The sequence below is a fragment of the Coffea arabica genome, chromosome 5e, assembly GCF_036785885.1.
Source record: "Coffea arabica cultivar ET-39 chromosome 5e, Coffea Arabica ET-39 HiFi, whole genome shotgun sequence".
Classification (NCBI taxonomy): domain Eukaryota; kingdom Viridiplantae; phylum Streptophyta; class Magnoliopsida; order Gentianales; family Rubiaceae; genus Coffea; species Coffea arabica.
In genome coordinates this window covers 45432199-45504287 of record NC_092318.1, presented here as the reverse complement: position 1 = coordinate 45504287, position 72089 = coordinate 45432199, and the positions used below count along the sequence as shown (strand labels likewise).

The 72089-nt window shown below is 33.9% G+C and overlaps 7 protein-coding genes and 1 non-coding gene across 8 annotated transcripts; 5 read left to right on the top strand and 3 right to left on the bottom strand.

The window, feature by feature from the left end:
* Positions 1 to 2071: 2071 nt before the first annotated feature.
* Positions 2072 to 5645, bottom strand: LOC113689980 (putative monoterpene synthase 8). The gene is made up of 7 exons (XM_072048766.1): positions 5390 to 5645; positions 4922 to 5180; positions 4017 to 4389; positions 3575 to 3793; positions 3347 to 3485; positions 2830 to 3081; positions 2072 to 2465 (listed from the first exon to the last, which is right to left on the bottom strand). Exons 1-7 carry the CDS (start codon positions 5609 to 5611, stop codon positions 2175 to 2177), a joined length of 1755 nt encoding a protein of 584 aa, XP_071904867.1. The 5' UTR covers positions 5612 to 5645; the 3' UTR covers positions 2072 to 2174.
* A 4504-nt stretch (positions 5646 to 10149) lies between these two features.
* LOC113690617 (tricyclene synthase EBOS, chloroplastic-like) lies at positions 10150 to 15079 on the bottom strand. Its single transcript, XM_072049767.1, has 9 exons — positions 14892 to 15079; positions 13409 to 13514; positions 12752 to 12993; positions 12431 to 12486; positions 11824 to 12205; positions 11511 to 11696; positions 11287 to 11425; positions 10685 to 10933; positions 10150 to 10497 (listed from the first exon to the last, which is right to left on the bottom strand). Exons 1-9 carry the CDS (start codon positions 15077 to 15079, stop codon positions 10150 to 10152), a joined length of 1896 nt encoding a protein of 631 aa, XP_071905868.1.
* Positions 15080 to 31955: 16876 nt separating this feature from the next.
* LOC140006597 (putative late blight resistance protein homolog R1B-16) lies at positions 31956 to 35421 on the top strand. Its single transcript, XM_072048765.1, has 2 exons — positions 31956 to 34894; positions 35010 to 35421. Exon 1 carries the CDS (start codon positions 32013 to 32015, stop codon positions 34872 to 34874), a length of 2862 nt encoding a protein of 953 aa, XP_071904866.1. The 5' UTR covers positions 31956 to 32012; the 3' UTR covers positions 34875 to 34894; positions 35010 to 35421.
* A 3843-nt stretch (positions 35422 to 39264) lies between these two features.
* Positions 39265 to 40703, top strand: LOC113689022 (aspartic proteinase CDR1). The gene has a single exon (XM_027206854.2). The coding sequence runs from the start codon at positions 39300 to 39302 to the stop codon at positions 40665 to 40667; it is 1368 nt and encodes a 455-aa protein (XP_027062655.2). The 5' UTR covers positions 39265 to 39299; the 3' UTR covers positions 40668 to 40703.
* Positions 40704 to 47653: 6950 nt separating this feature from the next.
* On the top strand, positions 47654 to 49030 carry LOC113690618 (aspartic proteinase CDR1-like). Its single transcript, XM_027208611.2, has one exon. It carries the CDS (start codon positions 47654 to 47656, stop codon positions 49028 to 49030), a length of 1377 nt encoding a protein of 458 aa, XP_027064412.2.
* Positions 49031 to 52136: 3106 nt separating this feature from the next.
* Positions 52137 to 53513, top strand: LOC140007066 (aspartic proteinase CDR1-like). Its single transcript, XM_072049766.1, has one exon. It carries the CDS (start codon positions 52137 to 52139, stop codon positions 53511 to 53513), a length of 1377 nt encoding a protein of 458 aa, XP_071905867.1.
* A 6233-nt stretch (positions 53514 to 59746) lies between these two features.
* Positions 59747 to 59853, bottom strand: LOC113720293 (small nucleolar RNA R71). Its single transcript, XR_003455261.2, has one exon. It is a non-coding gene; the product is annotated as a small nucleolar RNA R71 (small nucleolar RNA).
* Positions 59756 to 61762, top strand: LOC113720291 (uncharacterized). The gene is made up of 3 exons (XM_027245208.2): positions 59756 to 59945; positions 60174 to 61478; positions 61560 to 61762. Exons 1-3 carry the CDS (start codon positions 59756 to 59758, stop codon positions 61760 to 61762), a joined length of 1698 nt encoding a protein of 565 aa, XP_027101009.2.
* Positions 61763 to 72089: the final 10327 nt, after the last annotated feature.

Sequence of the window (72089 nt, the reverse complement as noted above, 5' to 3'; positions counted from 1 at the left end):
GGAGTAATAAAGAAAAAACTTTAAGGAGTAATAAAGAAAAAACTTTTGCAACTAATGCTATCAAAACAGGCCCCAAACATTTGGCCAACAATATGAAAAATAATTATCTTTTAAGGTTCAAATATATTGGAATAAGCTCTATTGATGGAAAAGAGGAAAATGTATAGCATGTTGTTAAAGCGCAAACCATTGTTTTTATTCCTGTCGGGTTTCAATACTATCCTATCCGCTTTCTTTACTTTTATGCAAGGATTAGTGGAGAACTCTATATATTATTCTAAAGGGACTTAAGAATTTCATGTTGCTTATTTGTTGATTGAAACATGGGAGTAACACCCCCTATATTGTTGGTAACATTATTGAACCTACTTAAAATGTTGTCAAATTAATAACATTTCATCAAATTGACAAAAAAGAGATAGTTCTTACAGCCAATTGTCAAACTAAAACTGTCCTTATTTCCTTGGTTTGAAAAGTAAATTATTATAGATTAATCTTTTCTATACTGTGAATGTGTATATTAGCGAGCCTGGGCATATGTTACGTTATCTCGATTTGAATTTAAATACTTAATTATATATATATATATATAACATGCATCTAAATTTGTTAGTGTATACACTATCAGTATATAGAAAATGTATCCTTTTTTATTACATCATAAACATATTTTTTAATCATATTTTTATTTTCTCAACTATTAATTTGCTGACATAAATTATAATCCAAAGAATTTCTCATCCAAATACGCCTTGAAAAGTCCAACGTACGAAGACCCATTTGTAGCATGAAAAGATCCCCTTAAAAGAGCACTGGGCCTTTGCATTAATTTTCTAGGTTTCGACAGATGAATTTATCTTCAGGCCCATTAACCCAATGCTAGCCTTTTGATCAAACTTTTTTTTTTTTTTTTTTTAAGTGAGAGGTTTTAAATCCAAAACCTTCTACTTATAATCCATCATCTCTTTACAATCAATCATTATACGTGCAACTATTATGATGCACTCAAAGATTGGATGAAGGATTGAAAGTCCAAGTTGAAGATTATTAGCAAGTCTATCTAGATTGAAAATTATTTGGAAAAATGTTTTAGTATTACCTAATATAACACTTTCATGATATGATTTAAGTGCAATAATAAAGTGATTAAAAAAAATGAATTTGCAGAATAGCAGGAAAAAGTATCACTTCGGTTATGTGTACATGTCGACTGTCGCAGTACTTACATTGTTGATGGAAATTCACATCTTATCAATGGTTTTTCTTTTTTTTTTTTTGTTATTGTAATCTTTGTTTTGTGGAGAATGACATGTATGGAATCTAGGATTGCAAATGAATCAAACCATTTGCGAGTCGAATTGGTCAAAACTCGACTTGAACTTGAGTCGAAATTGAGCCGATCAACTCGAGCTATTAAACTCGAGTCAAGCATAAAGAAACTCAACTTATTAGTTCATGAGTTGGTTCGAATATACATACATATACACACACACACATATTTATTTTAATAGTAAAATTACATATATATTCTAATATTTTTATTATATATTAAGAAAAAAATGACTATTTTATTCATTTTTAAAAAATAAAATAATTAATTTTTTTTTAGTTTCTTAACTTCGAGTAGGTTTGATAGGTTCAAATTTGAGATCAATTTTGAATTTGGTAAAATTAAGTCGAGACTCGAGTCAATTAGACTAAAATTCAACTCGACTCAACTCATTTGCAAGCCTAATGGCATCCATATTTTCTTAAAGTTTTCACAATGAAATTTGCTTCTCTCCATTATAATTTTTTATCCTTCTAAATAACAAGGAATGTTTAAACTTAATTTTTTTTTTACATATTTCTTTAAGTGATCAGTTGAAACATGAAAGGATATGGTCAGTGACTTTCTTTACCTGCTGTAATGTCACCAATAGAGTTCCAGAGATAAATTATGAGCTTGATACAGTATTACATCTCTAGACCGACTAAAACACAATAAAGGGCCCCATCAACCATATTTGAATTTTATTTTGAAAATCGAAGAGTTTAATCCGTGAAACATCTAAAAGTTACTCAAAAAGACGGGCTAAAACAATGGATTCTTTTTTATCATCATGAAAATCATAGAATATACATACAATAAGCCCATAGCTATTAATACTTATTTATGTATAATTTTACATTGATCAATTAATTATAGGGGTGAAAAACAGAGACTCCACATAATTATCTACGCTGGAAAAGTAGCTTTCTTCTTCATGCTGATACACAACTTGAGAAGATCTGGCCATGTTGAATGCAGCTTTGATAATTGCAAGAGGCATTGCATCTCGAGACACTAATTCCCAGTTGAGGTCCTTCCACAGATTATCTATGAGTTGCAAGATTCTTTTTCTGCCTTCTTCATCACATGTTATGTTGTTCTCCCTCATGAATAGTTGTATGCTTGATGCAAGGTCGCCCCTTTCTTGCTCCTCCTAAAATTGTGTTACCGAAAAAGAAACATTATCTACAAATTAGTTCAATTGCTTCCAACTTGGCTTGGAAAATATGTAAATTTTACCATCAAGTTGGACTTGGTCTTTAAGTGATGAAGTTGCATAAAGTTAAAACCTTGGAAATTATCCCTTCCAAGAAAATTACACAATGGTAGAATTTTTAGATCAAATCAAAGATTCCACTTGTTACAAGGCTTAAAATTAACCTTAAAATGTTATTCGACGGTTCATTATAGGTATCTAAGGCCTTTTTTTTTCCCATTTTTTTCTTTGTTTTCTTGGACCGCAATATTGATTTTGGACAAAAATTTGTAAAGCTTCTGAAAATATTGTAACAACATACCTTTGCGGTCCCTAAATCATCCCAAAGTCGAAGAATTCTGCCCGAGCAGGAAAAGAGCTTAGGATAGGGTTTCATCAACAATTTTACATTTTCCTCTGTGACCCCTTGTCCTATGAGGAAGAATAGATGCACCATGGCCATGTAGGCTCCTGCTGTTGTAACACCATTTTCTACATATTCTTCCATGTTTGGTTCTTGACCATTGTTATACCAGCTTGCTTCCAGCATAAACCCTTCAATCATGTCTATCCACTGTCATCACGAAAGTGACAAACAGAACATTAGGCTCAACAATAATAAGATGGCAGCCAATGTTTGCTTTCTAAATCAAGTTGGAAAATTAATGAGGCATATTTGTCCAAAAAAATTACTATAGGATAATGTCATATTTGTCCGAAAAATTGTTGATTTGGATGGACCAGCTATGAGGAGCCAATTCAAGAGCCAGCTATTGAGACCAATTATAGTTTACCTTTATGAAAGAAGGAAAAGAAAAGCTTGAAAAAGATTGTATTACCGTTGCTTTTAGATATGGGAGGACACTCCAACCATTTTCTTTGAGGATCTTGTAGCAAATTTCGTTAGTAGTATTGTACAGTGCCATGTAACATATTCTCATGTATTCAGGTAGCCCTTCCATTGCCTCAAGATCCCATCTGCAAATTGCATTTATCAACATGTTAAAACCAATCAAAATATGTAGTTTCAACTCTTCACACACAACAATTTGAAGAGCTAATTTTACCTTCGAATTGCATTTGTAAAGAGAACAAGCTCATCAATTGTGCCATGCGTGTCAAAAATATCATCAATCACCAACAAAATGGCAATGGTCTTGGCCAACTCAATTCTGCAGTTTGAATACTTGGGCTCTGGAAGTATTCCAACAGTCCACAGAAAGCATTCCAGTGGTCTATCTCGAGCAAAGGTCAGCTTGTCAACAAGGCCTAATTGTTTCCACCACCTGAAAAGATATTCAAAGACATTATTAGTATTACTATTTTATTCAAGAACATTTAAAAAAAAAAAAGCATATTTTCTCCGTAATTATGGGAATACTAATAAGGCATATATAGTTTAATGAGCTGCAAAACATGCTTTACCATAATTATGGGAGTGTTAATAAGAAGTCCGTGTAGTCAATCAATTGATGGAATGGATTATGCAAAAAAAAAAGGGGATTTTACCTAGATATCTCAGTTAACTCCATTTGGTGGAGAGATTGGACCTTGTTGTAGTCCAATTTGGCTAGTTCCAAAAGGTTTGGGTCGTGTCCAATTTCCTCACTGTATTCTTGAATATACCTTCTGGCTTCTAACCTTGCCATCCTTCTATGTCTTGGTAGTTCCAGGGCCCTAGAAACCTTTCTAGCAAGTTGGGTTGGTAAGCTAGGAAGTGACTGTTTTAGGTGGGCTTCAGTGAATTCCATGGCCTCCAGCAATATGTCTTCTCCATTTGCACCTATGTGTGAGGCTTCATACAAACTCAACAACCCCATGGTATCTTCTTTCAGGGAGTCTTTGAATTTTCCATTCTTGTCCATGAACTTCTGGAAAATATCTGTAATTTTAAAAGATGTCATGAAACCAATAGAAAAAGACTGCAAATATACATAATGCAAAACAAACAGAAGGAAGAGGTACTGTTAGCCATTTCAAGAAGTTTGTAGTGGTAGATTATTCATAAGCTTAATTTAGTTTGTAAACTTATGCTCATATTATGCTTATGATCAAATCATCATATATATGCTCAATCCTTAAATGGCTGAGTTTTCAGTAATACTAATACCAAAAGACTTGGTGATGGTTGTAATAAAAACTATCATGGGTTATGGTTGTAATTGCTATATTCATTTCCAACGTCCTACATACAATCTCCTGAGTTGCAAGATTCTCGTCAAACTAGACAAAGGGGAAGGAGATAAGAAAATCACAAATAATTCAAAACACAATAATGATTTTTCAGTGAAAGTTTTACCTTCTTTCTTGGTAAACGTTTCAAACAATTATCAGATATTGAGCTAGCTGTTATATATATACCAATCAAAAACAAAAAGAAATCTAAATTAAAGATAGCATGGTCAAGATCTTACCAGAACTTATTTTGTGACCATTATGTCTTAGCAATCTGAAACGCAATGCAGTAGTGAGGAGATCTCCATCAGATTGACCACTTGAAGATAACTGGGATAATACAGCATTCATATCATCTTCAAAATGGTATGCTAATCCCAGTCGCTGCAGCGTGTCAATCAAATTCATGGCCTTTAAGGGTTCTGAAGTTGATCTCAATTGCCTTCTTGTTCTTCCTAGTAGTTCTTTCCTGCTGTCATCAACTTCATGTGGAAGCACCTACAATACATATTTCCATCCCGCCAAATAAACGTGTAAGAAAAGAATTTAGGAAGCACAGATCACTTGTTTAAGTATCGTTAGCGTTACTTGAGGTTTGTTTTAGTTGCAACAAACCAAGATACGAGTTTTCGTAGAAAAAGAGACTCTCTACATCAAAATACCAAGTAAGAAACACCATTAATGATGACCAAGAAATTGTTACATACCGAAGGCTGGCGCAAATATTTGAGTAGGGATTCATTATCTCTGATCAATGGCGTTGCAATGGGCTGCGTCGCGGTTGGTGTTGGCATGCACATGCAAATGCGCGAGGTTTTGAAGATAAATTGCCTTTTTAGCCACAAACCAGTTGCCTTTGGAGCTCCACGAGGGACATCAAGAACTGCCCAAGATTTTGATAGGGAGGAAAAGTTGCTTGTACAAGCCATTTTTGCCCTCTTGAAGAGAAAATGACTCGTCTATTTGCTACCCAAGTTTAACGGGATATATAGATAGGAGGATGCGGTGCACTATATAATAAACAATTAGAGCGCATGCCTCACGGGGGAAACATAAATCATTGAATTCTACAAAAGAAAAAAAGAGTTAATAATGCTGTGGAAACTGGACTAGTCAAGGAGGTCTCAAATTGGAGACTCAATCAATTGTCAATAATGCGGAGGACAAGCGAATTGAATGAGGATTCAATTTGGAGAATCAATCAATGGCCTATGGTCCGGACAGAAGAATGTCACATATTGGTCTGAAACGAATTCAACAGTCTAACGTCAAAAAACTAAGCTATATTACACGAGGAATAGTCAAATTCAACATCTAATTTACTTTTCTAAATCATTCCAAGAGAATGTCAACTTCAGTTTCTTGAATAAAGTTTAGAGGCATAAAACATTTCTTCTCCTTTATTACGTTTATACAAACAAAAAAAAATTATATATATATATATATATATATATATATATATATATATATATATATATATATATATATATATAGTGGCTTGACATGTTCCCAGTATTTTCTCAAATTTTAACTGGCTTTGGAAAAAGAAAAAAGGGCACTTTCAAGTGGTGTTTGGGCATGCAAGGGGGATGCTTGAATTGTGAACAAGACCTCCAACCTCTAGAAGAAGTGTTCTCACCAAAACCTGCGTTCTATTTTCAAGAAACTCATTTTGTTTGGTAAGCAGGGATGCTGCAAATCAGGCTAACAAGCAAAAGATTCTGGATTTTTTGACTAGTGATATCTGTATCATCAAAGAAAGAACCTTAGCTACACCTGGCCTTGTTGACCCTCTAGAATGAAGTGATTGTATCGTGCACGTAGAATGCTCATAATTTTTTAACAAGTAGAGTTAATTGTCATTTGTACCCCGAAACTGTTTGCAATAAGTACTTTACTCCTTAAACTATCAATTGTGGCAATATGGTAAATCAAGCTTTTTAGTTTATCGTAAAAATAGTTCAAAAACCTTAATTAGACTCGAAATTAGTTACCCTTTCTAAATTAAAAGGGGAAACAGTTCCTTAATTAGATGAATTGCAACCAATGGCTCTTTTCAATAGCAGCTGAATTGCTGATTTTTTAGTATTATTTAATTTTGATCTCTTAGACGAAGAAAAGGTATTACATTCACAGATACAAAAAACTTAAAAAGAATTTCTTGTCAAGTCGATATTCTAAAAGGGTAAATTATGCAATTCAAAAGTTTAATTGCTCTTATTCTCTTTTTACTACTAAAATCACTGCCAAATTCGATCTATATCCCAAACTTTTTATGCGTTCAAGGTATTATAGTGTTCAAAATCGATAATTTAGGGGAAAAGATTCTAAAAGGAATAGTCTAGGGGTGCAATGTGCAATTAGCACTAAAAACTGCAAACATTAAGTGACTCATGGATCAGATCCAACTAAGTATTTGTCATATCAACGATTTTTCTTTTCCTCAGAACTCGAATTATTTCAAACTAAAAGCATTCAGCATATATGAAAGGCGCACAACCAGAAGTGAATACAATCATTTTTTTATAAATACATTGTATAGATACGTACTTAACGGCATAATCGTTTGAAGTCTCTTAACATCTTAAGTGCTTCAAATTTCGTATCTTAAGCTTGCCAATTCTCCAAAAAATTTTGTATGTTATGTTTCTAATCATTCATAGAAAGAGCTGACCAAAAAAAAAAAAAAAAGAAAAAAAATCATACTAAGTTGAGCCTTTTTTTTTTTTTTTTTTTTAAAGGAACTAAGTTGAGCTTTGGATACAAATTGCAAGTTGAGGAGTATGCCTAATAATTCAACATTGGTATACTCATCAGGGCATTCAGAAGGTGGATGAGAGGCACTTTGATGAACTCTTATTTTGATGAAAAGACTCGAATCCTGATATCAAGTAGTCGTCATTAATACATGTACGAAATGGTACTATTAACTTGGAAATAGTCAGCAACTGGATTCAATGTTTGCTTGCAATTTGCAAATTGCAGCATACTAGACCTTTGATGGAGATGCCCATTTTGAATATTTCATCAGTAAGTTCAAACTTCAAGAATGTGAATCAAATAGTAGTACGAAGTTTCTTGCGCCGTCTCCGCTTCATGCACTGGCGGCTACCGACGACATGTTGACGGTAATAACCGGATAATGGTGTCGCAGCCTAGTTGACTTTGTTATTGTTTGGGTCAATTGTCGTATGAACCCTTGAACTATTAGTCGTTTGCACTTCGTTCCCTAAAGTATCCATCTTGATCAGGAATAATTTCAGAAACTTCTCCTTAAGTTTTTGATAATATCATTTAGAACCTCTGAACTTTTATAAAACTGTCGCTGCTCTTGTCACCCCAATGTCAATATTACCAGTTATCGATCCACATTTCTATCCTTTGTGCTTTAGGCTTATGTTGGAAAAATATTTACTCGCCAAACAAATTGACATGTTTGCTTTTCCTTTTCTCCCCCTAATTTCAAAAAAATTTTGCTTTATCTAAAATATTTTTGGTTATTGCCTTGCAATTAGAGCCACAATTTCATTCTCTAATGTTGAAAGAATATGGGTGAATTGTATGTTTTACCTCTTAAACTTGAAGAGGCCATACTTGTGCTCTCTAATTCATAATTTTGTACTTTCAAATTTGCTCTACATTATTTCAACTCTTTTCACGTCCAACACCCTTTATGTGTAGCTCAAGAATCATAAGTCACAATTGCTATTACAACAAAAATTAATCTACTTCATAATTGTTGGTGTTATATTTTGTTGCATTAAACTAACAAATCATACGTATTTTTCCTTGATTTTCTACCATTCATTAACACTAATGTGGGTCTTTAAAAATAAATTAACAAGCGAGAAAACACAAAAGGCAATTGTGGAATGAGATTATGCTCTCTACTTATGTGGATTTTTTTAAAATTTTGTATTATCTTCTAGAAGCTGAATATGTTACAAAAACAATGAATTAGAGGAGGTTAGATTAGTGAAATCAATGCCAACAATCTATAAGTTCACGTACCAACGAGTTGTAAAGGTGAAAAATAGTGCATGGCCATGGTAATTATCCAAACAATGTATGGCTTCCTTAGAGATCTTATGAGTGACTAAAAAATACGAGTGAACTAACAAAACTACTCTAGAAGATGAAATCCACGCAGTTTGTATATATTCATCAAAGGTTGGAGTAACTTTTTCGTGATTCCAATTATCTTCCAGAAAGTATGATGTTTTGTCAAAAACAAGCAAAAAACAAAAAAAAGCCTCGATAGTAAGTTATTTAAGTAAATACATTGACAATAAAATGCCTTTTAGTTGATAAAATGCTTCACCTATAACCAATAAATTATGAATTCGAGTCCAACTTTCTTGTGGCAGCTTTGCTAGATGCACTGGCGGCTACTGATTAATTCGTTGATGCCCTGTTTGGAACCGACGTCACACAATTTGAGTTTCACAAGTTTGCCCCTAGCGTATACATGGAGTTTTAGATAGAAAGAAAATCCAAAAGTTAGAATTTGATGTAAATAAATCGGAGTTGAGTGTAAATAAGTTGGACACGACTGTAAATAAGATGAAGTTGGATGTAAATAATTTGTAGCATGATTTAGATTACTTTCAAATTGGACCACATGGAACTTGTGGTCTTGTTCCCCCCCCCCCCCCCCACAATGTTTATAGCGGCCTCTAGAAGTTGACCTTCTATTCATTGTTCTTTGGCTTAATAGCAATGTGAACCCTGAAATTATTACCCGTTTTGGCTTTGCCTCAAAAACTGTAAAATTTATGAGTTTAGTACCTTATACAGTCATAACATCACTTGGTGCCATATTGTTCAAAAAAGTCGATCTTTTTACCTATTCTAGAATTAAAAGACTTTAGCATCCTAACCAATATATGTTGAAATGCAATCGCTCAATTTTGAGTACTGAACTCTTGTAATCTAGAAATGTCAATCGAGGATGCTAAGTAAAATTGATAGAAGTTATCCTTTCTACATATAATCTTCGTGTTTTTCCAACAAATAATTTTAGACATGAAATTTAGGCCATTCTGAATAACTTGTAGTATTAATGAAAAATTTCATCCTATCACAAGTAATAAAATTAACATAAATTTATTTCCTAGAATTTCAATCTTTTTATGTTTTTTTTTTGAGCGATACTATTGTAAGGTTATATACAGAAATGGCTTGCTATTTTACTTGCAGCCTTCGTGATTAATCTTCCATAATTTATCATGTAGAAGCTTTGAGCTAAAGGACAAGTATGAGGCGTCTTGTACTTAGTTACCCCTTAGATCATCATGATCACACGGCCTTATTTGTATTGTCATTTTTTCTCAAATTTTTTTTTATATTTTTCATGAACACATAATTTTTAATTATCTTTTTATTTCACATATATTAAATTGTTACAGTACATTTTCTTACAAATATTTCAGAAAATAGCAATTCAAACGGGCAAAGTTTTTCATCTTTAGGACGAGGCAAGTAAACTTTTCCGTTCCGTGGTAGTATTTTGTGCTGTCTCCAACAACTGGATGGGTTCTAGGATCACTGAAAAGATGCGGTTTCTCGCTATAACGCCTGGAGAACTATGAGCATCTCCATACTGGTACTGGCAGAGAGCAATCCGAGCAAGGTCAACAGCAATTTCAGTGAAGTTTTCTTCAAAAGGTGATGGAGATATCAATTCTTTGTTCATCTTCATCCAGCATTCCTCAATCATTTGGCTTATGTGCTGTCCAGCAAGTTCCTCAGACTGGCCAGTTTCATGCATGTAACACGTGAGTGCATTTGTAACTTCACCTCTCTCTAGCTCAGCCTGCAGACATATCAAGATTGTGTTTTCTAGTGTTGTTGCACTTAATGTATAAGAACTCGAGACAACTGCAATATTTGTGTCCTAATTCCTATGTTCATCAATGTAGTTGCATTTTTAACACACTTGATCCAATAGAATAAATGGAAATGCTATAGAACTCATTCGATTAAATGCCTTAGTTGCGTACCGATAAGGTACTAAAATCATTGTAAAGGCGCAAAATTGTGCATGGCCATTGCAAGATGCCATGATGATTATCCAAGCAATGTATGGCTTCCTTTGAGATCTTCTCAGTGACTAAGAAGTACGAGTGAACTAACAGAACAGCTCCAGAAGATGAAATCCATGCGTTTTGGATGTATTCGTCGAAGGTTGGAGTGACTTTTTCATGATTCCATTTAGCTTCCTGTAAGAATGATTTGCATAAATCTGCCCACTGAAAAGCAGAACAGAGATTAATTACATTATATGACTAATCAAGCTTTAAATCATACACATTCATAGTGCAACAGGAGAGAATGAATCAAGTTAATAAAATGAACTAGGCTAAACAAACATATTGTTATCTTCGTTAACTTGTCTAACTCAACTTGCACTTGGCTCGGTAAGTATAAAATTTGACCATTATTTATTAGTTACTCGAGTGTTATTGAGCTTGAGAATGATGATCAAGTTGGAGTACAATCTTCATGTTTTCAATAAATTAAACAGACTTTTATTATCGTTCTTTGCTCAATTCAGATCAGTTACATACACAATAGAGTGAATTAAAGCTGAATCTTTACTTACTGCTTTGGTGAGGTGAGGGATGATCACCTCTCCTTGTTCCCGAAGAGTGTCGTAAGCCAACTCATTGACAGTGTTGTAAACAGCAAGGAAGAATAACTTCAAGTAGTCAGGAAGATCTTTTACAGCATCAAGATCCAATCTGAAACAGCAACATCGGGATTAGAAGAATAAGTATTACATCCAATTCACAGATAGGGAGAAAGGCAATCACAGAGAAAACAAACCTCACAGCAGCTTCTGTGAGTTGCTCGAGTTCATGTAGAGAACCATAAACATCATAAATATCATCAAGGACAGTGATGAGTGCAAGTGCTTTGGTTAGGCCTCTTCGACATTTACTATATTGAGGTTCAAACGCCATTCCAACTGTCCAAAAGAAATTATCTGCCAAGCCTACAGCTTTCCACCACCTAAGAAATGTGACATCAATCAATTATATAGCAAATCCCAAATACTATGAAAAGACATATTTAGACTTCAAAGTTGGATCATTCTGATAAATCAGTTCCATTTTGATTATGTCTTTCTTCATCTTACCTCAACACGTCTTGGAGATCTCCTTGCAGCACAGACTGAACCATGTTGAAATCAAGCTTGGCCAATTCAAGCAGAATTTGATTTTTGCCATTTCTTTTGGCACATGTTTCAATATTCCACCTAGCTTCTAGCCTTCGCATTCTGTGGTGATATGGAAGTTCCAAGGCATGCTTTATTTCTTCAGACATGTTTGAATCAACCAACTCCTTCAAACTCTTGAGGTGTAAACTGGTGAATGATTTGGCTTCTTGTAATGTTTCCTCTCCTTCGTGTGCAAGATGTGAAGCTTCATACAAGCTCAACATGCCTCGAACGTCCTTGGCAAGGCTTCTACCTAAGTTTCCAAAGTTTCCACTCCGGTCCCTGAACCTCTCAAAGATATCTGCAAATCCCAGTAATCATCCGCATTATTTGCAAAAGATGAGATACAAATCTACTCATATGTATGTCCACAATATTCTTTATGGCATCTTCTTTCTGGAATCTAGATAATCAAACTACTTAATTATTGTGTGGATCATGTTCTCACACTTTTCATGCAGATTGTGCTATAGCTCTACTGGAGAATGAACAACATTATGCTTCTATATTCAATAAAAATTTTAACCAAGTGCATAAAGATCATGATATAAAATCTGAACAGTTACTATCAAACAGAAACCACTGCAGCAAAAAAATTTTAAACATGGGAGCCAAGCAAAATTTAGTTCCATGAATTTTGAGAAAAAGTTTAGCTACTACAACAGTCTAAATTTTTTATGGTTACCTAAGACAAAACGGTGAACCATCTGGGTAACATGAGTTAACACTAACGATAGATGAAAGATTTACTCGGAAGTAAAAAAGCACAATTTTTTTAAAATTTAGAGGGAGGGAGGCGGTGGCCAGGGCAACAGTGGTACCTGGGGAAGCTTCATAGCCATGCTACCTAAGTAGCCTGAAATAGAGAGCTGAAAGATGAAGATCCTTAGTTATTTCAGTGGTTGCTTCCTTCAGAGATTTCAATCTGTCAAGGGCTTCTCTAATAGTTCCTCTATATTTGTAAGAAATGCCAAGCCGATCGATGTCATGAACTAGTTCTAGCAAAGACTGTGGTTCCAAGTTTTCATCATCAAGCATGTATCTGACTTCCTCCTCTAACTTCTTTAAAATTGTCATTTGAATCTCCCACTACCAAAGCAGCAAAAGATTCTAGAGGTTATACTTACATACCAGTGCAGTAAGATGGTTCCCAGCTAATCAAATCAAAACAATCTAGTTAGATGTTACTGTATTACCATGAGGAAACGGCCTTAGTCGATTTGTTTTTTTCTTAGAGTATTCTAAAAAAATCAATGGAAACTTAATTATGACACAATGTGCCAAAAAAAATCAAAATAACGGGCTCTATTTCTTCAATTAGCTATTAGTTCCCATATCTGTGACTACGTCTGTCATCTAATCACTACTCATGTTATTTTTCAGTTTTTGTTCTTTCCTACAAAGAGCAAAAATGTGTTTCTTTTTGGTTAAAGATAACATCTCAATAGTTCAATATATATATATATTTTAAATAAGAGGTCATGAATTTAGATCTTTTACTTACGATTCCTCCCACCTTACAACGCAATATATTCATTACTACAATCTCACCTGCTGCCAACAATTCTAATTCCACAAATACATAGTAGTTCGGAAATTCATTCCGAAATCTATTCATAAGATCTCTTGGAGAAAAGTAAGGATGTGAGATATATAATGGTGGTTGACCATAAAAAAATTCACCACAAGATGTCAGCCAAATTCGTTTTTGGATGATTAAGACGTTTGTGTAAATTAGAGTTCCTCATAAAGTAATTTTCGGATAGAAAAGTACATTCCACTTCAATCACTGTCATTTTACTTGGATGACACGAGTACGGGATTATTACAACCACTTTGCAAAACGATAGTATATGTCATAATCTTTTTCTTCACACTTTATCAAGCACCTTGCGAAATCACAACATGATTCATTGCTAATGAGCCAAAAGACTTTAATAAATTCTATAAAAAGTTTGTGAAAATTAACACTGGTGGTTAATTAAGAGGGGTTTTAAGTGTTAGCTTTTTGAAGAAAAAAACAAAGTTAAATTGAATAAGTGTCGAAATATATAGGGGTAATTAAATGTGAGTATGCATCTAAATGAGAAATTTGGAAGTAAATTAGTTGTATTAACCTAAGTCCATTGGACAGTAGCTAGAAATATGCTTCCATAAAGAATGACTGACGTTATACTATCTAGAGCATTAAACATACAATCAGAGGACATTCAACAAATTAGTCTCCTTTTTTCCAACTTCTTCTCTCTACTTTTCTCCGTGGAAGATCACCATATGGTCTTTCTCCCATCGATTTCATTTTATTTTATTTTTAATAAAGTCTCTCCTAAATTTTCTTAACGAGATTTCTCTGTTTCTCTTAGGGGTTTCTAGTGAGATTTTTCTGTTTCATTTAAGGGTTTTTAGTGAGAATTTTCTATTTTTTGTTATTTTGTTATTAGATCCGAATTTATTTTAAATCTGATTGTCAGATCTAGAATTTTTTTTTTTTGAATTTTAGGCTATATGGACATGTCTCATCATCATTATTACAACTTAAAACTGATAATTAGCAGATCGGGTGATTTCTAATAATCTGTTAATGAAATTTATTTTTTATAAAAAAAGAAGACATTTAACAAAATAAAGAGGCAACTTAATTTTCTGTCAAAGCGAGAAAGAAATGAAATTAAAGCAAAAGTGGTTTTTCTTACAGTGCACGTGCTTATTTACATTGGCAAAAAAGATGATTGTTACATTACATGTATAAAAAAAATAACAATAATATTTCAAATTTAAATTAAAATTTACGTATCATGCAGTTAGACCTACTGTGTAAAAGAAAAATTAAAATGGTATATACTAATAATGTAAGAAAAATTAACCACAAAAAAAAGGGAAATCAACAGAGCTAGAACTATCTACGAGTTGTTCCTGTGCATGCATCAACTACCGAAAATATACTACCTCATTATCAGTAACAAGAACTGGGTTGGCAATTTGCTAACCTCCGAGTGGTGATGGCTGGCTCTGAATCATGATAAGCTTCTATGGAGCTTTCAGTAATGCTGCAACGTGTTCGCCAAGGAATCCGAGCACCATGAAGGTGATGAAGAGCTCTCTTTGAATTATTCTTGGACAAAATCCCACTAGAATAAGTGTATCGTAAAGGAAGAAACTCAAGAATATTAGCCATCTAAACAGACTTGTGTGCAGGCAGAAAATCTAGGCCACAAAGACTAGAATCTGCTTCCTTTCTTACGCAGAAATTGCTTGAGTTGTGGGCTCTTATATAGACTTTCCAATTTGTCATCTTGTGGTTCTTCTGTTGTTGTTGTTGTTGTGGTTATGTTGTTGTCGTTGTCATTGTTGTTGTTGTTTATAATTTCAGTTTATTTCTTTTAAATTTCGGATAATATCCCTCTGTTACTCTAGAATGAAAGAACTCTGGTGAAAAAGATAGAAAGGCAAATGGGAAATCTCAAATCTTGTAGCAGAGAATATTGTGTTAGACTTCAGTTGACTGTTTAATTAAGGTTACTATCCTTTTTTTTTCATTTTTTTTTAGGTGTGTCCCACAGGGAGTGGATCCCGTAGACTATTCACCACCCAACAACTTGCTGGCAGCAAGGTTCGAACCAGGGACCTGAACCTCCATCTTCAGCAACCTCAATCATCAGACCAAGCCCATAGAGTAGGTTACTACCCTAATTATTAGTGTAAGTTGCAGAACACGAATGATATCGTATACGTAAAAATATTATTTAATTTGTTTTTACCTAAAATAGTACGACTTTTGCAAGATTACACATGTATTTTCACCCTAAATAATACGAAATACGAATGCTACTACCTATACTGTACATATTCCAGGCCCTCTATAATCTAATTTAGAGTTTTCCAGGAAGAGGAATCCCCTTTGCACAGATCAATTTGACGGGCAATACTGATGGTTTAATATATATTTTGATAGTATGCTACACTAATACTAGTGTTAGGTTTCAGTAATCTTTTAGGTGACATGAAATCAACATTGTTATCACGTTATTCAAGCTACATAAACAAACATTTTCATCATTTTGTTCAATTCATGTTGAACAAACGTGGGGAAATTAAGCCAATACGTTGTTATCACTTTCTTCAATTTAGATAAACAAACATGCACGGAGAAATTCTTTTTGAAATCTAAATTCTGATATTTTTATGGGTGGAGTAAGACAGGGGAAACAATTATCACCTTGTCTATATTTACTTGAACAGTGTGAGTATTCTTCAGCTTGTTTGCAAAAGTCTACTCCTACTTTTACACGACGGGGGTAAGGAAAAGCCTAATTCGACATGTATTAGAATTGAAAGGGAAGATATGTTAGTGAAATAATAATAAAAGATATAGGCTGATACACAATAGAGAAGAATAAATATAACCCAGAAAGAAAGAAATGATCGAAAAATAACAACAATAACAATCCGAGGCTTGTGAGCACAATTTCCTTAAAACAGATTCGCCCCCTCCAGGTAGAGTGCTCGAGGTTGAGTAGGCGTCTGTCTCCCAGGATACAACGGATTAAAGGTGAATATGTCAGCACCAAACGTTCTTCACCCCAGCGAACTCGAACTAGAGCAATATGGAACACTATAAAAGATGCAGATGCAAGAAGGAAAAGAGAGAGAGCGCGCTTTCTTTTGAAACAAAAGAGATATTTATAGATGCTGGCCAAGGGTGGCTGTTAGAAATTGGCAACAAGTGTTAAATTCCAGATAATTATCTTCACGTTTATCAAAGGACCACATTCATGTACATACATGTATCTCAATAAGATAACCCCAAAGGAATCCTATCCAAAATCATGTATCAATAATTAATACACATGAATCCTATCCAAAATCATGTATCAATAATTAATATACATGAATCCTATATACATGAATGAATGATAGATAATTATCCTGGATTCTTTCAAGAGTGCTATTATGAGAACAATTTTCTCATTCACTCTACAATGAATATAGCCATTTTTCCAACAATCCCCCACATGAATGGAAAAATTGTTTTGATTTGACTCTACAGTAGTGTTCCACGACTGAAACCTGCATAAGATAGGTTGGTGTTACCCTTTGAACCTTCTCTTGTGAAATATACTTACTTTACTAGCAATCCAGTAGACATGATGTCTTTGAACTGTCCCGCTTTTTAGTGTAAATGAACCATATATTTCACACAGGAATCATGCTCCATTTGTTCAGTTCTCATAGTTATGTTCGTTTTGGCCATGAACATCAACCTGGTTCAGCAAGAGTTTTTAAGAATTGACCCCTAAACAATTCTCTTTTGAAGTGGCCCCACTTCACTCTCACATAGGTGATTTACTTAAGTATTCAGTAATTATTTACTTCACTTAAGAATCATTAAGGCACACCATCGTGCTATCCTTAATTCTCTTTTGCGTCATTGTTTCATTTTGGAATGGGTCTAGGGTTATCCCCCCACAATGACTATGCTAAGTCCTTATAATTAGGTTGTCCCTTTGAACCTAGATCTTGGGATCTCCAGTCAGCTAGGTTGGGTTTCCTTTATAACACTTAGCCTTCCATGGGCTTTAGTCCCATTCCCTTTGCCACTGTTGCAACCAACTCTTTATTCAATCCTTTGGTTAGCGGATCCGCTATGTTATCCTTTGATTTCACATAATCAATAGAGATAACTCCTGTTGAGAGTAGTTGTCTAATGGTATTATGCCTACGACGTATATGTCTAGACTTACCATTATATATGTTATTCTGTGCTCTTCCAATTGCTGATTGACTATCACAGTGAATACATATTGGTGGCACAAGTTTTTCCCATTTTGGAATGTCTTCAAGGAAATGGTGGAGCCATTCAGCTTCTTCTCCACATTTGTCCAAGGCAATGAACTCAGATTCCATTGTAGATCTAGCTACAATAGTTTGTTTAGAAGACTTCCAAGATACTGCCCCACTGGCAAGTGTGAACACATATCCACTTGTGGATTTTGAATCCTTTATATCAGATATCCAATTTGCATCAGCGTACCCTTCTAAAACAGCAGGGTATCTAGTGTAATGCAGTCCATAGTTCCGAGTGTACTGTAGGTATTTAAGTACCCTTGAAATTGCTTTCCAATGATCAGCACTCGGATTGCTTGTAAATCTACTCAATTTGCTTACTGCATATGCAATGTCAGGTCTAGTACAACTCATTAAATACATTAGACTGCCAATGATTCTTGAGTATACTACTTGAGAAATACTCTCTCCTCTATTCTTAGATAGATGGAAACTGTTGTCTAATGGAGTTCTTGCAATTCCAGAATCATCCTTATTGAATTTTTCTAGAATCTTGTCCACATAATGAGTTTGACTCAAGACCAACCCGTCTGATATTCTTGTAATTTTAACTCCTAAAATTACATCAGCAAGCCCCATATCTTTCATGTCAAATTTTGAATTCAACATGTCCTTGGTAGACTTGACCATTTTGTCATTACTACCAACAATAAGTATGTCATCTACATAAAGACATAAGATGACATAGCCATTGTCTGTTTCTTTAGTGTAGACACATTTGTCACACTCATTTATTCTGTATCCATTAGTTATCATTGCATTGTCGAACTTTTCATGCCATTTCTTTGGCGCTTGTTTTAGTCCATACAATGATTTGACTAATTTACAAACTTTATTTCTTGCTCCCGGAGTTATGAAACCTTCAGGTTGCTCCATGTAGATTTCTTCATCTAAATCACCATTTAAGAAAGCCGTCTTTACATCCATTTGATATATCTCCAGATTTCTCAATGCAGCGATAGCAAGAATCATTCTAATAGAGTTTATTCTCGTAACAGGAGAATAAGTATCAAAATAATCCAAACCTTCTTGTTGCTTGTATCCTTTGATTACAAGTTTGGCTTTGTACTTATCGACAGAGCCATCAGGTTTCATTTTCCTTTTAAAGATCCATTTGGACCCTAAAGGTCTACAGCCAGGAGGAAGATCCACTAACTCCCATGTATGATTCTGTAAAATAGAATCAACCTCACTTTTTATTGCTTCTTTCCACAAAAATCCTTCAGAAGAACTTACAGCTTCTGTATAGGTTTGTGGTTCCTTTTCTAATAGAAAAGTTGTAAAATCATCTCCAAATAATTTTTCCACTCTAGCCCTTTTGCTACGTCTCGGTTCATCTTGTTGAGTCAAGTCATGATCATGATTTTCTTGATTCATAACTTCATGTGTTCGTTTTGATGAACTTGATGCACCAATCGATTTACAAGGAAACACATCTTCAAAGAATGAAGCATTTCTTGATTCCATTATCGTATTTTTGTGTATATCCGAAATTTCTGAATTATACACAAGAAACCGATAAGCAGTACTATTCTGTGCATAGCCTATAAAGATACAGTCTACAGTTCTAGGACCTATCTTTATTCTCTTTGGTGCTGGAATAGCCACTTTTGCAAGACACCCCCACACGTTCAAGTATTTGTAGGATGGTCTCCTACCTTTCCATAACTCATAAGGAGTTTTATCTTGTTTTTTTCGGGGTACCCTATTTAAAAGGTAATTGCTTGACAAAATAGCTTCACCCCACATATTTTGAGGCAATCCTGAACTTAGTAACATCGCATTCGTCATTTCCTTTAGTGTGCGATTTTTCCGTTCAGCAACACCATTCGATTGTGGTGAGTAAGGTGCAGTTACTTCATGAACAATTCCATATTTTGCATAGTCATCACCAATAGGTGTTTCATATTCACCACCTCTATCACTTCTTAACCTTTTAATTCTCCGGTTAAGTTGATTTTCAACTTCATTCTTGTAGAGAATGAATTTTTCCAAGACTTCATCTTTACTTCTGAGCAAATACACATAACAGTATTTTGTGCAATCATCAATGAAAGTGATAAAATATTTATTACCACCTCTTGTTTGAACAAATTTCAAATCACAGACATCTGTGTGAATCAATTCAAGGGGTTCGGTGTTTCTTTCAATTGTTTGAAAGGATGACCTTGTTAATTTTGCTTCTACGCAAATCTCGCATTTATGGTTTGAATTGATGTGAAAGGAAAGAATATGATCCAAGTTAATTAGTCTACGCAAAGTATCATAATTAACATGACCTAGTCTACCATGCCAAAAATTGGAAGACTCAAGCAAATAAGCAGAAGACTTATTCTTATTATTCACAATAGTCATTACATTCAATTTGAACAACCCATCGGTTGTATATCCTTTCCCTACATACATCCCAGATTTGGATAATATAACTTTATCCGATTCAAAAACCATGCGAAAACCATGCTTGTTCAGCAACGATCCAGAAACAAGGTTCTTGCGGATTTCTGGCACATACAAAACATCATTCAAAGTCAATGTTTTGCCAGAAGTCATCTTTAGTAACACCTTCCCTTGACCTTCAATAGCAGATGAGGCAGAGTTTCCCATGAACATTTTTTCTCCTTCAATTTTTTCGAAGGTAGTGAACAGGTCTTTGTTTGTGCAAACATGTCTTGTGGCTCCAGTGTCAATCCACCATTCTTTTGGATTTGACCCTATCATATTTACTTCAGAGACCATAGCAGTCAGGTTCATGTTTTCCATGTCTCCCTCGATTCTATCAAGCAAGTTTGCTTCATGTTTCTTCTTCTTTGGAAGCTTACATTCAGTGGACTTGTGACCTTTTTTGTCACAGTTGAAGCACTTTCCTTGGAATTTCTGCTTAGAGATTTTCCCTTTTGCCCCAAGATTTTGAGTTGGCGTTTTGCCTTTGGAGTTTTGCCCTTGCTTATACTCCACAATATTTGCTTTAGCATCAACAGAAGTTGTTGCCTTGCAATCAGAACCCCTGTTGTCTTCTTCAATTCGAAGTCTAACGATAAGGTCCTCCATACTCATCTCTTTGCGCTTGTGCTTGAGATAGTTCTTGAAATCCTTCCACCCAGGAGGTAGCTTCTCAATAACAGCAGCTACTTGAAAGGTTTCACTCAAAATCATGCCTTCAGCTAGAATCTCATGCAAGATAATCTGAATTTCTTGCACTTGACTGATAACAGTTTTGGAATCCACCATTTTATAGTCTAGAAATTTTCCAACGACAAATTTCTTTGCTTCGGCATCTTTGGTTTTATATTTCCGATCTAAGGATTCCCATAATGCCTTCGCTGTCTTGTATACTTGATACACGTTATATAGCGAGTCATGCAAACAGTTCATGACATAATTTCGACAAAGGAAGTCGGAGTGCTTCCAAGCATCAATAGCATTGACAGCTTGTGCATCAGTTAAGCCTTCAGGCAGCTTTGGAACATCCTCACTTAAGAATCTCGAGAGATTCAATGTTGTCAAGTAGAACAACATCTTTTGTTGCCATGTCTTGAAGTTCAGGCCATGGAACTTCTCAGGTTTCTCACTATGGTTGGTAGAAATCATAGGAGTAATCTTCCCTTCAGGTTGTTTCACAATTGTGCCAGAAGCAGAGGCATCAACAATAGATTTGTTGGTTTCTCTTCCTGTATTGTCAGCCATTGAGAACGGATCTGTTTTAAGATTGTTAGTGAAATAATAATAAAAGATATAGGCTGATACACAATAGAGAAGAATAAATACAACCCAGAAAGAAAGAAATGATCGAAAAATAACAACAATAACAATCCGAGGCTTGTGAGCACAATTTCCTTAAAACAGATTCGCCCCCTCCAGGTAGAGTGCTCGAGGTTGAGTAGGCGTCTGTCTCCCAGGATAGAACGGATTAAAGGTGAATATGTCAGCACCAAACGTTCTTCACCCCAGCGAACTCGAACTAGAGCAATATGGAACACTATAAAAGATGCAGATGCAAGAAGGAAAAAGAGAGAGAGCGCGCTTTCTTTTGAAACAAAAGAGATATTTATAGATGCTGGCCAAGGGTGACTGTTAGAAATTGGCAACAAGTGTTAAATTCCAGATAATTATCTTCACGTTTATCAAAGGACCACATTCATGTACATACATGTATCTCAATAAGATAACCCCAAAGGAATCCTATTCAAAATCATGTATCAATAATTAATACACATGAATCCTATCCAAAATCATGTATCAATAATTAATATACATGAATCCTATATACATGAATGAATGATAGATAATTATCCTGGATTCTTTCAAGAGTGCCATTATGAGAACAATTTTCTCATTCACTCTACAATGAATATAGCCATTTTTCCAACAAGAACGCACCTCCATATCAATGTACTATCATATTTTCTACATTTTAACATGGATTCGAACATCTGGCTTCGTTTCTAGGATAGTGATTCGAACATCTGGCTTTGTACTAAGATGATTTTAACAAGGGGTTATATTTTCTATCCAGTGATTGAAAACTGGTACTGCTGTCAACAAGTGTATGGCGGACATTGGCTCAGGTCCACCACAAAAGTGATCTAATTAAGATAATTTTCGAGTTGCCGTGTGCTAAACTTCCGTTGGTCTGTCCAACCTTAAAATTTGTCCGAGTTTTTCACCACAAAAGACCGAATCCATATGGCAAATGAAGCTTCATTGAGGACCACCCCTTACCTTTTCAGCCAACAAAAACAAAAACGAACATGTACCAAATGAAAACAGTTTTCGTGTCAGGATCTTCATGGTTTTTTATGGTGCTGTATCTCCTAGAGATCAAGAAAGAAAAAAAGGAAACAAGAGATAGTATGCAGCAATTGCACAAGAGATAGGGGCTCCAAAAAGGCCAATTAAGGCATCCTTGTTTAAAGGCGAACGGCAGTTGAGTTCGATTTTTACTAATTCCTTCGATATTGAAAATATCAGAAAGAAAACAAGCCTTGAAATCCAATTACGAATTACAACAACCAAAGTTACTAAAGAACAACTAATTCTCTGTTTAATCTTTTTTATTTATTAAATTCCATTTTGTAATCTGAGTATTACACGCGAACTATAAGTGTTATTAAACTCTGATTTGCACCATCACATGATATTAATAGGCGTTTTTTAACCCAGATTTTTTGGTCACCATGCTCCTGTCAATTTGGCGTGAAAACATAGTACGTTGAGAAATGACACCTGGTAGAATAGCAACTATCGAATTTATCCTGGTCGTTTTGAACTCAAAATGCTGGTGGCTATGGCTGCTTGAAAGTACTGATGTCTTGATTTATAACAACATGTGGCTATATGATCTCAGTTCTTGATTTTTGAAGATCCGCTAAAGATTTCCTATCTGGAAGCTTTCAAAATGAAAAATTTATTGTGTTGGATTCAGATATTAAGAGTGCGATTCAGAAAATAAACTAGTGGCTAATTTGAAGGAGGGATGATCAGTTGGGTGATATGAAAGGACGATATAAGCGAAAAGTTTCGAATTCGAAACCTTCCACTTACACTAAAAAAAAAAAACTAGTGACTAATTTGAATGCCTCAGTCGATACCTTATAGAGGGATTAATTCCTTCTAATGCCTAGTCAATACAAAGTCTAGTGTTGAAACACAAGAGCATAAATTTTTACTCAAACAAAGGTAAACACAAAATTTCATATGGACGATGTCCTTTAATAATTTAGTCCAGTCCGCAAACAATATCGATTGCCATCAGAGTTAGAACAATCATGCATTCAGTTGTATCTGGACAATGATACATGCTAATTTAAATATTCTTATCTCACTACTGATTCTCTCCTCTCATGCAAAAGAAAATGCTTTAATTTTCCAAAAAATAATATATTAGTAAGTGTTTCTGTTATTTTCTTTCTTAATACCTTTGGAATTAATGAGTTTGGCCCAGAATAGCGCTAGAAAAAGTCAATGGTGTGGCTGCATCTGATTGAAGATTAGTTTTTGTGGCAGTAATTTAAGTTTGATATGATAGGCATAAGCATATGGTGGAATTATTAAAAGCAATTACAGTAATATGCAACACTCTTTCCATTCGCAACTACCATAGATATGATTCAAATCCTGAATCTAATAGTGGAGAAAACCTTAAGAGCCTGCTACTGACTATTAGGCCAACCCCAGTGATTACATGTACCACCAATTAGAGGTGCATATGCATAATCAAAATTGCAGCTAATTTATATTGTTCTCTTTTGCTTCTGATTTTTAGAATCATAATCAAAGTTGAAAAACACTTGCAACTAAAGTAGATTTTGAAAAAGCAAATTAAAACGCCAAAATGTAACGTTTTTAGAGTTCAATCTCAAATAAGAGTCACAGAATGTTTTGCACCTATTTGAAGGTAATACTGCTTAGTTGCATATCAACTACTGTTTTGTTCAATCTATAGATTCAATTAAATGTGTTCGTCGAGTAGAATAATGCCATTGACATCCCATATTTTCTAGAATTCAACAATTTATTCGTTCTTTTCCATAATCTTCGATTACAATTTCTGATCTTTCTGACTCCAAGTAGAACTTTATTAAACCATATAATCAATCAGGTATAAAATCAAGCACTCAGCATATTAATACCTGTTATGTATAGCAGTTTACTGGAATCCATTTCTTGATCCAATTACAATTGTTTTATAGATCAGGCAAAAACTGACCTCTTCCCCCATTCAAAATTTGAAATAAGTCTTGGAAGAAAACCTATAAAGATTTCAGGTTTGTAGGCACAATCATTAAATCAATATTATACTACATTTTGAAATTTCAGGGATGTAGATGTGCAGGCTAAAGTAAAGCTCGTCTTTGTCTGAGCATTTGATGCAATTCTTGTGCAAAAAAAAAAAAAAAAAAAAAACCCAATTCAAGATAGGACTTAACAATATTGGAATGAATTTCGCCAAAAAAATAAAAAATGGGAGGGATTAGAGCAGATCAGTTCAAGAAAGGCTTCAGCATAACAAGAAAGGGATCACCCAGACAACTTCCAAATCAAAATAAAACTTAATAAGGAAGGACATGGGCCTTTTAATAGTAGCATCATGTAATGTGACTTGAAGTAATTTTTTAGCTTCCGGTTGATTCACTCTCCCTCCTTACAGATCTAAATACCATGTGGAAGGCAAGTTTTTAAAAGTAATACTCTGTTTTTTTTTTTTAAAAAATTTGTTTACCCTCCCACTCTTTCCCACATCCTTCTCACTCATAATTAAGAAGCATGTGATTCAAACATTGAACTTGACAACTAAGAAGATTCTAATAGCCATTCTCTAACCATTGGTCTAACCCAGTGGTTAGTAATACTCTGATTGCTCAACCAAGTTTTTGAATTTTCTATGAACTTATTTATCTTTTTTGGTTTGAAGTACAATTATGTACCATTTTTTTGGGGAGGGGGGGGGGTTATGGTAGGTAACATGATAACTTCTAATATTCAGCACATATTAAATTGATCGTTGTACAAAATTAAGGAAGAAACCCAAGTTAAGAAAATTTCTCTCTTTTTTAACTCCTCTTTATATCTTTTCCACTCTCAATTATTAGGTTCAAGATTCGAATCTTAAATCTAACATCGAGAAAAATCCAAGTTAAGAGAGCTAATTGTTTTGTTGTACAATTAGATCATTAGCTCATATAGGTAAAGAATTAAGAAACCCAACATTTTAATACTTTGTTGCATTGCTGTTTAGCTGGCTGGATCCATTTCCTGATCGAATTGCAATAAATCTCAGGAAAAAACCTTTAAAAAGTTTTTTTTTTATAGGTTTGCAGCTACAGTTTCTTAATCATTTCGAATTTACATGTATATAAGTTTGCAGCCTAAAATAAAAGTTAGTTTGTCTTTGTCATATTTGAACAATTTCTTGAATACCAATTACAAATTAATTCAAGATACCACTAAAAAAATTCATTTCCTGTATCTAAAACGAAATTCAGCTTCATTATATTATACTTGTACATGGTGCTAATGAATTGGAAGAAACAAGGATATCATCTCCCAAACTTGTAGAGAATAAAATCATTTGATGTCATTGATGTCACTATTAGGGGTTAGTAGTTAGTACACAGCCCTCATTTTGACGAATGAGATCGCCTTTAATATGGACTATCCAAAAAATTTCAAATGGGCAATCCAAGTCAAACCGATCTCATTTGGCAAGATTAGGAAGGCTTTTAAGGTTTTTACGAGGTGGGAAATTAAGAATTCGACTCTTTCCTCCTATCAATTGCCACTAATATGTGACTTTATCAAATCCAAAAAGTGTCCCTTGGCACCCATCTGATTCAGATGTAATTTAGTCCTCTTTGATTCCCAATGACCTAGTTGAGTCTATCCCTTTCCCATAATGTAGGAGTAGAATTAGGTATAGATATAAAAATGATTAAGACGCACTTCATGTGTGTATTCAATAAAATAACACACTCTACTATGTTTGTGCAAGTAATAAAAACATTTATTTATGAAAATTTTTTTCATGTAAATTGGCCAAAAACAAGTAGTATTCAACTTAAATGGACAAGAACCTTCCACATAGCAATTGGAATAGGATCAGATAAAGCGCAAATGGAAAAATTCAAGGAAAACCCCGAAATAATTGGTGTAAAGTAAAATATGCACGGCAAGCAAGCAAGTATAACGCGATAAATCTTTCAAAAAAAAGAAATATTATGCGATAAAAAATTTATATCTAATTATATCTCACCATGTATTAACATGAAATCTTATTTACCATAATATATTAGTCAGTAGCGTTCCATGTCAGTTTTCATTTAGAATTTCATTTCTTCAACTTGTAAAGTTTGCCTGGAAATTATATATATATATATATATATATATATATATATATATATATATATATATATATATATATATATATATAGATAAAGAATTTTATCTTTCATAATTTCAGACTAGATGTACACGAATGGAATAAATAATTTTATCTTTCATAATTTCGCATTTTATCATACAATCCTCCTATTATTTAAAATATCCAATTAACCTGTCTATGATTGCATGTAAAGCCGAAAATAGACAAAAAGCAACTATAGTCACGGTGATCAACCTATATGCACGCTAGCTAGAAACGTAGAATATGTGAAAATATGGAATTGCCACTTATTCCCCTTATGGCTTCGCATTTGGCCACATAATCCCCCGTTAATTTATATAAAGTGGTTAGACACTTGTTGTACTTAAATATTAACTAATGCTTGGAGATACTTTTTTTCTTATTGGGGGTCAATTTTTCCACTTTACATGATGCTACAAGAGATTAAATGGATATTGTTGAACACAGTGGTAGAACCAAAAACTTTAGTTTAGGGGAGGCAAAAAATCCAACATATAGTAATAACACATATTGTAGCATATATATAAAGCATTAATAGAAGCAATAATCATTACGTAATTCTAAAACAACAAACTCAAAATAAAAATAACTATTTCAAAAATAATAATACAATTTAAAATATAATACAAGAAAGTTTGAAGGAAATAAAAATAAAATCTGGAGTTTGAGAACAGTTGATGCTTGAAGCATGATAACGGAGCTTAGAAAGAGTCGAGCCTTGAGAAGCTAGATAAAAAGTTGTGACTTGGTATTTTTAAAATAATCCTCGTACATTCTTAATTCAAGTGAATTCTATTACCTTTTATTTCCGTGTTTACTTTTATGTAGGGTTTTTTTAGTTGTTATATTTTTTGTTGTAAGCTGTGGATGAATTGAGCATTTAACAAATAGTTTGAACTCAACACATTAAGGGCTCGATTTGAGGGTGGATTTTTGACAAGTTTAAGTTCAAACACTATAATAAGAGGAGGAAATAATATAATATCGAATTGAACTTGATCTCAAATTTAGAACTCGTATAGAATTCGAGCTCAAATTTAAATTTATCTAATATTTTGAATCGAACATAATAGGTCAAAAGTTCGATTCGATTCATTTATAAGTCCATTTGTACTCATGCTACACTAATACCAGAAGGAAATAAGAGTTTGTTGGGTATAATAGTCTTATAAAAAGAGTAATTAAAGGGGACAAGAAATAGATAAATGTCTGAAGAGTAATTAAGAGGAACTAGAAACAGATATGCATGTTGGCGGGGAAGGGGAAGGAGAAGCCGAGAAGGAGATTAATCTATCATAGATAAAATGTCTTAGTCCCTTTAGGATTATTCCGAAAGTTTTGAGGGTTGTTGGAGTGAGCGAAGGGGCTGCACCTCCCCAGCCCCCCCCCCCCCCTCCCCCCCGGTTCCATCCTTGGTTGAATAAAAGGGATTTGTGAGGTATTAACAACATACCCATGCAAATTTGGTGTATTTAAACAAAAATATAATTTGATTTTGACTATTACTTATTGTGATTTTTCGTTAGTTGTCTTAAATTGCGTTGAAGACAAATTTGTTTTAATCGAAATATTAGATGGACTAAATATTGGGGACCAAAACTGTACTTTTGTTGCACATTAAACGTTTGATTTTGGTGGGATAATTGATTGAGTTAATTCTCCTTTAGCATTTCTGGTTCAAAATAGTTCGTCTTTCTCTTTGGCATTTTCTAAATAAACGGTGATTTGAAATGGAGCTGGTTACGTGAACATTTGCCCACTGGAGAGTCTGAAAGGAAATGCGCATGCTAAACAAATATTGAGATCAAGGCATCCAAGCTGAATTCTGGTCCGGATACAAAGCTTTCAAGGAAACCTTCACTTTAACCAATGAAATTAAAATTGAGTGCAGGTGCATGGTCTCTCTCAATCATAATAATTGCTTGACAACAGTCTGATTACAGTAATAAAAAATTTATTAGGTTGCAAACTGATAATATATTGAATAAAAAAGGTTTCAGTATTGACATATTGTCATTGTTGTAAGACCACTTTTCTTGGTTTAATCTATCAATGATCTTGTCTGCATAATCTTTTGAAATAATCTACAATTCTGCTTCAAGCCGGCTGCTGCTGCGCTTACCTCAATGATCTCGTCTCCATAATTTTTTAAAATAATCTACAATTCTGCTTCGGACCAGCTGCTGCTGCACTTGCACTTGCGAAGATGTCAGAGTCATTAGCTGTCCTGCAAATATAGATGTCACCTAATCACTGTGTATATATGCCAAAAATCTTGATGATAAACGATATAATCTCATACAATAAAGAGAAAAAAAAATGTTCCATGCCCCCCGTCCCTCCCAATGTCAAACGTGTTATCTTGTGTTATTTTTCTCTTTATCTATTACTATTACTATTACTATTACTATATTAAAAGTATGACGAGATTTGGCATTATAAGTTGCAAGCACTTTTTTATTCCAATTTATTTTGTTTCCATATTACCCCAAGTTATTGTATTTTAATTGTCGTAATAATTAAAATATGAAACATTCCAAATGAATATATCTCAATAATAATGGTAATTAAAATGAAAAGCTCCCTATTAAAATTATTTAGCGACCCTTACATTTCATCTCCAATTTTTATGTGCATCGCAGTTTCTTATTCGAAACAATTTCTTAGTCAAAATAGTTTGACCAATTTCATTAACCACAATTTTAAGATTGTAAAAAAAATATTAGTATAAAAAAATAGATGCTCTTAGAACAAAAGGGAATAAGAAAAGAGTCCATATTCATTTGGAGAATCTTGATATGAATATCATGAGACAGGTACATAATTATGTGCCTTCTATCAGTACAAAGAAATACTAAAAGAAAAGCAAAAATAAAAGAATCCAACTATTTCTATCAATTGAAACTAAATAGCCATTTTAAGATAATTAAGCTTTATAAATCATTATATTCTTATCAACCACAATAACACTTAGAAAAAAACGTCAATAATCCAAATTCAACAATGCGCCTCATATTATTCAATTCAAATTCACAAAATTTTTTTGTGAAAAGTTCTACTGGAAATATATAAAGTAAAATGTTCATGCGAAGTTGGACATGAGTACGATTCATATATTTTATTATTAAATAATTAATTCATTCTAACTATACAATTGCATTTCATTTGTCTTAGCAAGGGAAAATAATATTTAAAATGTTGATACAATTTTTTTTATTTCTTAAAATTTGTTGATTTCATCATAAACTTAACTTTGGGGTTTATTTTTAAGTAAGAAAAGGCACGTCTAGATGCTGGTTCGTAAACGAGCTTTCCAAAAGGGTAAAGAAAGGGGTGAGTGTGGTGAAAATAATTAGAATGACAAAATCTAACTAGTCAATTTTATTTATTCTAATACCCCTTTAGAAATTGATTTTTCGATTTAAGTCTTTATTTTACTAATAATTATGAATTCTATTTACTAGGCTCTCACTTGACATGTATGCATATATTTCCTGTTTAGCAATATTTTTGTACAATATTTAAAAAATAATAATATTATGATTTTATGGTAAAAATATTGTGAGTATACAACAACTTTGGTGAAAAATAACTGAATTAGGAATTATTTAACAAAGCTAAATCCATAATTTACCAAAAAGATTGACATAAATTAAAAAAAGAAAACTCAAAATAAATTCAAAAGTAATTTATCAAAGAGTTCATAATTAGATGGTCTTTGGAATAATAATTGGTTAATGAAAATATGACATGTTTTATTATCAGGTAAACAATCAAATTTCACAAAAAAAATATAAGACATGTTATATTTGAGTTAATATAATCACGTGCAAATTACGCGAACTATTGCTAGTTTATTAAATGGATTGTTGATTGAATTCTTGTTGTAATCTCAAAATTAAATTAAAGTCCTACTTCATTGACATAAGCAATTATAATAACGTGCAAGACTAATCAAAATGATTTGGCAGTATGATGCGATTAACCCGGTTTCGAAATTAGTGCCGCTAGATGTATTAAAAGATTGTTAAGAGCGTAATTAATGCTGTATTATTCAAACATTTGGACTAATGACTAAGGGAAGTGCACGTTTTACTTAAAGCCATTGTAGACAGCTCTCAATGTGAAAAGCTGTTGTTTGATGGCAAGGCAATAAACATGGAAATCAGTAGAGTCCAAAGCATTAAAACCTCTATTTGTACCATAGCTTCTATTTGTACCATTCAAGCAGTTGGACTAGTGGACAACGCATGTGCAGTGGGGCCTTTTTTTTCTTTCAAACATCCAAGAAGTATCCAATGACTATTTGTTATTTACTTTCTGGACACTAGCAATCAACGTACAGAAAAGAGGAGAGCACTTGTTTTTGAGGTTTTGCAGATCTTTCTCGTCTCCTTTCATATTTGAGAACTGTTTCATCTCTTAAATTGAGATCGATACATTCCGGTTCCCTTGTTGATCTTCCTTTTATTAGATGGCCTCCACTAGTATCACTTGTATTCCTTCCATCTTGGATGATCTGCAAGCACTGGAGAACGATTGTCCAAAATCTCCAAAATGGCCGCAGAATCACCTGAGACGCAAGCTAAGACATCTGAGAACATTTCTTCTGTGTGCGAGAAAATACAGCAACGATGATGTGCAATTACCATTTGACAACAAAAAGAACCAGGCAGATAATCATCATGCAAGCCTAGAAGCTCTGGCAGTTCGGATTGGAGATGCCATTCCCAAGGCAAAGGAGATCCAATCTTCTGATCAGCCTTGGGATGCGCTCCGTGATTTAGACAAAGACATGGAATCCTTCGAACAAGAAATTTGCGAATGGTATGTCATTTTCTTGGGTTCCTCGTCACAGCAGTCCAGTAATTCGCTCGTTCGAAAAGATGACCTCATGGAATTCATGGATCCTCTTCTGGAGAATCTAGTGAATTATTGGTCATGGTGGCCGCCGGCACATGAAGTTGGACTAATTAAAGCCCTTGAAGAGAAGCTGGCGTTCATGCAAAACTTAATCCGTTTTGTCAAACTGTATGGTGTTGAAAACACAGAATTGGGACCTTTGTTGGTTCACACTGAAGCTGTGGCTATCAATGCAGCACGCCTCTCTTATAAGTGCCAGTTTAAGAAGGGTTTGCCCAAGGATGTCGTTGAAAGCATTTCGGAACTGCCGCAGAAGATTATTCCTGTTGAACCGCAAGTCCTTGAGACTTGTATCCAGGCCCTGATTGCTTCAAAATTATCAGGACAATCATACGGAGATACAGATGAGCGCATATTGAGAGACTTCTACCATTCTCTCCTGTGTAATCTTTGGGAGATACTAAAGCATGGTACTTGTCCTGTGATTTTGCGTCAACTACAAATGTTTTACGAGGGGCTAGACTCCTTGAGAAACATTTTGAAGGAGAAGCCAAAGGAGTTCGATGAGAAAGTAAGAGATCCTACTCGAGTCGTGAAATGTTATGGAGGAGATTTTATTTCCCCACTCTCTCTGAATGCAATCAAAGATGCTATACAAGCCAAGGATATGGATATCGTGTGTTCTGAGTTATTCGAAATAATTAAGCTCATCGATGCAGTAATCACAGAGAAGTGTCCAGAATCATCATCATTCAATTTTCCTAAGACCAATGGACTGGGCTTTGTTGATTCCCTTCTAGAAAAGATGATGGATGTGACAAGTTCTGAGGCTGACTCGATTGCTTTGATCGATCATCCAATTCAAAAAGTCCAGGAAGAACTTGTTTGTTTACGTTCTTTGCTGCGGAAAATTGTGGGCCTGCAAAATGAGGATGAGGAGGTCCAGGCAATTTGGGATCGTATTGTTGGGGTGGCATACAGGATAGAGTTTCTTATTGATTCCTTAATAACTGGAAATATCTTAGATTCTTCTTCAATGTCCATTCATTCCATTTTAGAAGAAATGAACATCATTAAAGCTGCGGCCTTGAAGATTTGTGATAGCGGAACACTTGGTGGAAAAGTTAAGGAAGTAACGAAGAGATTCAATCACATGCCACAACAGGGAAGTAAGCCAATAGTCAATGACGTGGTGGTGGGATTCGAGGATGAGACGGCATCGATAATCAATGGACTCAGAAATGGATCACGACAAGTGAAAATTGTTTCCATTGTGGGTATGCCGGGATGCGGTAAGACAACTTTGGCTAGAAAAGTGTACAATGATTCTTCAGTGAAGTCCCATTTTTATGAGCGGGCTTGGTGTACTGTTTCTCAAGTACACCACAAGAGAAATCTGTTGCTTCAAATTTTGACTTGTATTGAGTCCAAGCTTCCTGAGGATGTTTTTGAGATGGGTGAAGAAGATCTGGCTCTTCAAGTCAAAAGACGTTTGCTGAAAAACAGATATCTCATTGTTTTGGACGATGTATGGGACATTGATGCATGGAACGGATTGGAAGCCTCATTCCCTGATGATGGAAATGGAAGTAGAGTTATCTTGACAAGTCGGCTCCGTGGTGTTGCTCCGCAAGACAAACTCGACCATGAACCATATTCTCTTCGTCAACTCGCTCCTAATGAGAGCTGGGATTTGCTAAAAGGGAAGTTATATCCTGGACAAGATTTGGCTCCTCCAGAACTATGTGAAATTCGACAGCAAGTCGTGGAAATGTGTCAAGGACTACCTCTTACGGTTGTCATTCTTGCCGGGATTCTCTCAAGGATGGACCCAAATGGTTGGAAAGAAGCTGTGGAAGGTTTAAGTTCGAGGAATGTTTCTAGTACGGAACAGTGTATCGCTACATTAGAGCTCAGTTACAAACATTTACCTGATACTTTGAAGGCATGTTTTCTTTATTTTGCAGCCTTTCCAGAAGACCATGAACACAATACCAAGAGGTTGATTTCTCTATGGGTCGCTGAAGGATATGTTCAAAAAACTCATCCCAAGAGATCAGAGGATGTGGCAAATGATTACCTGATGGAACTTATTAGCAGAAGCTTAGTCATAGTTTCGAAACCAAGATCCATTGATGGGGTCAAAGCTTGTCGCATTCACGATTTGTTATATGAGTTTTGTGTGACAAAAGCCAAAGAAGAAAAGCTTTTGCAGCAGGTACGCAGGTATGATGACTTGTCTGCTTTCACTGTGCCATGCTACCTACGCCGCTTATGCATTATTGATTCTAAGCTCGAGCACTTTGACAACTTGAGGTTATTTTCTCCTGCCATACGCAGTCTATTATTATTCAGTCACGATGAAGACAGTATTAGTTTTGACCTCCGATTCATTTTTCACATCATGAAACTTGTTAGTGTGTTAGATTTGAGCCAAATTGGACTCGACCCCTTTCCTAGAGAGGTAGAACTGCTTGTTCACTTGCGCTACTTGGCGATTCTAGGTCGAGGTAAAATCAGTCTCCCATCATCAGTATGCAATCTCCCGAACTTGGAAACTTTGATTTGGCGAAATTCTTCAATTCATCGTTCAGTTTCACTACCAGATACCATATGGAACCTGAAGAAACTAAGGCATTTGCAGCTAATTGATGAGGTCGATAAGCATTATTGTTTTTTTTTCCCTAGAGACAATCTTGACAACTCGTCACAGTTGCTTGACTTAGATTTCTTGTCCTGTTTGTCTCTCGATCCTGAGGAAAACATCAGCAAACTGTTGAGAAAGTTTCCAAATATCCGCAAGCTGAGATGCTCTGTCAATCTCAAGCCAGGTGTTCAATATCATGTAGCAATGAATTGTCTAAGTCAGTTGGAATCACTCAGTCTGGGTTGCGTTATTTACGCCGGTGACCGATATCAGTTAGATTTCCAATTTCCTTTGACTATTAAAAAATTGACCCTATCTTATTTTCGCATGCCATGGAGCAAAATGGCAGCAATTGGAAATCTACCCAATCTTGAGGTGCTCAAATTACTCAAACAAGCCTTTGAGGGGGAAATATGGGAAATGGAAGTAGAGAAGTTCCCTAAAGTTCGTTTCTTGAAATTAGCTTCCTTGAACATTGTGAAGTGGACAGCCTCCTCCGAGTATGAGTACGAGGAGCAGTACTATTTTCCTCGTCTCCAGAAGCTAGTATTGGATCGCTGTGGAGCGTTGCAGGAGATCCCTTCTTGTTTGGGAAATAGTTATGCCCTTGAAATAATTGAGGTGTCAAAATGTCCCAGCTGTACCAGTTCATTGGAGGAAATTCAGGAAGAGCAAAGAAGCAATGGATATACCGATCTGAAGATCCTTACCTCATAATGGACGATTGATCTTCTCAAGTAAGTTTTTTAAGTCCTTTACTTATGTACTGCTACGGGTTATGTGTATCTGTTTAGCATCAAGATCAAGTTGTTCTTTTTCTTAATAGTTGTTCTTTTTCTTTTTCTTAATTAGTACTGGAAAGCTGCAAGTTTTTGGAGGAGATCCCTTCTTGTTTGGACAATCTATCAACTCTTGAAATAATTGAGGTGTCTAAATGTCCCAACCGTACCAGTTCATCGGAGGAAATTCAGGAAGAGCAATTAAGCAGGGGAAATACACTGATCTGAAGATCCTTACTTCATGATGGATGATTGATCTTCTCAAGTGTGTTTGGTTTGGTTGGGAAGCCACTTCATTCTACTTTTCTTTTTTAATCCTTTACTTCTGTACACATACTGGTTATGTTGTGTCTGTTGAGCATCAATCAAGATCAAGTTGCTCTTGTTTTCTTTGCAAATTTCTTGTTATTCCTGTGACCGAATCTTGTACTGGGACATATACGTACCCCAAATACTCTGTGGAAAGCAATTTTTCAATAGCAGTACTCTGCTCGCACAACTGAGTTTGCAAATTTTCCAAGAACTTATTTGTCTTTATTGGTTTGAACTTTGAATTACAATAATATACTATTGGGAGATTTCCGGGAGTCAACGAAATAACTTTTGATACAAGCACGTACCAAGATTGATTGTTGTACAAAATGAAGGAAGAAACCCAAAGTTTTTTTTTTTTTTTTTTTTTTTTAAAAAAAACCCTCCCATCCTTCCTTACATTCTTTCTGTTCCCAACTACTAGACTCTAGATTCGAACTTTGAACCTGACATCAAAGAGAAGCCAAGTTAAGAGAGTTAATTGTGCTAACTTCACTTGAGCATCGTCGTAATCCTAAGAACTTTTTGTAAAATTGTTTATCAAACATTTTAAATTGTTCTAAAATTGATATCTTAAAAAGTACTTTATAATTTTCAAAATACAAAAGGCCTCCCAAAATAGGTAACATTCAGGAAAAATGTAGAGGCAAGGTATAAGTGGAACATTTTTTAAAGAGATTTTAGCATAATTAGCATAATTTTTAAGGCCATCCCCAACTTATATAGTTTCAGGGGAAATGATGGGCACCAAAGATGGACCTGGAAGGGCTCCTCCAAGTCCAGATACTCTTATCCAAAGATTTAGATAATTCTCTTGTTCATCCTTAAAATTCTACAAATTTTCAAAAAGCCCTTTAAATTTGAATACTTTGGAGCCGCAACTATATTTTAATTTGCAAAAAATCTACTCATTATCTCTACCTCACCCCTGTATACTTTTATTGTGGCTCTACAAGTGAAACACATTACATGAGGGAGTTGCTAAAAGCGATTTTATAGTATCCAAAAACATAAAAAACAGTTTACCTCACCCCTGTACATTCACTCATGCTGTGTTTGGGTTCAAAAATCTGACGAATAATTTGAAATTCTCTTTAATCCTTGTAGTTGTTTAGATTATTTAAAAAATATTTAAATTTATAAATCACCAATTATTCTAATATTTAATATATATTTTAATATTGGTGAATTACAAAGTCAAATGCTTCTTAATGAATCCAAATAACTAAAGTGATTTGGGTGAATTTCAAATCCTTCATTAAATTTGTAAATCCATATGAAGCCATAAAGTTTTTTCACGACTGTATTGCATTGAAAACAGCTTTGCAAGTGATCTACCAAACAATAAACAAAAAGTTGTGCAGATAATAGATTTATTCTGGTAGTTTCAAAGAAATTGGATGGCAAAGAACTACTTCAATAGTTGTAAAATGATTTGAACTCGACAGAATTCAAAAATCCAATTCAAAATGCCGTTGTGCTATCAATGTTGAGTATGTTAGATGCAAACTACCAATTTATAATTTAAAAATATACATAAATACCTAGGTTGAAGATTCAAAACATTTTCATCTTAATTTAACATAATAAATAGTGATGCATTTCCTCTTAATTGTGGTATGCTAAAATCATTTAGAGAAATGGAATTTGGTTAGAAATAATCATTTCAGAACAGCAGCATTTTAGAGGAGAGAAATGGAATTGGGATGTACGTGTTTGCTATCATGAGTAGACCATGTTTAGTAACCAAATGAAACAGTTTGTGTATATACCACAATTGTTAGATCAACTTCTATGGTACAATTGATGGTTGATATGGATTTTATTTAAATTTAGATGGATAAAATTAATTCTAGGACTCCATTTGTAATGAATGAAAATATATATTACATTTTTACATGTCAGAATTTTATTGTTTATATTTGTTGTTTTATTATATTTTTTATTTTTTATTTTAGTATTTATGTGTTCTGTTGGTGCATACATCAAATTTGACAATTAATGCAGAAGCAATTGGTTTTTTAAAATGAAGGATTCTTGGTGGGATTTATTGATAATTGGCATGTTGCTTGTTAAAGACATTTGAGGTTTAAAAAAAAATACTTTTTTTCTGTGAGGATTCTTTATGGTTTCGAACTCTGCAATGATAGCTTAGTGGCAATTCATTGGGCCTTAGTGGCACTGTGACAGTAAAGGGAGTGGATGTCAATGAAGGGAAGAGTTGCTAAAGGGTCCGTCTCGTCATGATCATTGTAGCATTAAATTTTTAATTAGGACAGCATCTGTTGATGAATGCATATTCTATAATAAATACGGACTGCACTCAGGAAAAAAATGTCTACTGTTATATGCTATAAATAGTGAGTAACATTCAGTAGGGAAATCTTTTATGTTATGAGTCTATTTCACATTCAACTTATTTTTTTTATTTGATAAATTTTTCTAACAGATGATCAATTGATACTTGTTAATGTACTTAAACTACACCCAATCTATCATATGTCTATATGCATACATTAATAATTATTACACTCCTTTATATTTATATAATTTTCTTAATTAACTTTGTTTTTTCAAAAGTTTGACATCTGAAGTAGATTTTAACAAACACTCAGTGGGCACTCGTTGAAATCTATGGGAACATATTTGAATCATTCAAAAGTAGAAGAGACAAGGAAAGAATAAAAATAATGGTTAGTAGCCTAGTTAGTAAAAAGAAAAAAAACTCGTATTGTACACATGTAATATATACATGTTCCTATGTATAATTCAAAAAAAAAAAATTGTGTTCCATACAGTTTAAAAACACTATGAAAAATACTTGTACTTTTAAAGAAACCGTATAAACCACCTAATAAATTTTTGACCTATTATATTCCCAAATTATGCTTCAATTTTTGAAAAACTTTTAAATTTGGGCAAATTACATTTTACCCCCCTGTGGTTTACCCTTTTTTTACATAACCCCCCTATGGTTTCAAAAGCTATACATAACCCCCTCATGGTTTGGATTAAAGTGTCAAAGTAACGGAAATAGTCACTCGTAACGGAACTTCTAAAAATGTCGAAATTACCCTTATAAATACATGATACATTAACCCCCTATGATTTTTATATTTTACCATATAACCCCCTTATGGTTTAATACTTTACCATATAACCCCCTTATGATTTTCAAAATATACACATAACCCCCCTTGGTTAATACATAAATTTCAACCTTACATAAGGGTATTTTTGACATTTTAGGTGACGCCGTTACGAGTAACTATTTCCGTTACTTTGACACTTTAATCCAAACCATAAGGGGGTTATGTATAGCTTTTGAAACCATAGGGGGGTTATGTGAAAAAATGCTAAACCACAGGGGGGTAAAGTGGAATTTGCCCTTTAAATTTTCTATATAAGAAAATGACATATCCTTTGAGTTATACACTAAAAAACAAAGATATATATATATATATATATATTAGTTTCCATATAATTAAGCATATAAAACTAATATGGTTATTAAATTCTAATTAATTTGATGTCTCACATACAAGGATAAGAGTTAAAATTGGTATTAATGTGGCATAATTTTGAAAATTATAACAACTGTTGCTGTATTTGAGTTTTGCAACCTTCAAATATATTCATTCTATTCACGTAAAAATTTATATATATAATTTTACTGAACTCATACTTTTGCGCTGAATTTTCAATCGTGCATTTAAAAAAAAATTTGCATAATATGGGTAAATATAATACTCCATATGATACCCGTTATGTATTTTATTAATTATGGTAAGTAGTAATTTATAATTGAATGCATTAATGACACAAAATCTTTGGATACAGTCCCACTTGAGTAAGGACGTAAAAAATTAAGAGTCATGTTGATAGATGTTTTAGGAGTATTTTGTAGGAATAATTAAATGTATGCATTTATATGTAATGCTGGCTATTGCTAATACATTACTGACTATATATAAGACGACATTTTTCACGTAATTTATACCCGAGGTATCAGATACCTCTAGCTATCAATCAGTCTCAAGTTTTCCCAACCATGGCTGCAAATTTTCCAGTTTTCTCTATGTTTTCTAAGTTGTCCCTTTTAGTCTTCATCAATTTGTTCTTTTATCCACTCATTGAAGGAAAAGATGGTGGTTTTTCTACTCATCTCATACATCGAGACTCTCCAAAATCCCCCTTGCGTAATCCCTCCAACTCCTTCTTTGAAATGCTTAACAAATCTTTTCACCGTTCCTTCGCTCGAGCCGAGTATTTCAAGAAAAGAGTCTCCCAATCTCGTTCCAAGCATTCGTCAAATTCTTCTTCTGCTCCAATCCAATCCCACATCACATCCGCCGGTGGGGAGTATCTGATTAAAGTAACCATCGGAACCCCACCGGTTGATTTCCTAGCCATTGCTGACACAGGCAGCGATCTTACATGGATACAATGCAAGCCCTGCAAACGATGCTACAAGCAAGACGCCCCTCTTTTCGATCCTAATAAAACAACAACTTATCGACATTTGTCATGCAACTCCCCGTTGTGCTCTGATCCTGGAACTACATTTTGTGATTTTAGAAATAAATGTGGGTATAGAGTTTCTTATGGAGACGGTTCTTTTAGTAATGGGGATCTTTCTACAGAAACTTTTACGTTTGAATCCTGCTCTACCAGAAATGTATCAATCCCAAATGTTGCTTTTGGTTGCGGGCAAGCAAGTGGTGGCATCTTCCAGGAAACTTCGTCTGGGATAGTCGGTCTAGGTGGTGGAGCATTGTCGATTATCAAGCAATTGAATGGATCAATTGGTGGTAAATTTTCATACTGTTTGGTTCCCAGAGATTCGAACTTTTCAAGTAAGATCAATTTCGGTAGCAATGCTGTTGTTTCAGGCCCTGGAGTTCTTTCGACTCCATTGATCAAGCAGTATACAGATACATTCTACTATCTCAATTTAACAGGCTTCAGCGTTGGAAATACAAGGATTCCATATGATGGTTTGTCCAAGCCAGACAATTCTTCCCCTAATGATTTTCCGGGGGGTAACATTATTATTGATTCTGGAACAACGCTAACATTTGTGCTTCAGGACTTTTACCAAAGATTGGAAGCTAAAGTTATCAAAATAACAAGGGGTACACGGGTTTCTGATCCAGGAGGTCAGTTTAGCCTTTGCTATAAGGTTGAAAAACGTCTCAAGATTCCCAAAATTGTTGCTCACTTTGCTAATGCTGATATAAAATTACCTCCAGATGGTACATTTCTTGAAGTGTCTAAGGGGATAGTTTGTTTGGCTATAGTTCCAACTGATGGTATTGCAATTTTTGGGAACGTGTTGCAGATAAATCATCTTATTGGATATGATCTTGTAAACAAGAAGCTCTCCTTCTTGCCAACTAGTTGCACCAAATATAAGTAGGGATTGCTATTCTTTTGATGGAATGATGTGTATTGTAATAGGTTTTTCAAGTATTGGAATTTTTTTTGGATGCTGTTCCTATTTCGTGATTAATTACCTCAAAAACTCATTTTTCTTGGGTGCTTAGATATATCCAACTAAACCGTGTCCAAAATATTTTCTTTCCCTTTTTTTAAAAATATTTGGATGTGCTTTGCTGGAAGCTAATTCAAACATTCTCATCTCACTTACTATCTCTCTTCTTATGCAAAACAGAGTATTTTATTTTTCCAAAAAAGACGTCTTTAAGTGTTATTGGTTTTTCCTTCACACCTTTAATATTAATGAGTTTGGGCCAAAATACTGCCAGAAAATCAATGTAGTCGTTGCATCTATTTGAAAATTAGTTTGTCCGGTAGTAATTCTGAGTGTGCGATGCTAAGGGCATATATGCATATGGTGAGAAACCAATTACTACAATAATTTGTCATCATTCATGAAATGCTCCACCAACCAGAGGTATCTCTATTAGTGGTGCTGTTTCGTGTTATCGATTGCAGTTGATTCAAGTTGCTCTCAGCTACTCAGATTTTCATGATCGTAATCCGAATTTAAAAGCTCCTGCAAGAAAAAAAGAAAGATTTGAAAAAAACAATTAAAACAGAAAAAATAACTTTTTGAGTTTAAAGCTAAAATTAGGTGTTTAGAAAAATAGGAGACTCTTAGAGGAGAGAAATGATGATAGGATGCACGTATTGAATATGATAAGTAGATTAAGTTTACGATTAATTGTCGCTATTTCTTTTAAACTATTTCAGTTACATGGTTTAGTCACTATTTCTTATCTTTTACATCAATCATGTCACCCAACTCGTAAAGTGCAATACTGTATATATGTTGGTCCTTTAGTTAGATTTAAGATAAGGAGAGTTTCAAGTGCCAGCTTTTAAAAATGTGTAATTAATTACAAAAAGTGTCTAGATGCAAGGGTGCAATAATTATGATATTGTGTATTCAGGACAAGGGGCACGTGTCAGGTCAACAAAAATGTAAGGCAAGAAACGATGACGTATGGAGCAAATGAAGTAATATGAGATTTAAGTAGGACGGTGTCGTTTAGCAAATGTAAGAGTTGTTATAGGAACACGTGATTGGTAGCTGAGTTAGTTAGGGAGGTTATTTCAGCTGAATTGTATAAAGCTGATTGGAGAGAGAATCCATGTAAGCATAATAACAGAATTATCATTTTTCCTCTCTAGCTCCTTTCTTTCTCTTTCCGATCTCTCTCCCTCTCTCTGAGACTTCCCCTTCCTCTCCTCCTTCTTCTCCCTCTTTTTTCCCCCAATCTTCTTCAGCTCGCCAGGGCTGTATTCTTCCCAATTCCAGATTATGCCACTCAATCCCTGACAGCACGGACGGTTTTGCCCATTTTCAACTGTGCGTAACTTTCTTTGTACATCGCGTAACTTTTTTTGCACATCGCGTAACTTTAGAGCAAATTTTTGTGAGTCCCACACATAGCGTGGAAATCGAGTTACAACTTGTGATTTCAACCGTACAAATTTTTGAGACCAGATCATGGCCATTAACCGTTCAGGGACGGTCATACTGCCCCATTTCCGTGTATTCACACGATAATTTAGGTATGTTAAAGAGTCCTATTTTGAGTACCCGATATAAAATATCCCATAAAAAAGGTTAACTTTTTACCCCCGTTTTAGCTACTAGGTGTCACTAAACATTCATTAAGAGGTATCTCAAGTGTTAATTTTTCTTTTTATTTTTTATATTATTTTAGAAAGTGTTTTAAATGCAACAGTGCAATAGTTATGATTGTGCATATTCACATGATAAGTTAATGTCTTAACGGGCGCCCATGATGCACTCATTAGAAAATTCCTTTTAAAAATAAAGATAAAATCAAGTAAGCATTTATAAACGCAAAAACTACGAAGGAGAGAAATAATGTTATGTTGCATTTGTTTGCATACAAGAATGTTGCATACAAAAAATCATGAACTTAAAGTATGAAACGTTGTCAAATTATTCTTTTTGCTTGAAAGATTTTATATATATTCAATATTGAACCTTCAATGTATTGACATTTCTAGAAGGTTTTCACAAGCGAACCAAGCGTCATTTTCTAATAGGTCATGTGACTAGGGCTGTCAACGGGCCGGGTCCGGGCCGGAATTCATTATTCCGGACCCGGACCCGAATTACTATGCCGGATCCGGATCCAACCCGTTTACCCGACGGGTCTTTTATCCTATGTTCCGGATCCGGATCCGGGTCTACCCGAACAAATTTACCAAAATTTATAATTTCTAATAAAAATGAGAAAAAAATATATTTGTAAACTAATTTCTAACTAATGCAAAGAAAAAACCAAATAAGAAAAGAAATCAAATTAACTTTATTAAAATACATCACCCTAATCAAATTATATTGATAAATATATATTTTTTAAATTATTAATTCATTTATATCCGGATCCGGGTCTAATACGGGTCGGAATACTATATTCCGTATCCGACCCGTTTTTTGTTTGACAAAACGGATCCGGATCCGGATCCGGGAAACGGAATTAAATCCCTACCCATACCCGCAATAATTTCACGGATCCGGTCCGGATCCGGGTCTAGACCCGACCCGTTGACAGGCCTACATGTGACAACTTCTAGAAGGTTTTTACAAGCAAACCAAGTGTCAGTTTCTAATGTGTTATGTGTGTGTTAGAGTTTTTACCAAATCTTTTCAAATTCTACAAACAAATAATGCCAACTTTTAAATACTTCATCTTAAAATTTAAATTATTTTTAACCATTCATAATTCCCATGCATAGCACCAGACATAAAGCTAGTAAATAGATATACATGGGTTTGGATACGTTTTGGGACTAGATCCCGAATTGAGCATGGATCATACAAAATATAGGATCAACCTAAACTGGTGATTCCTTCACAGAGTTTGGATTTGAAAATTTAAACCAAGCCTAAAAAACAATCTGCAGTAGTACTACCACGTTACAATGCTATAGTTCATAAAATATAAATTTAAAAAATAAAAAGACATTTCTAAAGAAATATACTAGCACTAATTTAACTCTATATGCTCAACACTAATTTTTTATGAACCTTATATTTTTTTCCAACTTCTTCTCAACCCGTATCCAAGCCTTTAAATCATACTAATCATTGTAAAAATCAACTCAAAATAAATAAAGAAATCATACCCCACTCTATCACAATCACAAAAAGTAAAAGATGAACAACATTCAATTTACTATAATTTACAAAAAAAAAATCATATAGTCATTCAAAAAAAATGAGTAAGAGAGAATGTTGAAAAAAGGAGAAAGAGAAGAAAGTGACTTTTGTAGATAAATGATAGTTTTAAAAACTTGGGGGTACTAAGTTATATTAGGAGAAACTTAAGGAACGTTTCTGATATTATCCCGATCAATTATGCAAGAAAAGACAGAGTTTCCGAGACCAGAAACTAAGAAATGAAGGGACGTAACTTCGAGGACTTTTAATCACAATCTGACTATTTTTTTTTTTTTTTTGTTTCTTACACTTACACGAACGAACCAGAGAAAGAGATCTTTAGATACATCATTTACTAATACAACACATGTAGAACCCAAATTTAGGGTTGTAATAATGATTGATGTGTGTAGGGCTATAAAATTAAAGGGTGAAATAATCTATATACGTAGAAAAAAAAAATAAATTCAACTCAGAACACTATTGAAATATCAGACAATGAAAGAAAGTCACTCCACAATATAGCCTTACAAACTGTTTTGAACTCTATTAAGAAAACACTCTAAATAATGTTCTCTTTATAATCTACCAGATTTAGTGGGAAAGAAATCATTTATATAAGAAATTACCAAATAAAAATCAAATTTGTAAATCACACGACTACTAAAAATCTGACGCCAATAAAACTAGTAAATAAATAAATAGAAACTTCTAGACTTGGTTTATTTTACCAACTTTCAGTAACTGGATACTTCATGACTGGTCTTGTGGTCCAACTCGATCAACTGATTTCTTCCTAGCAATTTATGCTCTAATTCTGAGAGCAAAAAATATCCAAAACTAATCTTGCAGTTGAGACAATTCATCAATATTCACAGGCATCCTAGGATTAATTTCTTGAATCTAGAGTTTTGATACAAGATGTAAAATGAGATATATGGGAGACAATTTTACACACATGCAAAGTATGTATGGAAAAAGAGAAATAATACGAACAATAATATATCAATCACACACTACAATAATAAGTTTATCAAATTTTATTCTTCTCAACCAATAACATCACTCCCTATAAACTACATGACTTGGTAAATAAGTTACAACCACACAAGAAATTTTTTAATAAAATACTAATTTCTAAATAATAAAAACTACCATAATTTGACTCTAATTAATTACTAAAAACTACTTGATTCAACTAAAATATTACTACTAAATGATAACATAGAAACCTCTACTTTGAGACTTGATTTAATATGTCAACAACACAATCCATGAGGACTAAATTACCAAATCACGCACAGAAACCACAACTAATACCAACAAGAATCTATATCTATATGTATTGTAGAGAGGTTTTTAGCAGAGATTCTCTCAATGACTTCCAAACTTCCCATTCTTTTTTCTAAATTTTTGTATTTATTTTAATACATAAAATCTAATTAAAAACTTTAAAATAGTGGGTTATAACTAATTCTATCACTAGTCAAATTTAAATTTTAAAACTTTCCCACTATCCCCTTCATAAACCGTTTATAGTTTGTTATTTACAATTTAGGTCCTCTTTACTCCTTAATTAAATAAAATATATTTGTCAAGCCAAAATTCTCAGGGATAATTGATTAGTCTCATTTTAAAATTATTCACCCTATTATATCTTTATCACTTTAGCCTTTTTTATTCCTTCATTAAAGAGGATTAATTTATCTAGCCAAATCCTTGAGATAATATGATTAGTCCTATTTTTTTAGTTATTCACCCAATTATTTTTTATCGCTTTCCTTTTGGGTACAATAATAATTTGTCAACATCTTCTAATGATATACTCGATTACTCTTATTTTTTTAATAATTTATGTTACAATTACTAAATCAATTTTCTTGCAGTCTTAAACTTATCCTTTTTCTTTTATATTCAACAAGCTTAGGGCACTTTAATAGGTTTGCTTTTTATAATTTTTATGTTGGATTTTATTCAGTAGGTTGTTTTTTTAAAGTTTTAAAATTTGAATGTTGAAATTATGCTCTAACATTAAATTGGAGTATGTAAATAAAAATTATGACATTTTATTTGCACGTAGAATAAACTCAATATTAATATCGTGCAAGCATCTAGATGACTTTTCACTTAGCACATGTACACCAAAAAGTGCATGTAAAGAAAAATTTATGTATGAATTTTAAATTAATAAAGGTGTATCTAGAAGGTTGCTTTTGGTGGTATTTTAGCAAAATTTTGATAAAAAGGTTGTATTTCACCAAATTTACATCCGAAAGTTTACTTTTTCTCGATGATTGCAATTCTAGCTTTTTATTTGATTAAAAACACTTAAAAATGAGGCAGCAACTTGGAGAAATAATTCTAACTTTTTATGTGTCCAAAAACACTTAAAAAGTGAGATGATGAATCCTAAATAGTGAAAGGATTAAAAAGATAGGGCTGTAGCATTAGAGAAGGTAAAGATAAGGGGAGAATTATCAAATTAGAACAAGTTATAATTAGGTTAACATATATACATTCCTACTTAGTTAATGGTTCAAAATAGACGAGTGTCAATGCATATAGTTTTATATGGGTTTGGATTATCCAATCACCCATTCATGGTCCACTGCTAAATTTTATTTACTTTTTCATCCGCATTTTGTTTAGCAACAAAATAGTAAATCATATCAACATATCAAGTTAATAAATCAATTTTTACCTAAAGAAAGAGAAAAAACAAAAAAATTACATAGAGGAGCCTAAAATGGTCATCATAGTGAGTTTCAAATTTTGCCACTTTACTACAATCTAAAAATAATTTAGGTATTAATGCAAACAATCAATTCACATTCACGAAATTTATTAAACTTTTATGAAAGGAATGGAGGAAGTAAGATAAATTTTAAAAAATAAAATAATAGAATTAAAGAAGAGAAAAAACGATGAATACATCTTTGCAAAATTTAGAATATAATCATTAGAGTAATTTAGATTTACCCACTAATGATTGAGTTTGAATCTATGTCTAATTTAATTAAGTCAAAATAAGTAATCCAAATCTGTCAATTTCATACCCACTAATTAATGGGTTAATTTGGTCACTCATTTGAATCCAATTAAATTACATACGCAAACTCATTTGTTAATAGGTAAGCCAAGTAAATAGGTTACTATTTACATTTATAAATACATGAAAATAATAGTAGAATAGGAGACAAGTGGGTTGTAAAATTGGGTAAGAGATAGGGTAACTGGGTAAGAGCGAGATAGAGTAAAGAGAAAATAGGATTTGGTAAAACGAGAAAGGGTTGTAGGGATACAAGAAAATTGGGTAGGAAATGAAGGAACGAAAAAAAGGTTGTAGGAATACGAGAAAGTTAGATTCAGAAAGTAAAAAGAATAGTAGTAGAGAGTAGGGGGAATATTGAGGAGAAATGAGATTGAGAGGTGCAAAAAGTGGCATGAAGGGGGAGAATATGAGAGAAATAGATAATAATGTTGTGTTTGGCCATATTTTTCCCTCTCCTATATTGCACGGGCCAAAATATAAGTAAGATAAGTAATTTCCTGACTTGATAAAACTAATACCGAGAAGACTTGGTTTCCTAAACTAATACAACTAGTACCAAAAAGACTTGGTTTATAATTCTACAACTAGTGCATTATCGGCTATTTAAGACGATCTTTTTCACATAACTCGCACTTGACATAATAAGATACCTCTACCTATCTATTAGTCTCGAAATTTCTCAACCATGGCTAGAAATTGTCCAGTTTTTTCTTTGTTTTCTAAATTATCCCTTTTAGTCTTCATCAATTTGTGTCTTTATTCCTTGATTGAAGGAAAAACTGGTGGTTTTTCTACTCATCTCGTACATCGTGACTCTCCAAAATCGCCCTTGTATAATCCCTCCAACTCCCACTTTGAAAGGCTTCATGAAGCTTTTCATCGTTCCTCTGCTCGAGCCGAGTATTTCAAGAAAAGAATCTCCCATTCTCGTTCCAACAACCGTTTCTCACGTTCTTCTTCCAATCCATTCCAGTCCACCACCATACCTGCTGATGGCGAGTATCTCATGAAAGTATCCATCGGAACCCCTCCGGTTGATCTCCTGGCCATTGCTGACACAGGAAGCGATATGACGTGGATAGAATGCAAGCCCTGCAATGGATGCTTCAACCAACACTTCCCTCTTTTCGATCCTAATAAAACAAAATCTTATCGACATTTATTATGCAACTCCTCGTTGTGTTGGGGACCTGGAGTTACTTGTGAACCTGAAAATAAATGTGGGTATTCAGAATTGTATGCAGATGGTTCTTCTAGTGATGGGGATCTTTCCACGGAAACTTTTACATTCGAATCAAGCTCTGGAAGAAAGTTAAGAATCCCAAATGTTGTTTTCGGTTGCACGCACAAGACTGGTGGCGGCTTCGGGGAAACTGCGTCCGGGATTGTTGGACTAGGAGGTGGAGCATTGTCGATTATCAGGCAATGGACTGAATCAATTGGTGGTAAATTTTCCTACTGTGTTGTTCCCAGAGATTCAAACTCGTCGAGTACGATCACTTTCGGTAGCAATGCTGCTCTTTCAGGCAATGGAGTAGTTTCAACTCCATTGATCCGGCAGTTTCCAGATACGTACTACTATGTAAATTTAATAGGCTTCAGCGTTGCAAATATGAGGATTCCCTACAAGGAGATATCCAACCTAGACAATTCTTTCCCCAATGATACTGTGACCGGTAACATCTTCATTGATTCTGGAACAATGCTAACGTATGTCCCTCAGGAGTTTTACCAAAAATTGGAATCAGATATTATCAAAACAGCAAGGGGTACACGGGTTACTGATCCGTCAGGCTTCTATGGCCTCTGCTATAAGGTTGAAAAACGTCTACAGATTCCCAAAATTGTTGCTCGCTTTGCTGGTGCTGATATACTTTTACCTCCAAATGGTACATTTCTTGAAGTCTATGATGGGGTGGTTTGTTTGGCTATAGTTCCAGTGGATCCAGCTGATAACCTTGCAATTTTTGGGAACCTGTTGCAGGTAAATCATCTTATTGAATATGATCTTGTAAACAATAAGGTCTCCTTCTTGCCAATTGACTGCACCAAATATAAGTAGGGATTGCTGTGCTTTAGATGCAATGATTGTATCGCGATAGGATTTTCAAGTATTCATAATTATTATTTGCTACCGTCCCTATTTTTGTGATTAATTATCCAAAAAACTCATCTTTGTTGGAGCTAATTCAAGTATTCTTGTCATCTTTCTTGGAGCGAATTCAAATATTCACGTACTGTGCCTCCTCTGATGCAGAACAGAGTAATTTATTTTTCCAAAAAAGATGTTTTAAGTGCCTGAGTTAATGTTTTCACTAAGCACCTTTGATATTAATGAGTTTGGTCCAAAATACTGCAAGAAAAATCAGAATTGTCGTTGCATCTATTTCTAGGTTAGTTTATCTGGTAGCAATTTAAGTGTGCAATGTTACTGCAAGAAACATTGCTGACACAGTACATGAATTGTTCTCGGTTGCATCTATTACTAGGTGTTGTTTCAGGTTATCGGTTGCAGCCAAATCAAATTGTTCTCAATTGCCTCATATATTTTTAGAATCATAATTAGAATTCAAAATCACTTGCAAGCTAAAAGTTGGATTTGAAAAAACAATTAAAACAGAAAAATATTTTTAAGATTAAAGCTAAAATCAGGTGTTTACAAATTATTTCAGAACACGAGATTTTTTTTTTTTAAGAGAGGAATGATGACGAGATGCACGTGCTCACTATCATAACTAGATTAGAGTTAATGGCTCGAAAGGTCACTAAATAATTTAAATCACTAAAAATCTTGTTTATTTAATCAAAGAAATCACTCAACTCTTTAAGTGTGAAATTTTAATTGATTTTTTTGGACAAAAATTTGGGAAAAATTTAGGATTTTTGTGTCAAATTTAGGCGTACGGTAATATTCACGGATAAAATTGTAAAAAGATTTACAAAAACAAACATAATGAAAGAAAGGTCGCCCACTCACCCCATATCCGCCGCCGCCCTCCTCCCTCCTTTTCCCCACTACAACCTCAAGGACCAAACATCCTTACATGTTATTAAGAAATTCCCAAAGGGTAAAAAAGATGCTAAGAAGCGTAATCATTATATAAACAAGACCTATGTGCGTTGGTTTTGGACGGTTAGTTAGTTCGCATGGTTTATATGTTTCAAGAATTGAATTTTGGTAAACGTTTGAAAGAAGATCTCTTATCTGGCTTTGTGCTCTGGTAAATGCAGCAAAAATCCATATAATAAGAAAAATTTTGATGAACTATATTCTGCTTTTCAGATAGCTGCATAAAATGTCATATGGGTATTTAATTTTTAATGTGGACTTGAGACAATGATTATGGATAATGGTTTGGCAAAATTTTTTAGGTTTAAATGACATTAAAAACTTGATTTTGTTTTAAAGATAGAATAAGTACGAATTAGGTTCTTTAATTAGATTTACTGGTCTTGGATGCGAGATGCTTACTCCACAAAGATATGCAAAAGTTTGTTTAAGTACAACTAGCAAAAACATAAATTTTCTAATGTTGAACGGAAAAAAACCAATTACAAAATAATTTTTTTGGCTAATCACTTGTTATGATGTTCTTGTTCGCAACAACCCAATAAAGAAAATCATTCAAATTACATTGTTTAAGATATTTTCGACTTTTAAAATCTAACTAATGTGTACAAGTATTTATAAGAGTCAATATGAAAAGCTGTTCACCTTCAATCAAGTTCCTAAACTCTGCCATTGATTCAATAATTTATATACCTAAAACATTTTTCTTTCCTTTGTATCAAGTTTTACTGGCCGTCCTGGTTGATGAACTAATCAAATCTTTCAATCTCATAACCTGTAGTAATTAACATGTTTGTTACGATTCTTTTATGGTTTATGATTCTTTTATGATTTATATCTTTTGGATCAATTCTATAATCCAATTTTTACTAACTGAATTCTCCAATCACGTGGCCTTGATCAACTGAATACTTTCAGGCAAATCTTGTACCCTATCTCTTTGACAGAGGAAAATACATAGTACTAAACTCGTAGTTTGACTTTGATACTAATCCTAAAATCCAAAATTAGGATTTAAAGATGTTAATCCATAGGATTATAGAATTGAAGGGATAAAATAATCACTTAAAATAATCACACTATTATTGAAATTTTAAACAATGGGAGAAAGTTTACACCACAATAAAAACAACCACATAAGAAATATCATACTAAAATGGCAATTACTAAGTATGAAATCTGCTAAAAAATACAAATAAATAGATAGAAACTCCTAAATTTGGTTCAGTTTTGCCAAAAAGAAGGCTCATTAGCAGCCTTTTGATGAATCAAACCATAACTAGGAAAAGACATTCGTTAGCTTTCTATTCTAGAGAAACATAGGTGACATACACCGAATTCAAAAAGTGAAGGCAAATAACCTCTTCGTTTACCTTGCTATCTTTCCTGCCGGAAAAGTGCAATGCTACATATTTACACATCACAATATACGAATAGTATTATTTTTATAGGGCTTGTTCTCATTTGTTTCAAATTTTTATACAAAGATGTATGTGGAAAATAATAATGAGCAAAAGCGACTATTTAATAAATTCTAAACTTTAATTTTTTTGCTATTAAAGAAATCTAACAGCTAAGTGCATAAACAAACGAGAACATTATAACAATTGATTATCCAAAATTAAAATTTTGTAATACGGTGAAGCAATGAACCGGAATTCCTTATGTGTATATATATACTTGAAATGGAAAACAAAAAAGCATTATTGTCCAAAATAAGACTGTAAATAAAAAAAAGGGCAGCCTTGAATGCAGATTCTTTTGCAGTCTCAAATTCTCTGGGACTTGGTTTGAATCAATCAAAAAGGGCAGATAAGATGAATGAACAAAAATAATGGTAAGTAGTAAATTATTGAATGTATTAACTGTATAAAATATTTGGATACAGTTTCTTGCGTAAGGACGTGACTAGATTAAGATTCATAGTGATAGATGAAACAGGAGTCACTTGAGGAAAATGAATATATGCATTTATATGTAATGCTGGCCATTTCTAGTGCACTATGGGCTATATAAGACGACATTTTTTTACATAATTCATATGTACCTGATATATTAGGTACCTCTAGCTATCTATCACTCTCAAAATTTCTCAGCGATGGCCGGAAATTGTCCAGTACCTTTTTCTTCATTTTCTAAGTTATCCCTTTTAGTCTTCATCAATTTAATTCTTTATCCCTTCACTGAAGGACAAACTAGTGGCTTTTCTACTCATCTCATACATCGTGACTCTCCAAAATCCCCCTTGTATAACCCCTCCGACTCCAACTATGAAAGGCTTCATGAAGCTTTTCATCGTTCCTTTGCTCGAGCCCAGTATTTCAACAAAAGAATCTCCCACTCTCGTTCCAAGCTTCTGTCACATTTTTCTTCTGATTCAATCCAGTCCAACATTACATCCGTCAATGGGGAGTACCTCATTAAAGTATCTATCGGAACCCCAGCTGTTGATGTCCTGGCCATTGCTGACACAGGTAGCGATCTTACGTGGATACAATGCCGGCCCTGCATTCGATGTTTTAAGCAAGATGCCCCTCTTTTTGATCCTAGTAAATCAACGACTTATGAGCAAGTATTATCATGCCGCGCTCCGTTGTGTCGTTTGGATCCTGGAATTACAGTTTGTTATCCTGGAAATATATGTGGGTATGGAGTTGCATATGGAGATAATTCTTTTAGTGATGGGGATCTTGCTACGGACACTTTTACGTTTGAATCAAGTTCTGGCGGAAATATATCAATTGCAAATGTTGCTTTTGGTTGTGGGCACGAAAATGGTGGCATCTTCGGGGTAACTTCCTCTGGGATAGTTGGACTATCACGTGGAGCATTGTCAATTATAAGGCAATTGAATGCATCAATTGCTGGTAAATTTTCCTATTGTTTGACTCCTAGAAACTCGTACATTTCAAGTAAGATCCATTTTGGAACACACGCTGTTGTTTCAGGCCCTGGAGTAGTTTCAAATACGTTGTTCAAGAAAGCTGGAGATAAATTCTACTATCTCGATTTAATTGGCTTCAGTGTTGGAAATGTAACGATTCGAAACCAGGGTTTCACCAAGTTGGATAATTCTTCCCCTAATGATGGGGGTAATGTCGTACTTGATTCTGGAGCAACACTAACGTATGTCCCCAGGCAAATGTACGAAAATTTTGAAACAGGAGTAATTGATTTAACAACGGGTACACGGGTTCCTGATCCAGGTACTGGTGCCAACTTCAGACTTTGCTATAATAAGTATAGCAACCTCCAATTTCCCGAAATTGTTGCTGTCTTTTCTGATGCTGACCTAATAATACCTCCAAACAATATATTCGTCGAAGTCTCTAAGGGGGTGGTCTGTTCGACTATAGTTCCAACTGATGGTACTCCAATTCTTGGAAACCTGCTGCAGATAAATTTTCTTATTGGATATGATCTTGTTAACGGGATGGTCTCCTTCTTGCCCACTGATTGCACCAAAAATCATTAAAGACTGCTATGCTTTTGATGTGATGATATTTATTATGATAGGCTTCTCAAGTTTTGGTATTTGTATTGTGCTACTGCTCCTATTTTGGGATTAATAATTCAAAAACTCATCTTTCTTGGATGCTATATCTATCATCTAACATTGTGCCCCTTCAGCTGTATCTTTTTTCATTTTGTTCCTCCTTTTAAGTATCTGGAAGCACATTGCTAGCCCGATTCAAATTCAAATATTTTTATCTCATGTACTTAAAATCACCTACAAGCGATAATTAGGTTTTGAAATGAAATTAATTACAAAAAGAGGGAATACAAAGAGACTTTTAAATTAAAGAGATAATCAAGTGTTTAGAATTATTTTAGGACAGGAGATTATGAGGGAATGACGTGTTCACTATTATGAGCAGCTCAAGTTTAATGAACCAAGTGAAGCAATATCTTTGTAAAGAAATTGGTATTAGTTACTTTCAATGGTGTGATCCGATGTGTTGTTTACACATGATCTAAACGAGAAATGCTTATAAAAATGTTTATGGCCTAAACACTACTAGGAGGCTATTTTTGGCGAAAATTTTTTCAAATGCTCTCAACCCCTACGTACGTTCAGAAAGTATAAATATTGTTAAATGGGACAAGTTCTTGGATTTGGCATTTAGAATGGTAAGTGTCATGAGATTCAGAAGGGTATAGGTACAAGGACTATTATAAAGAATAAAAAGAAATAAGGGGCAGGGTTGCAACCATCCATGAAGGTTGAGGGCCTCTGCGCGCGCGTATACACACATATATATGTATGTATATATAAAATTTAAATTACATACTGTACATCATTTTCAACATCATGTGCGGAATTTAAAGAAATTATTTTGTATTTACATTGTATTGAAAGTGCTTGTATACTTGAAGAAAAGATTTAAAACCATCCCTACCCCCTGTTCAAAATAAAGGTCCTGGTCAATGAGTAATAAAAAAAGCGATGAAGATACTTACCCAAAAAAATGAAGAGATAAAGATAGAATAATTTTGGTAAGTAATCAGTGAAATTAAATAGCTTTATTGTAGGCTTTTGCTGTCCTCCATAATAGGTAAACGCATTTCTACGAAGTGATTAGGAGAAATTTCAAGAAAGGTGAAGATCTATAGGACATAAAGTATGATTCTTGATAAGTGAATATTTAACATACATTTTGTACAAGTTTGGCATGAACTTTAGGTATATTTTGAGGAGATTATAGCTATATTTGAACTCTTTTTGGTGATAATTGTTTAAATATTGTTTAAGTGTTCAAAATTTGATAAATGAGTGGATTAATGTGTTAATTTTGTGAAATTGTGAAGGGTATTGATATATGGAATTTATGCACGAGATGACGAAAAATGTAAGGATCATCTGGAGGATAAAGTACAAGGATACTAGGAGCAAAAATGAAGAAAAAGGAAAGAAGTAAAAAACTGGAAATTAACCATCACAGATCCTCGGATCCGTGTGAACAAATGGAGATCCGAGCCCTCGTCTGTACTTCTGGAGCAGTGCATCCGAGGTCATACGATCCGAACTCGGATCCGTAAGAGAAAGGCCTCGGATCATTCTTCACCCCTCGGATCCGATGTTCGGATCTGCCTCTTTCTTCTGCAAGTGGCACAACCGTTTTTTTCTCACTTTTCACACAACTTTCCAGCTATCTTGGGTGAGAGAATTCGGTGGCACATGCTTTTGCAACAAAAGGGAAGACAAAATGAGTTATTAACAAGTCAAAATAACATTTCTTTTGACTTTCTTTACAAAATCTAAGTGGTTGGAATCATGAAGGAGAAGAAAGTGTCTTTCTACCACCTTTTATGCAGAAAAGGAAAAAGAAGCCAGGAGAGGACCATACGTAGCTAGTTTTTCTTCTTGTAACATTTCTTTTTCTCTCTGGTGAGAAGTTCTTGAGGAAGCACTTGGAGACTTAACTTGTAATCATCTTGTACAAGAAATAGCAGAAATTTGAGGGCTTCACCATTACTTGGCTAAGCTTTCCTTTATCTTTCTTGTACTTGTACTTAATGATGTTTTGCATTAATAAACTTGTGAGTTTGATTGTTATATCATTCATGAGTAGCTAAACTTCTTTGTCTAGGGAGTAGATGAAACTTATGGCTAAATGATATGAATTGAACGTGATTTACACTTATTGTATCTTGTATTAACTTGTCTATTTGTGCAGTTGTAATTACCTGTTGTTGTGTGATCACCAATAGCATGTTTATAGTTGTTATTAGTCAATGAGAATTGGTAGTAACAATGGAAAAACATGAGTAGAGCTTGAGTTGTATGTTCATGAAAATAGAGATACACTTAAGTGGATTATCTAGCATTTCATGAAGGAAAACAGGGTAGAACTAGTATTTCACCATGAAAATAGGGAAAATTGGACTGCTCTAGGCCATTTTATCATGAGAATGAGATTTGGTAATATTGGAAATGAATCCCTGGTTTAACGAGAATAATAACAAGAGGTAAAACTATTCATTTAGTCCACTTTTAAGGGGAGACTCTGTCAAAATTTTTCCAAAACCTTATACATATATATGTTATTAACTATAACAAATAAATAAAATTTTGTCACTTATCCTTTTAAAATAAATATATGCGGTTTTAATACTTCTTTTCTCATGAAATTTGGAAATGATTTTTATGTGATTATAATTTTTACATCTATAGGAAAGTATATCTAGTAAAGTGGAGAAAATTATGCCTACATTTTGTATATTTGATGAAAATTCTTCTTTTTATCTAATTTTATAAGATAAGAAATTAATATGGTTAATAAGTGTCATACTCTTTTTATCCTAGTTCCTTTTTCCAATTTCATCTAAATATAGCAATTGTGAATTTTAAAGTACTTGAAAACCAATAAATTGCTACATTTAAACATTTAAACATGCTTAAACAATCATAATAATCATGAATAAAATCAAAAATAGCCATGAACCTCATCAAATTTTCGAAATTAAAAGATGTCAGATAGCTCAGGATAAAAAATATGAACTTCTAAAATCAAAAGATTTGATGAAGAAACTCTCGTACCGAGTAACCGGGGGTTGGCATCTACAAATGTCGACATTCGCGTAAAAAGTTACTTGAATTAAGAGTATGCAAAGCAACTTGAGTATGTGAAATGTTGAGTAACCGGGGATCTGCATCTAAAAATGTTGATCTTCGCGTCAAAAGGCATTTTTCACAACTTAAGTAATATTTAACCCTTAAAATATATAAAAATAAATAAAAATAAATAAAAATAAATAAAAAGTAAACTAAATCCCTCTTTAAGAAAAATAAGAAGTTGATCATGAGATTAGTTAGCATCTTTATTGACTATAGGAGTTGCTTGCTTGCGAAATTGGATAAAAATAAGAAGTTGAGTTGAATTGGTAAAATTATGGTATACTTGGCTCTTCTTTGCTTGATATTATGAGTACTTGAACTTAATGGAAAGATCACATAAGGGTTATTTACCTTGATTCAAGGAAATGGAGTTGAAATACTACATATGTCTATTTTCAATTTTTTTTGGATCATTGATGGTTAGAATTTTATATTGCTTGAGGACAAGCAATGATTCAAGTGTGGGGGTATTTGATAAGAGTTTATTTTACGTATTTTTAAGTGCATTTTATTAGTTAATTTTGAGTTGATTATTTAGTTTTATAAATAAAATAAAGAGGTTTTTGGTAAAATTATATATTTTTGGTAACAGTGGATAATATTGCATTTCTATTGATTTTAATGGTAAAAACTTCATTTTTATACAGGAATGATGATTCAATCACCAAAGGATGTCAAATGAGGTAAAAATAGAGATTTGGTGATGAATTCAAGTGGCAACAAGAAGAATGAAGTGAAAAACGTTCAAGTGAGGAAATGCAATACAAGTCAGTTTTGACACTCTTCAGTATTTTGACCATATCTGGAGCTACACTTATCGGATTGAGGTGATCTTTATACCATTTTAAAGCTAAGAAAGAGACCTACAATTCGTATGAAGACATCAAAATCCATTTCTGCCATCTTCATGGGCAAAACGTTGGAATACAGAAGCTGCATTCTGTGGTCGGAAGTTAAAACAGAGGTTTGAACAGGTGACAGTATTTCGATCATATCTCAGGCTACAAAGCTCCGATTTGGATGATTCTTGAAGCATTGGAAAGCTAACTCAAAGGGCTACAACTTTTGTGTTTTGCACAAAAGCTAGTTTGGCCTTTATCATGGAGAAAATCGCAGTTGAAATAAGGCCAGAGTGAAAACGCGAGTAGACAAAACGCGAGTTTATGCCGCGTTTTGTGTAGGCGCGTTTTATAGCCGAAATTCTGCAATTTGACTCAGCCAATTCTCTTGTGTTCATACCACTTTCCAGCTATAAGATAAAAGGGAATTCGGTGCACATGCTTCAGAAGTCAAAAGGGCAAGAAAGGTGGCTTATTTTCAAGTCAAAAACATTGGTTATTGACAATTATAACAAAGTTAGATTTGGGGAATCAAAAGTTGGAATTTGACTTGGAAAAATGGAGCCTTTGAGTAGTTTTTATGCAGAGACATTGAGGGAGGTCTGGACATCCATTCGTAGCTTAGCTTCTTACAGAAAAACATATTCTCTCTAGCTAGGTACTTGCAAGGGGCAATTGAGGTTTCATCTTGTAATCATCCAAGTTCAAGACAAAGGAGATTTTTGGAAGGCTTTACCATATCTTGGCTAAGACTTTCTTTATTCCTCTTGTATTTGTAATTCATGATGATTTACATTAATGAAGTTATGAGTGTTTCATCATTCATGAGTAGCTAATTTCCTTTATCTAGGGAGTAGATGAAGCTTATGGCCAAATGATATGAAGTGATTGTGATTTATGCTTGTTATGTCTTGTATTAACTTATCTACTTGTGTATGTTGGATTACGTGTTGTTGCTTGATCACCAATAGTAGGTTTATAGTTGTTTTTACTCATTGAGAAATGGTAAAAATAATGGAATGACACAAGTAGAACTTGAGTTGTATATTCATGAGAATAGAAATACATTCAAGTGGATGAAATCTGCATTTCATGTGTAAATAAGAACAGATTTAGTATTTACCAAGAGATTAGGAAAAACTAATCTGTTTTAACCCATTATTATCATGAGAATGTGAATTTGGTATTTCTGGAAATGAATCCTTGGTTAAACAAGAGCAGTAACAAGTGTTGAATTAATTCATTTTAGATCTTTTGTGTCATAAGTGGAATCTACATCCCTAGATCTTAATATTTAGTGAATTCTACTCCCCTTGAGAAATTGCATTTATCTATTTAAGAATTTTTGTAGTTGAATTAAAATCTGAAGTTTCTGCTCAAATTAATTGTAAGTCTAAATAATAGAGTAAATTAGTATCTAATAATTGTTTTAATTGCTCCTCGTGGGATCGACCCGATACACATCTTGTACTACAATTGCGACCTGTATACTTGCAGTCCAACGGGTGTAAAATCGGAATTAAACTTGCACTTAAAGTAAAAACCCGTCAAGTTTTTGGCGCCGTTGCCGGGGAGCGGCAATATTAGAGCCTAATCATCTTTATTAATTTAGACAGCTTTATTTTTTAGATTATATTTAATCTTGTATTGTAATCAGTTTTTTTTTTTTTACCATTGAAGTTGCATAATATCCCTTATTTCTGTTTGTAGTGTATGCACCGGGAGTCTCGAGAAGTCGCACCTTTCAATCCAGAAATTGAGAGGACACTACGTAGGCAAAGGAGGCACACACAACAGCAAGAGGAACAAGAGATTTGGCAACCGATAGAGGAAATTTTGATAGAACTACCATTTGAAGAAGAAATGGCTGAAAATGAAGCAAATAGGCGAGTTCTACGAGATTTTGCTCTACCGGGAACACAAGGATCTCAAACAAGCATAGTAAGGCCTACGGTAAATGCTAACAACTTTGAGATTAAACCATCACTTATCCAAATGGTTCAACAATCTCAATTTGGAGGTAATGCAGTAGAAGATCCTAATACACACTTAGCTACATTCTTGGAAATTTGTGATACAATTAAAATGAATGGAGTTAGTGATGATGCTATAAGGCTAAGATTGTTCCCATTTTCATTGAGAGATAAGGCCAAACTTTGGCTACACTCTCATGCTCCTAATACTTTCACCGGATGGGATGATTTATCAAGAGCATTCTTAAATAAGTATTTTCCACCAGGAAAGACTGCTAAGCTTAGAATGGATATCACTAGTTTTAGTCAATTGGAGGGAGAATCATTATATGAGGCATGGGAAAGGTTTAGAGATTTGCTTCGGAAATGTCCACATCATGGACTACCTGAATGGTTAATCATACAAACCTTTTATAATGGTTTATCTTTCTCCACTAAAACTATTATTGATGCAGCCGCAGGTGGAGCTTTAATGGGTAAATCACCCCAAGAAACTCAGAATTTGATAGAAGAAATGGCCGCAAATAACTACCAATGGGCCAATGAAAGAGGTAATACGAGACGTCACGCAGGTATGATAGAAATGGACACTCTCAATATGCTGAGTGCTCAAATGAATAATGTGATGAAATTGCTAAGTAGACAAGGTGGAGTTGGTCCAAGTTCATCTAATGCACACGTAGCTTGTTGCTCTTTCTGTGGAGGTGAACATGATATTAATGAGTGTGTTGATTCTGAGCTGGTACAATTTGTCAATAATTACAACCGAAATGCCCCAAATAATCCCTACTCGAATACTTACAATCCGGGGTGGAGAAATCATCCAAACTTTGGATGGAAAGATCAAGGCAATCAACAAAGGCCAACCAATCCGCCGGGATTTCAACCAAGGCAACCACAGGCTGAAACTAAACCAAGTTGGGAGATCGCGGTGGAAAAACTTGCTAAGGTGACTTCGGATAGATTCGAGCGAGTTGAGGGGCGGTTGGACCAATTTGCTGGGATGTACAGAAACTTGGAGGTTCAAATTGGTCAAATTGCCAATGTGATCAACAATAGAAACCCTGGTGAATTACCAAGTAAAACCGAAGTGAATCCGAGAGAGCATGTCAATGCAATCATTCTTAGAAGCGGTAAAACGGTTGAGGGATTCGATTTTGAAAATTCAGGTGGTGAAAAAGACAAGAAGCAAGCAATTGAAGGGGAGCAAGAAAGTCAAAATGATCATGTTATCATTGATATTGATGCACTTCATCCCAAATTAAATTCTAATGTGATACCTTTTCCTCACAGGTTGAAGAAAGATGGACAGGATCGGGAGTTTGAAAAGTTCTTCAAAATGTTTAAACAATTGCACATTAACATTCCTTTCATTGATGCTATAACACAGATTCCCTCTTATGCACGTTTCTTGAAAGACATCATGTCAAAGAAGAGGAAAATTGTAGATAATGAGATGATAGCATTAACGGAAGAGTGTAGTGCATTGATTAAGAATAAACTCCCTCCTAAATTGAAAGATCCGGGAAGTTTTTCTATTCCTTGCACTATTGGTCAATTGCATTTTTCTAATGCTTTATGTGATTTAGGTGCAAGTGTGTCACTTATGCCGTTATCGGTTGCCCGGAGATTGGGACTTCAAGAGCTAAAAGCTACCAATATTACATTGCAATTGGCGGATCGGTCAATCACACATCCCATGGGTATTTTGGAAAATGTGCTCATAAAGGTAAGACAATCTATAATACCTGTGGATTTTGTTGTCTTAGATATTGAAGAAGATGTGAGAATGCCAATTATTCTAGGACGACCGTTTTTAGCCACTGCACGAACTATAATTGATGTAGAAAAAGGCAAGCTTATATTACGGGTTAATGGTGAGGAATTGGAATTCAATTTGGATAATAAAGAAGGGAGTATAGAGCCTACTGCTCTTGTGTCTAATATGCCATATGATGAAAAGGTCAACCAAGAAAGGACCGAAGAAGTTAAATTTATAAATGTCCTTGGTACTAACTTTCATGGTGTAGGAACAAAGGAGGAGAAGATAAGGATGGAAGTTGGCTTAATAAATTCTTCATTCCATGAAGAAAATGGTGAAAAGTTGAGCCAATTCAGAAAAGACAAGCAAAATCCACTCCAAGGTGAAGTTGAGCCTCTCTATGACAAGTCTAATATTCCTCCTTGGCATTTGAGGAAATTGGACTATGAAGATCAATGCATGGTTCACCACATAGTGGATTGGTTCGGGAGTTTCGACCCATGGGGAGAAAATCTCTCTCTAATGCTCTAAAGTGATTCAACTTTTTCAGTCGAGCCAACGACTATAAACAAAAGCGCTAATTGGGAGGCAACCCAATATTTAGGTTATATTTGTTAACTTGGTGTGATTTTGTGGCTTGAATAAGTGTTTTAGTTAATTTGTTGTTTTTGTGTGATAGGGTTGGCAAATGGAAGCAAGAATGACCATTTGAGGTGAAAAGGGCAAACTTTGATCAAGCAACTCAACCCCTCGATTTGCATTAAAGGTGTTTTTGATTCATTATAAAGGGGTAAAATGCATGTTTTTAATGTTTTACATTTGTTCCAGTCATTAAAATTGGCAAACAAATGATCTATGGTGCATTTTGAGTCATTGGGGTACCTTTTGTAATTTTTCAAAAGTTGAAATTCTGCTAAAAATCGAAGCAGAAAACGCGTTTTCAAAGAAAACGCGACTACAAGTCGCGTTTCTCATAATCGCGTTTTCAATTCTGCGCCTGCAGAAAAGAAAACACGCCTTCAAAACGCGACCTAAAGTCGCGTTTTAATGGAAGTCGCGTTTTCAAGCCTGGATCAAGGCTCAAAAACGCGACTTCAGAAACGCGACTCGAAGTCGCGTTTTCCATCACAGTCGCGTTTTCATTCCTGCAAGATTTGTGCAGGAAACGCGACTTCAAAAACGCGAGTTGAAGGCGCGTTTTTAGTCGCGTTTTCCGTGTCTGAATATAGCCTTCAGAAACGCGATTTCAGCCTTTCTTCTTCATTTCTCCAATTTTTCCAGCCGCGTTTTTCCCTCTTCCTTCTACCCAACTCACAAATTTTCATTTATACTCCATAATCTTGCTAGAAATCATCACCCCAATACCTTTTGAGCTTCATACAACCTTTTTAACCGATTAAAATCCAAGAAAAACACCTAAAATCAGGTTTTTGAGGGATTGAAGGTTAGGGTTCTTAAACTCTAATTTCTTCAATTGGAGGTCAATTGGAGGTTGTTTCATAGGGCTTTTTGCATTTTTAGCATCACCAAACATCCTTCTACGTGATTGAGGTAAGTTTCTTCATCAAATCTTTTGATTTTAGAAGTTCATATTTTTTATCCTGAGCTATCTGACATCTTTTAATTTCGAAAATTTGATGAGGTTCATGGCTATTTTTGATTTTATTCATGATTATTATGATTGTTTAAGCATGTTTAAATGTTTAAATGTAGCAATTTATTGGTTTTCAAGTACTTTAAAATTCACAATTGCTATATTTAGATGAAATTGGAAAAAGGAACTAGGATGTTTTTGAGCCATTGGTGATGTTAAATTATGGTTAAAAATGGTTAGTTGATGATGTTTAAGCATGTGCATTGTGTATAGTGAGTAATTTGGTTGATTTGGTGAGTTAATTGGCTTAATTTTTGCCTAAGCATGATTATAACTAAAAGCATATTATTATTGAAATTCTCAATAGTTACAATCATAATTGTTGCTAATTTCACTGATTGGGTTATAATTATTGCATATCTTGTTTCAATTGGTGATTTTGAGTAATTTTTGGGCATAAATTTTGGTTCTGCTTATTTGGTCTTATATATTAGTTATTGGACGTGTTATCACTTGAAGGAATAAATGGGAGATTATTTGGATCATTTTAGGATATTCATGGCTAAATTTTTAATTGTGTCCAATTACATGTGGTTAATTGCAATATTTTCTAATAGGTACTATGCCAAGGGGAAGACGTGTGATAACCTCGTCCTCTAGCAGTGAGGAGAGGGAGAAAAATGAACAAATGGAAGTATCTGAAGAGGAGAGTTCACCTTCTCCTCCGCCAGCCAGTCGTCAACCTGGTGAGGGCACTTCTCGTGGAGCGGGAATGTCCGTATTTGACAGTACTCGGTTCAACACTCGCAGGAATCAGGAGTGGCATGAGGCGCGTGCTAATTTGGAATTTTTGTTTGAGATGCACGTTAGTCCACCAGTTGAGATGATGTACAACATCTCAGAGGCTTTTGCTCAGCTAGGATGGGCTCCGATTCTCACCCTTCCAAACCATTACTACCCAGACTTGGTGCGCGAGTTTTACGCCAACATTGAAAGTAAGGCGCGCCATAGTGGAGAAATAGTTGAGTCCTGGGTGCGTGGAAGACGAATCACCTTGTCACGGCAAGATTTGGCTGCTATTTTGGGGTGTATGGATGACGGACGTCCAGTAGACTTGAAGAAGGAGTTTGTTCCCCCGAATAGGAGGTGGGATCCATCGTTGGCCATGGCCAGATTTGGTCTCGAGTACCAGCCTTTTCGCTCTACAAGGAAGGAGACCATTTTGGCGAATGTCTTCGAACTTCGTCATCGGCTTATCATTTACATGATGGCTCACAATGTCATCCCAAAGAAGACGGGGCACACGGAGGTCCGCAAAAGCGATATCTATTTCTTGGATTACATGTTCCATAACCGGACATCTCCATATGCTCGGATTTCATTGCCTAACATCATCATCAGCCACATTAGGTCTACGGCGAGGCGTAAGACAACTTCCTTCAAACTTTCATTTCCTCGTCTACTGACTTTAATCTTCCCCCGTTTTGAAGTTCCGTTGGAAGGCATGCGGCGGGAGTATGTTCCACCACGTGCTGAGATGACTATCACTACTCTTCGCCGCCTTGGTATTGGCACGGGAGACATTCCACGCCCTGTTCAGGAGCGGAGACAAAAGGCTAGACATGGTCGCGATGGAGCTGGACCATCTACTACAGCACCACCTCCTCCTCCACCACAAACTAATTGGCAGCGACTTTTTGATCATATGGAGGACTTTGCATTCCAGTTCGCTGACGTTAGGAATCGTCTAAGCCGAATTGAAGATCATTTGGGCATTCATCCACCGCCCAATCGTGATGCAGAGGATGACGATGATGCCGAGGGGGATGACTGACTTGGCACACTGCAGCAGCTATCTTTAGTTGATGAACTTGCTTGCCTAATTATCTTAACTTGTGGAACTTAAGATGTTTAACTTCATTTTATTTTTCTGTTTTCTATGTGGTAGGTACTTGTATTTTGACAGTGGTTCGTGATTAGTGGCTGATAAGGATCTCAGCCATTGACTTGGGGAGTACTTCTTTCTTTTCTTTTCTACTTTTGTTTATTTCCTTCCCTACACATTGAGGACAATGTGTAATTTAAGTGTGGGGGGGAGAAATATGTGTGGTACTTGTGGTTTTAGTTGTTTTTGATATAATTCTTGTGCTTAAATTATGTTTCTTGTGGTTGCTGGCAGGGAGTTTTAGTCCACTTTTAAGGGGAGACTCTGTCAAAATTTTTCCAAAACCTTATACATATATATGTTATTAACTATAACAAATAAATAAAATTTTGTCACTTATCCTTTTAAAATAAATATATGCGGTTTTAATACTTCTTTTCTCATGAAATTTGGAAATGATTTTTATGTGATTATAATTTTTACATCTATAGGAAAGTATATCTAGTAAAGTGGAGAAAATTATGCCTACATTTTGTATATTTGATGAAAATTCTTCTTTTTATCTAATTTTATAAGATAAGAAATTAATATGGTTAATAAGTGTCATACTCTTTTTATCCTAGTTCCTTTTTCCAATTTCATCTAAATATAGCAATTGTGAATTTTAAAGTACTTGAAAACCAATAAATTGCTACATTTAAACATTTAAACATGCTTAAACAATCATAATAATCATGAATAAAATCAAAAATAGCCATGAACCTCATCAAATTTTCGAAATTAAAAGATGTCAGATAGCTCAGGATAAAAAATATGAACTTCTAAAATCAAAAGATTTGATGAAGAAACTCTCGTACCGAGTAACCGGGGGTTGGCATCTACAAATGTCGACATTCGCGTAAAAATTTACTTGAATTAAGAGTATGCAAAGCAACTTGAGTATGTGAAATGTTGAGTAACCGGGGATCTGCATCTAAAAATGTTGATCTTCGCGTCAAAAGGCATTTTTCACAACTTAAGTAATATTTAACCCTTAAAAAAAATAAAAAAAAATAAAAAAAAATAAAAAAAAATAAAAAGTAAATTAAATCCCTCTTTAAGAAAAATAAGAAGTTGATCATGAGATTAGTTAGCATCTTTATTGACTATAGGAGTTGCTTGCTTGCGAAATTGGATAAAAATAAGAAGTTGAGTTGAATTGGTAAAATTATGGTATACTTGGCTCTTCTTTGCTTGATATTATGAGTACTTGAACTTAATGGAAAGATCACATAAGGGTTATTTACCTTGATTCAAGGAAATGGAGTTGAAATACTACATATGTCTATTTTCAATTTTTTTTGGATCATTGATGGTTAGAATTTTATATTGCTTGAGGACAAGCAATGATTCAAGTGTGGGGGTATTTGATAAGAGTTTATTTTACGTATTTTTAAGTGCATTTTATTAGTTAATTTTGAGTTGATTATTTAGTTTTATAAATAAAATAAAGAGGTTTTTGGTAAAATTATATATTTTTGGTAACAGTGGATAATATTGCATTTCTATTGATTTTAATGGTAAAAACTTCATTTTTATACAGGAATGATGATTCAATCACCAAAGGATGTCAAATGAGGTAAAAATAGAGATTTGGTGATGAATTCAAGTGGCAACAAGAAGAATGAAGTGAAAAACGTTCAAGTGAGGAAATGCAATACAAGTCAGTTTTGACACTCTTCAGTATTTTGACCATATCTGGAGCTACACTTATCGGATTGAGGTGATCTTTATACCATTTTAAAGCTAAGAAAGAGACCTACAATTCGTATGAAGACATCAAAATCCATTTCTGCCATCTTCATGGGCAAAACGTTGGAATACAGAAGCTGCATTCTGTGGTCGGAAGTTAAAACAGAGGTTTGAACAGGTGACAGTATTTCGATCATATCTCAGGCTACAAAGCTCCGATTTGGATGATTCTTGAAGCATTGGAAAGCTAACTCAAAGGGCTACAACTTTTGTGTTTTGCACAAAAGCTAGTTTGGCCTTTATCATAGAGAAAATCGCAGTTGAAATAAGGCCAGAGTGAAAACGCGAGTAGACAAAACGCGAGTTTATGCCGCGTTTTGTGTAGGCGCGTTTTATAGCCGAAATTCTGCAATTTGACTCAGCCAATTCTCTTGTGTTCATACCACTTTCCAGCTATAAGATAAAAGGGAATTCGGTGCACATGCTTCAGAAGTCAAAAGGGCAAGAAAGGTGGCTTATTTTCAAGTCAAAAACATTGGTTATTGACAATTATAACAAAGTTAGATTTGGGGAATCAAAAGTTGGAATTTGACTTGGAAAAATGGAGCCTTTGAGTAGTTTTTATGCAGAGACATTGAGGGAGGTCTGGACATCCATTCGTAGCTTAGCTTCTTACAGAAAAACATATTCTCTCTAGCTAGGTACTTGCAAGGGGCAATTGAGGTTTCATCTTGTAATCATCCAAGTTCAAGACAAAGGAGATTTTTGGAAGGCTTTACCATATCTTGGCTAAGACTTTCTTTATTCCTCTTGTATTTGTAATTCATGATGATTTACATTAATGAAGTTATGAGTGTTTCATCATTCATGAGTAGCTAATTTCCTTTATCTAGGGAGTAGATGAAGCTTATGGCCAAATGATATGAAGTGATTGTGATTTATGCTTGTTATGTCTTGTATTAACTTATCTACTTGTGTATGTTGGATTACGTGTTGTTGCTTGATCACCAATAGTAGGTTTATAGTTGTTTTTACTCATTGAGAAATGGTAAAAATAATGGAATGACACAAGTAGAACTTGAGTTGTATATTCATGAGAATAGAAATACATTCAAGTGGATGAAATCTGCATTTCATGTGTAAATAAGAACAGATTTAGTATTTACCAAGAGATTAGGAAAAACTAATCTGTTTTAACCCATTATTATCATGAGAATGTGAATTTGGTATTTCTGGAAATGAATCCTTGGTTAAACAAGAGCAGTAACAAGTGTTGAATTAATTCATTTTAGATCTTTTGTGTCATAAGTGGAATCTACATCCCTAGATCTTAATATTTAGTGAATTCTACTCCCCTTGAGAAATTGCATTTATCTATTTAAGAATTTTTGTAGTTGAATTAAAATCTGAAGTTTCTGCTCAAATTAATTGTAAGTCTAAATAATAGAGTAAATTAGTATCTAATAATTGTTTTAATTGCTCCTCGTGGGATCGACCCGATACACATCTTGTACTACAATTGCGACCTGTATACTTGCAGTCCAACGGGTGTAAAATCGGAATTAAACTTGCACTTAAAGTAAAAACCCGTCAACAGTAGCAATATTATTTCTCTACTCAAATTTATTATAAGTCTAAATAATAGAGAAAATAAGGACCTAGTACTTGTAGATATTGCTCCTTGTGGGATCGACCTGATATTTGCCCAAAACTACTAAGTGGCCTATATACTTGTAGTCCAACAGGTAAAATTCTGAAATAAACTTGCATTGATATAAAAATCCCATCAATTCTCAGCCCAGAAAAGGAAAAAAAAGGTGTTTTAATTTTGTTATCGTAAAAAAGGTACTAGAAGCATAATCGTTATATAAACAGGACCTATGTGCGTTGATTTTGGACGGTTCGCATGGTTTATATGTTTCAAGAATTGAATTTTGGACGATTTTTGAAAGTAAATCTCTTATCTGGCTCTCGTAAACGTGGAAAAAATCAATAAAATAAGAAAATTTGATGAACTACATTCTACTTTTAAGATAGCTACATATGATGTCATGTGGTTATTAAATTTATAATGTGGACTTGAGACAATGATTTTGGATAATAGTTTTGTAAATTTCTTTTTAAACGATATTAAGCACTTGATTTAAAAATAAAATAGATGTGATGCGCATTCTACAATGACACACAAAAGTTGGTTTTTTTTTTTTTATCGTGTAACTAGCAAAAAATCTAAATTTTCTGGTGTAAATAAAAATTCACCTTGCCATATATATTCAAACAATTCGTTAGCCACATTAACTTGACATTCCCTTTATTCTAGAAACTAAAATCATATTCTTCAAAAAAAATTAGAAAGGCATATGTTAAAAAGGAAAAGCTTTATGTTGATAGAAGGCTGTTATTGTAGCTAAAATTCAAATTTTAAAGCCCCAAAATTTTTTTTGTTAAAATACCAAAATTACCCTTTTAGAGTAAATTCACATATGATCATAAATGGGTAAAATAGCAAAAAGCTACTTGTAATTTGTTAAATGTTTAATTTAACTCTCTCGAGTTTGGAAACCTATACTACAGCTCCCTGTGTTTTAACTAAATTGAAACTTAGATGAAAAACATCCAATCTAATAGTTATACGTAAAATATCAATATTGCCCCTATATAAATGAACTCTTTATGATTTGTCGAATGTTCAATTTAACTCTCACTGGTTTGAAAAATTACAATATAACTCATTGCGATTTTCAACTAAATTGAAACTTGAATGAAAGCAATTCACGTATAGTAGGGGTAATATTGACATCACGTACAATCGTTAGATTGGATGGTTCCTATTCAATTTTCAATTTAATCGAAACCATATGGAACTATAGTGTAGATTTCCAAATTAAAGGGAATTAAATTGAACATTTTGCAAACCAAAGGGAATTTTTTTTTTGGTATTTTACCCATCACAAATTGATCTGAGAGGGGTAGTCTTGTCATATTACCATTGGATATTATAATATTGGCAACATCAATGTGCAAGATGGGTGCATTATATAATTAAACTAGTTTTTTTCTAGTGCATTTGCTCCGGCATTTTTTATATTCTATAATTTTTTTGAACAAAAATTGTTATAAAAAACTTAAAATGCTATTTTATAAAATTTAATATACTAATTGTGAGACAAACATTAAAGTTAAACATATTAAAAATGGTTAATTTATAATAACTTAATAACTAGTTGCAATCGAATCTTATCCCATAATTCAATTATGTTTGCACTAAATCTCTAATTATGGTGACAAGTCAACATATGAGTGAATGAGAAATATTGAGAAATAAGTGCAATTAAATATTTGTTTCTTTCACGATTAAAAAGAATTTTAAATGCATAATAATAGATGATGAACTTATTATTTGCTCAAATTATTTAAAACTAAGAAAAGTAATTTGGGAGAACTTTTACAATCCTATGTTTATATGAATACTACTTTGGCCTAAATTGAATTTGAATGGAGAGAGTATTAAAATTAATGGAATATTTTAGGAAAGAATAATTGTTTATACAATTTAAATGTACTTTTTTTAAAAAAAATTTAAATGGGCTTGTATGAGTAATATGCTAAAATTATGTTATATAGATTCATTAAAAAAATGAAAATTGTCAAAACTTTAGAATTACAAATCAATATCAAGTATAATAATAGAGATACAGTGAATGTAATAGAAAAAAATTAAGAAAAGAAAAATTATGCATTGATTGTCAAAAAAATCAAGAAAGATATATTCAATGTAAACGTAAATAAATTAGGAACTTAATATATTGAAATTTAATGCAAATTATAGAATGATAAAAAAATAAAAGTTTGTCCATATTTTAGTAATGGTTATAAATAGATTAAAAATAAACATGATTAATAGATTAATTGCAAAATAAACATTTAAATTAAACATATTAAAATATTTAATTCATAATAACTTAATAATTAGTTTTAATCAAATCTTATCCTATGATTCAATTATGTGTACTCTAATTTATGGTGGTATGTCAATATATGAGTAAAGGAGATATATTAGGAAATAAATGCACTTAAAATACCAAAATCATCTTTTTCAAATAAGATCAGACATCATCACAAATTCACTTCAGAAGATTACTACTGTCGTATTTGTTAATCGGTTTAGCTAATGGGCATGCGCCAGCTAGAAAAGTCCTAAATTCATTTGACAAATGCACATTCTCTAACAAAAAAAAAAAAAAAAATGCACATTCTCTAACAAAATTTGACCCCACATTCCAAGTTATCATGAAAGATTGGATACATTATCTTACTATATATGGACTCCACCCAGAAAACTAGGAACCGTTTAGATTTGTATTTTTTGAGAGTTTTTGAAGAAAATAACTATAACACGTTTTTTTGAGATGTAATAAATGGGGCAAAATACACTTTACCTCTTGTAATTTAGTGCTTTTGCACATAATCTCCTATGATTTCAAATTTTATACATAATTCTCTCATAATTTAGATTAAAGTGTCAAAATGACGAAATTTGCATTCCATAACGGAGTCAACTAAAATGTCAAAAGTACCCCTATGTAAAGTTGAAAATTATTTGTTAGCCACAGGAGATTATTTATATATTTTGAAAATCATAAGAGAGTTATATGATAAATTATTAAACTATAAGGGAGTTATATAGTAAAACATAAAATTGTACGGGGGTTAGAGTGTCATACATATTATGCTTATATATTTTGGTCATTTCAACAATTTCAATTTATTACAAGGATAATTTCGACATTTTCTGAAGTTTCGTTACAAATGATCATTTCCATTACTTTGAAATTTTAATTTAAATTATGAGGAGGCTATATATAATTTTTAAAATTATAGGGATTTATGTGAAAAATTGTTAAACCATAGGGGGTAAAGTGTATTTTGCCCTAATAAATGTCATAAAGGTGAGGCATTTGTTAGATGAAATTGTAGAACAGCATAGGCAGCAAAATCTCAAATTCATTAGTAGTCCCGTAACTTGCCCCTTTCATCACCTCCAAGCCTATGCCAGAAAATGCCAAATAGTGCACATTTACACCACAAGATATAGTACTGTTATCTCCACAAAAAGCATAGCTAATCATCTACTGAAGAAAAAATGCTAATCAAATTCTTTCTACACTGTCATCCACTCGAAATGGAAAAAAAATGTTTGTCTAACGGGTATCCATTGAGTACAATATTAATATGTTTTTTAGGTATTAGATTTTTAAAAATGTAAGATTAATAGAAAATGTGTATAAATGCAATGAAAAGTTTACTGATTAAGAGCAATTATGGACTAAATGGTCACGGATTTACTGATTAAGTTGTTTAGTGGCCAATTACTGACGAAAAATAGTTTGGTGGCCAAAACATAATTTGACCAATAGTTTAGTGGCCGTTGAGGTTTTTTACCTTGTATGTATTTATATGTAATGCTGGCTATTGCTAATACATTACTGACTATATATAAGACGACATTTTTCACATAATTTGTACCTGAGGTATCAGATACCTCTGGCTATCAATCAGTCTCAAGTTTTCCCAACCATGGCTGCAAATTTTCCAGTTTTCTCTATGTTTTCTAAGTTGTCCCTTTTAGTCTTTATCAATTTGTTCTT

What these genes read in the sequence shown, in the direction of transcription:
- LOC140006597 (XM_072048765.1), top strand. Translation starts at nt 32,013, where the DNA reads ATGTTTTACGAGGGGCTAGACTCCTTGAGAAACATTTTGAAGGAGAAG.
- LOC113689980 (XM_072048766.1), bottom strand. Translation starts at nt 5,611, where the DNA reads ATGGCTTGTACAAGCAACTTTTCCTCCCTATCAAAATCTTGGGCAGTT. An exon ending in TTTACAAATGCAATTCGAAG is followed by an intron (nt 3,486 to 3,574) that starts GTAAAATTAGCT and finishes TGCAATTTGCAG; the next exon opens with ATGGGATCTTGAGGCAATGG. An exon ending in TCCCATATCTAAAAGCAACG is followed by an intron (nt 3,082 to 3,346) that starts GTAATACAATCT and finishes TCGTGATGACAG; the next exon opens with TGGATAGACATGATTGAAGG.
- LOC113690618 (XM_027208611.2), top strand. Translation starts at nt 47,654, where the DNA reads ATGGCTAGAAATTGTCCAGTTTTTTCTTTGTTTTCTAAATTATCCCTT.
- LOC113720291 (XM_027245208.2), top strand. Translation starts at nt 59,756, where the DNA reads ATGGATATCACTAGTTTTAGTCAATTGGAGGGAGAATCATTATATGAG. An exon ending in CGCAGGTGGAGCTTTAATGG is followed by an intron (nt 59,946 to 60,173) that starts GTAAATCACCCC and finishes CTTTCTGTGGAG; the next exon opens with GTGAACATGATATTAATGAG. An exon ending in TAAATTTATAAATGTCCTTG is followed by an intron (nt 61,479 to 61,559) that starts GTACTAACTTTC and finishes CATTCCATGAAG; the next exon opens with AAAATGGTGAAAAGTTGAGC.
- LOC113690617 (XM_072049767.1), bottom strand. Translation starts at nt 15,079, where the DNA reads ATGGCTAATATTCTTGAGTTTCTTCCTTTACGATACACTTATTCTAGT. An exon ending in CTCTATTTCAGGCTACTTAG is followed by an intron (nt 12,487 to 12,751) that starts GTAGCATGGCTA and finishes TTTTTGCTGCAG; the next exon opens with TGGTTTCTGTTTGATAGTAA. An exon ending in ATGATTTTAGTACCTTATCG is followed by an intron (nt 10,498 to 10,684) that starts GTACGCAACTAA and finishes ATATGTCTGCAG; the next exon opens with GCTGAGCTAGAGAGAGGTGA.
- LOC140007066 (XM_072049766.1), top strand. Translation starts at nt 52,137, where the DNA reads ATGGCCGGAAATTGTCCAGTACCTTTTTCTTCATTTTCTAAGTTATCC.
- LOC113689022 (XM_027206854.2), top strand. Translation starts at nt 39,300, where the DNA reads ATGGCTGCAAATTTTCCAGTTTTCTCTATGTTTTCTAAGTTGTCCCTT.